The 70,238-nt window shown below is 34.7% G+C and overlaps 4 protein-coding genes and 1 long non-coding RNA gene across 12 annotated transcripts; 3 read left to right on the top strand and 2 right to left on the bottom strand.

Annotated features, from left to right (window-relative positions):
• Positions 1–11,126: 11,126 nt before the first annotated feature.
• On the bottom strand, positions 11,127–11,870 carry LOC102670374 (uncharacterized). The gene has a single exon (XM_006580637.1). The coding sequence runs from the start codon at positions 11,868–11,870 to the stop codon at positions 11,127–11,129; it is 744 nt and encodes a 247-aa protein (XP_006580700.1).
• A 3,274-nt stretch (positions 11,871–15,144) lies between these two features.
• Positions 15,145–41,244, top strand: LOC100805443 (uncharacterized). Of its 3 annotated transcripts, XM_006579750.4 has the most exons (24): positions 15,145–15,537; positions 18,025–18,134; positions 18,814–18,979; positions 19,081–19,181; positions 19,347–19,419; positions 19,528–19,663; positions 19,888–20,048; positions 20,296–20,420; positions 20,494–20,593; positions 21,679–21,775; positions 22,918–22,969; positions 27,548–27,649; positions 27,734–27,880; positions 28,049–28,211; positions 28,292–28,528; positions 28,660–28,820; positions 29,920–30,048; positions 30,327–30,444; positions 30,582–30,777; positions 36,903–37,014; positions 37,097–37,251; positions 37,887–39,309; positions 39,688–39,882; positions 40,447–41,244. In XM_006579750.4, the coding sequence occupies exons 1-24, from the start codon at positions 15,405–15,407 to the stop codon at positions 40,921–40,923; spliced, it is 4,869 nt and encodes a 1,622-aa protein (XP_006579813.1). In that variant the 5' UTR covers positions 15,145–15,404; the 3' UTR covers positions 40,924–41,244. The 3 variants fall into 3 exon arrangements, with proteins under 3 accessions (XP_006579813.1, XP_006579814.1, XP_006579815.1); XM_006579751.4 differs by lacking the exons at positions 15,145–15,537; positions 18,025–18,134; positions 18,814–18,979 and having other exon boundaries at positions 19,112–19,181; positions 19,528–19,611; XM_006579752.4 differs by lacking the exons at positions 15,145–15,537; positions 18,025–18,134; positions 18,814–18,979; ... (1 more) ...; positions 19,347–19,419; positions 19,528–19,663 and adding an exon at positions 19,704–19,730.
• LOC121174880 (uncharacterized) lies at positions 22,976–27,220 on the top strand. The gene is made up of 2 exons (XR_005891431.1): positions 22,976–26,856; positions 26,945–27,220. It is a non-coding gene; the product is annotated as an uncharacterized lncRNA (long non-coding RNA).
• A 755-nt stretch (positions 41,245–41,999) lies between the features above and the next one.
• Positions 42,000–53,848, bottom strand: LOC100807579 (uncharacterized). 6 transcript variants are annotated; one of them, XM_006579753.4, is made up of 11 exons: positions 53,557–53,848; positions 53,346–53,472; positions 52,988–53,089; positions 52,739–52,855; positions 51,725–52,246; positions 51,033–51,397; positions 50,854–50,953; positions 50,685–50,744; positions 50,138–50,221; positions 49,885–50,001; positions 42,000–42,622 (listed from the first exon to the last, which is right to left on the bottom strand). In XM_006579753.4, exons 2-11 carry the CDS (start codon positions 53,409–53,411, stop codon positions 42,320–42,322), a joined length of 1,836 nt encoding a protein of 611 aa, XP_006579816.1. In that variant the 5' UTR covers positions 53,412–53,472; positions 53,557–53,848; the 3' UTR covers positions 42,000–42,319. The 6 variants fall into 6 exon arrangements, with proteins under 6 accessions (XP_006579816.1, XP_006579818.1, XP_025984197.1 ...); XM_006579755.4 differs by having other exon boundaries at positions 52,988–53,086; XM_026128412.2 differs by having other exon boundaries at positions 53,346–53,848.
• Positions 53,849–64,870: 11,022 nt separating this feature from the next.
• Positions 64,871–69,083, top strand: LOC106798821 (cyclin-dependent kinase E-1). The gene is made up of 9 exons (XM_041015266.1): positions 64,871–64,958; positions 67,005–67,258; positions 67,344–67,454; positions 67,532–67,635; positions 67,846–67,931; positions 68,326–68,420; positions 68,572–68,605; positions 68,708–68,792; positions 69,002–69,083. The coding sequence occupies exons 1-9, from the start codon at positions 64,871–64,873 to the stop codon at positions 69,081–69,083; spliced, it is 939 nt and encodes a 312-aa protein (XP_040871200.1).
• The last annotated feature ends 1,155 nt before the right edge of the window (positions 69,084–70,238 follow it).

Genomic DNA, 70,238 nt, shown 5'->3' with positions numbered 1-70,238 from the left:
CTTGCATATTCAATAAAGAATCTTGATTGATCTTCATTGTACAATTTATCTCTTTCAAGAGAGATTTCTTCTTCTCTTCTTCTTACTTCTGAAAAGGGATTAAGAGACTAAGGGTCTCTTGTTGTAAAGGATTCCTTAACACAAGGGAAGGGTTGTCCCTATGTGGTCCAGACTTTGTAAAAGGAGTTTTACAAAGAGAGTGGAAAATCTCAAGTGGGTTGCTTGAAGACTGGACGTAGGCACGGGAAGTGGCCGAACCAGTATAAAACTGTGTTTGCATTCTCTCTTTCCTTATCTCATCTATTTTATTGCAATCAATTTTACCTTGCATGTTTAAAGAACATTATTAAATTGATTGCTGCTTCTACTTCTGTATTCTAAGCCTATCATTTAGAAGGGGGTTAAAAGGTTGTTAGTAGAAATTAATTCACCCCTTCTTAAGATTATTGAGGCCACAAATTTTCTGAAAAATCTCCACTGGTAATCGATTACAATGTCTGTGTAATCGATTACACAGTTATAATTTGAAGGGTCATGACTTTTGAATTTGAATTTCAGAAGTTTCGTTGCTGGTAATCGATTACAGACATATGGTAATTGCTTACATGTTGAAAATTCAAATTCAAAACCCTTTTCAACAGCTATTTCTCAACCCTGTCTTCTGGTAATTGATTACACTGCCTGGTAATCGATTACTAGAGCCTTGAATGTCTTGAAAGCACTTTGTTTTAAGGCAAGGCTTGATCTTGAGTTAATCTTGAAGCAAGGCTTTGTTTGTTGAAGCAATCTTGTATTAATCTTGAAGTCATGCTTATATACCAGTATTAATCTTGTATTATCTCATCTATTTTATTGCAATCAATTTTACCTTGCATGTTTAAAGAACATTATTAAATTGATTGCTGCTTCTACTTCTGTATTCTAAGCCTATCATTTAGAAGGGGGTTAAAAGGTTGTTAGTAGAAATTAATTCACCCCTTCTTAAGATTATTGAGGCCACAAATTTTCTAAAAAATCTCCACTGGTAATCGATTACAATGTCTGTGTAATCTATTACACAGTTATAATTTGAAGGGTCATGACTTTTGAATTTGAATTTCAGAAGTTTTGTTGCTGGTAATCGATTACAGACATATGGTAATTGCTTACATGTTGAAAATTCAAATTCAAAACCCTTTTCAACAGCTATTTCTCAACCCTGTCTTCTGGTAATTGATTACACTGCCTGGTAATCGATTACTAGAGCCTTGAATGTCTTGGAAGCACTTTGTTTTAAGGCAAGGCTTGATCTTGAGTTAATCTTGAAGCAAGGCTTTGTTTGTTGAAGCAATCTTGTATTAATCTTGAAGTCATGCTTATCTTTTGAAGCAACTTTGTTTGATTCTTCTTTTGACATCATCAAAATCATGTATACATACATTCACAGAAATTAACCTTGTAGTTGGAACATTTTACATGAGTCATGACTTAGATTAAACAAGTGTCAAAACTATGTATGTTTATAATTATAAATGTCTTTTATTGTTACTAATTTGATAATTTTTATTAGAGCATGCAAAATATTATTGTGTATTCACGTTAGATCAATTGTTACTTATCTTAATTTGAGTATAACTTATACAATAATTTATAAATTGATAGAACCACATATATTTCTTGGTTTATTTAAGGTGAATGTTTTTCTGCTTTTATATGCAATGAAAATTAATTGTGTATATTAATTTAATAAAGTAAAATAAAATCTATAACCCATAAAGAGGTACGCATTTCATCTCACACATTTTTGCTGATTTTCTCCTTTTACCAAGCTTTTATAAATCTATATTTTGTTCCTAAATACTTAATTATTTGGCCAAGTAACTAATATTTTTTTAAAACTAGCTATCCAAATTTTGAATTTGTAAATTATATCATTAATAATAAACTAATTATTTAAAATGTTTGTAAAAACTAATTATTTCTTTTAAAAAAACAATCAACCAAATTTTTATTTATGGATCATACCTTTTCTTACACACAAACTATTCCTTTTCTTCTATAACCACATATTCCTGGCTCATTTGTTCTTAAGTTATACACTAAATTTTTTCCCATGAAATAACATGTATAACCTATAATTTATAAACTACAATTTATATCCACAACCTATCTATATAACAATATATAAAGGTACTTTTTTATTTTTGGTGTACACAATTGTTTTGTCTCATTTTGTGCCTTTAAAAAGAGGCATGTAACAAACATTTTTTTTATCTATATGTAATTCATGTTAAATATTTTTCAAGCCAAGTATCCAATGTTTTTGAAAGCTATCCATTTTTTAATTTTAAAAATATACCAATTAACAATAAATATTTTTAAAATCGACCATTTTTTTTAAAAAATATTTTCTTAATTATGGGTCCTATCTTTCCTAACACCCAAACTATCACTTTTCTTTTCTATCTACTAATTCCAAATTCTTATCTCATTTGTTCCATTTTGCGTTAACTTACCGGTTTGTAAAAAAAAAAGTTTAACTTATCCAAAAATATTTTCCATCCAATAAATTCAGATTATAAGTAATTCAATTATTCTAATTTTCAGTTTTTAATGATAGGCGCGATGATAATACCAAATATTTTATATAATTTTTGCCAATGCAACTGTTATTGTTAATTTAGTTTTAACAATATTTTTTGAAGGAAAATGTTCTAATTAACATATTGATTCAAATTTCATCATTTGTACACAAGAAAAAAAAGAATAGAATTCAACTGCTCGTCGATAAAAAAATGATATGTTAATTGAGTTTTAAGTAGAAAAAATAATATTTTACAAAAAAATCAGCATTGTTTATAAGTTTTGAAATCAAAAAAAAATCTTTTATACATTTTTTTTCTATTTGTATAAATTTTGAAGTACAAAATTAAATCTAACTTGTATGTAACTAGAAAAAGTTTCTTATGTTTTTATCTATAAAATTTAACAAGATTTTATGTATAAAACTAATGTTTTATCTCATCAAAATTGTTAAAATATGATTTATTTTACTTCAAATTCAAACCAAACTGATTATAATTATTCAATTATCATATTTTTATTTCTTCAACTTGAACTGATGACCTAATCAATTATTTTATATTAAAAAGGATAAATATTTCAACTTTAACAAAAAAAAAGAATGTATTAGCGAAATAGAAATATAATACATAAGTGGGATAAGACCTTTGTTTATGTTAGTAAAATATAATAGTATATATGGGGTGAACAAGAATGCAAACGGAAATATGTTTTCTTTGTCATTATACGCCCAACCCATTTATTCCTCCAGACAAGGGATTTTTTTCATGCACCAAAGAAATTTCTTCTACACTCAACGCTTTTATCTAAATTCCCAAACTAGCCCTACTAACTTTTTCTTCTTCCTTTTTCTTCTTCATACACCGTTCATTCTTTTCTTCATAACCATTCATTGTTGTGAGTTGTGGCCGAACTCCTCCTTCATTGTTGTGTCTAGTTTGGTCGAAGCACATTGTTATGGTGGTTCGTTGGCAAGTGGTGGTTGTGGTGGTGATTGGTGTTGCGGTGTAACGGCGGAGGTACATTTATTTTTTCTGCAACTTTGATCTTTATTCATACAGATTTGCAATCCTTATAAAATTTATGAATTTGCAATCTGTATAAAACTTACGGATTAGCAATTATTATATTTCTTACGAATTAGAAATCCGTATGTTTCTTACGAATTGACAATCCGTAAGGTTCATACTACAATCTGTATGAACCTTACGGATTGTCAATCTGTATGGTTCTTATGGATTGTCAATCTGTATGAAACTTACGGATTGCTATACGGATTAGCAATCCGTAAGTTTCATACGGATTGCAAATATGTATGAATAAAGATTGAAGTTGTAGAAAAAATAAGCGTACCTCTGCCGTTACACTGTAACACCAACCGCCACCACATATTGTCAATTCATATGATTCTTACAAATTGTCAATCTGTATGAATCCTACAGATCGCTAATATGTATGAAGTGTTATACGAATTGTCAATCCGTTAAACTTATACGAATGGTCAATCCGTATAACCTAAAAATATTTTTAATTTTTAAAAAAAGTAATTTTATTGTTTTTTTTTTATAAATTTAGTTATATTATTCATAATATGTTTAATTACCTATCTTTCATAATTTGTACCTTTTAGTCCTTATAGTTTGAAAGTGATATTTGTAGTTCCTATAATTTATATTTTAGTTCTATTTTAGTCATTTTTATTTTAAAAGTGATTTTTTAGTCTTTATAATATGTATTTTAATTATCTTTTAGTTCTTATAGTTTGAAAGAGACCTTTTTAATCCTATAGTTGATATTTTGATTCCCTTTTAGTCCTATTAATTAAAATATGACTAATATTATGAATTACAATTAACTACAAAAATATTAGCAAGTAATTCGTAAGTAATTTATTGCAACATAATTTATAATAAAAAAGTTGGTATTTTATAACTAATTTGTAGCTAATTATATATATATATATATATATATATATATATATATATATATTATGTAGCAAGAACTAAAAGGTAATAAAAAAAGAATTGATATTTTTTTTGTAGCAAGGACCGGATGAGTAATTAAACCTTTATAATATTTGTGTAAATATTATTATGTTAACTACTTTATGCAAGTAAAAAAAAATTATCTTATACATTAGTTTATGCAAGTCTAAATTTTAATATATATGTTTATCAATTTCAATGTATTATATAATTAAATGCAATAAAAAATAATAAAATTGTGTGATAGTAAATGTTAAAAAACATTTATTGATATATCGGCATACTTGTGTAGTGTAGAAGACACAAGTTTAACATGGAAGTTTTTTAAAATAAATAGATTTATTTATAAATAATTATAATTATGTATGATGTCATTAAGGTTCGTTAGTTTGTCATTGAATTTTTTTAAATATTTTGTTAAGATAGACGAAGATCAGTGGATATATGACAGTATAATATCTGAAGAAGTTAATATGAATGAAGAAAATGAAGAGGAACCTGGTGTGTTTCAAAATATTGATTCTTCTGATGCCTTCAATACTTTTCAGGTATTGATATGATTTTGTATTTTGTTAAAGTAAATGAATGTCCCTTGAAGACTAAACATGTATTATCCCGTTTGTAAGCGTTTACTACCTGTGATGATGTTTTGCATTGGGTTCGCTCTATTGTGTATAATATTGGTTTTGTGGCAATGATTATGAGGTCAGACACAAATACATGAAATAGAGGAAGGACCTCATATGTTTTAATTGGTTGTGAAAGGAGTGGAAAATATAGGACACATAAGAAAGATCTAATACGAATGGTTACTGGCAATAGAAAATGTGGGTGTCCCTTTAAGCTGCGAGCGAAACTAGTGGTGAAAGGTGAAGGATGGATGGTGAAGTTAATATGTTGGAGTCATAATCATGCATTGGCTGAGTCATTAGTTGGACATCCATATGTTGGTCGACTAACTAAAGATGAGAAGATTATTATTGGTGATATGACAAAGTCAATGGCCAAACCAAAAAAGTATTCTTCTAACATTGAAGGAGCACAATGCCAATAATTCTACAACAATAAAGCAAGTATACAATGCAAGATATGCATACCATTCTTCTATAAGAGGCAATAATACTGAAATGCACCAACTATTGAAGCTTCTTGAACGAGATCAGTATATTCATTAGCATAGATTGAAGGATGTAGATGTTGCACATGATATATTTTGGATTCATCCTGATGCAGTGAAATTAACCAATGCATGTAATTTAGTATTTCTAATAGATAATACCTACAAAACAAACAGATACAGGCTGTCGTTACTTGATATTGTTACATTTGCCTATTTGGAGGGAGAATGCCTAAACAATGTTGCTTGGGCCTTGAAATGATTTCGAGGTATTTTTCTGAGACGTGATGCACTCCCTGGAGTTATTGTTACCAACAGAGATTTAATATTGATGAATACGGTGAAAATTATTTTTTCTGAGTCAACCAATTTGTTGTGTCGATTTCACATTGATAAGAATGTGAAGGAAAAATGTAAAACCCTTGTGGGTCATAAAAATGCACGACCTTATGTCATGGAAGCATGGGAGAGTCTTGTGGATTGTCCTTTTGAGCAACAGTTTGATGATTACCTTATGAAGTTTGAAATTGTTTGCTCACCATGACTAATGTTTGTTGACTATGTAAAACTAATATGGTTGATTCCCCATAAATGATCACTCTGCAACACACTGAAATTAAGGCATCTTTTGAGACAGATGCACATATGGTTGGACATGTTTTTAAAGTTACCTTATACAAGAAACTACTTGGCATGGTATCAAGGTATGCTTTAAACCAGATTACTGCTGAGTTTGAGCAAGTAAGTTATGTTGGCATTAACAGTTCTCGTTGTGGATGCATAATGAGAACTACTCATGGTCTTCTATGTGCATGTGAGCTAGCTAGATATGTTGTTGGTAGCCAACCACTTGACACAATCCATATGTTTTGGCAGAAGCTAAGTTTTTCATACCAAGGTTTATCTGAGCCCGAAGTCACCATAATTGAAGAGATGGAAGCCATATCCAAGCGGTTTGAAGAGCTTGGTGTATGTGGCAAAGTGACTCTAAAAAGTAAACTTTGGAAAATTGTCTACCTTGATCTAAACTCTATGTGTGCTCCTTCTGAAAAGGTAAAAACAAAAGGTGCTCAAAAGAAACAGATGACCAAACATCAAAGATCTACGAAGCGTGATCCATCTTACTAGGAGTATGTGGATGCATAACAATTTTGTGCAAAATAACAACTCTTCAGTGAAACGGGCTGCATCATCATCTGAACAACCAAAAAGGAACATGCCTATGTTGAAAACATTGTCAATGTCAAAACTGATGATAATTGGGGATATCGTGCAATTGCTGCCTTATTAGGTATGAGTGAAGATTCAAGGTCTTTGGTTCGTAACCATTTGCTGAAAGAACTTGCAAAATGGTTTGATAAGTATATGAACCTACTTGGTGACATAGACAGATTTGAGAAGTTAAAGCAATCGCTACTTGTTGATGGATTATTCATGGTATATAAGTTTTTTGTTACTTTTTGATGGATTAATTTTCTTTAAATAAATCTAATTAAAATTGTTACGTGTAGGTTACCATGGATAAGTGGATGAATATAACTGACATGAGTTATGTGATTGCATCAAGGTATAATGTCATCCTTGTTTCTCTTTCTCTCCAATGAAGTATGACATTTTTTTCTCTTAGAAGTCAACCACAAAGAGATTGTTCTGTACATCGCGTTATATGTATTGGTCATGTATATGACAATCGTTTTGTTTAGGTAAAAGCATGATCATCCTGTTTGTGTATTTTTTATTATAAAATGTGTTGTGATGATTTGAATGTGTATGTGCCTATGTAATAGGTATTTCTAAGAGACAGTTGTCCCTTACCGCCAGCAGCTTTGTTATGGTCAACACATTGTCATTATCATGCAAAACAGTGGCCTACACCTTATATTAGTAGAATGCAACATTATACCAATTTGATGAGGTTGACCACACACTTGTTGATTTAGGAGAAGATTGAACATTTAGTTATTGTTGAGGCAATGTTTGTAACTTACAGACTTGTGAAACAAACATGGATAAGTCATGTAATATGGTAATTAATGTGTCTTTCAATGGACGTTCATATAATTATTCCTTTTACATATTCATCAATTGTGCAAATATTCAGATTAGAAAAAAGGCAACTTTACCAAATATAAAATGAAGAAATAATTATGAGGTTTATGGTTTACGGGGTTTAGGGTTTACTTATTTTAGGGTTAAGGGTTGAGGGTTTAGTTTGTTTGTTGTAAGGGTTTAAAGCTTATGGCTTATGGTTTAGGGTTTAGGCTTTTGTGTTTAGGGTTTATGGTTATGTTTTAGGGTTTACAATTTAGGGTTTACGTAGTGTTGGGATTAGAGTTGACTTATTTTACTATTAGGTTTTAGGGGTTAGTGCTTACTGAATTTAGGGTTTATGGTTGGCTTAGTTTAGAGTTATTGTTTAGGGTTTATGCTTAGTTAGTTTAGGGTTTGTGCATTATGGTTTACATGATTAGGCATTCTATTTAACTAAGGGTTTAGGGTTTACTCATTTTAGGAATTAGGGTTTAACATAATCTATTTAGGTGAAGAACTTAATACTCAAATACTAGATAAACACAAATTAAAACCTTAGTGATAACATACTTGTTCGTCAAATAATAGTAAATATTAAACATTGTTTAGTCATATTGCATTCATATATGCTATACTACTTAATCAATCCTAGCTATCTTCATGTGTCTTGTGTATCCCTCCTTTGTCTCGATCGAACATAAACATTTTGTTATTCAGTGACACAGTTGACAAATCTCAAGCAGTGCTCGGTTAGAGTGTATGCTTTAGTTCTAGCAGTGATCATCCTCATGTTGATCATGTGTTCCAAATTTTCTGCTATCCATTAGCAAGCATCTTATGACGTTGACAACAAGGTAAAAAGTAATTATTGAAAGCATGACACAAAAAATGACTAACAGTGGATTGAAATTATATTATACCACTACATGTTGAGACATATCTACATCAGCAGTTGCAGGTGCAAGTGGTTCTGGTATAACTGCTGCATCGATGGCCTGCTGAGGAGGATCTAGTACAATAAATGTATCATCATGCACCATAGGTGGATGTCTAGGAGGCTCCCCAGGTTGTGTCAGACTCATAAAGGGGTGAGATGTCCTATAGAACTACTCCATGTAGTCTGTTGTACACTGTCCAAGAGCACTATAAATATGTCCAATCGGTGCAAGGTATTCTGAAAAATTGAAGCCATATATCGTCAATCTCCTCTATAGATAAGGATGGAGCAGCAGGGTGTGGAGGAATGATCTGCACATAACCAAATTGTCACACTACCCTCTCTAGTCGGTGTATGACAATAGATGAACCCCATTTGATATGTCCAGAAAATAATGAGATGAACTTAAATTCTCTAAATGAACAGTGGTCACCATAAGGAATCTAGCAGACAACATCTGACGTCAATCCATCCAAGTGCTTATGATACATTGACACTAGTAATGTCTTTCTAGACTTCCATCGACAATCAAGTGGTTTCCTCTCATGATAATCCTCGTCAACAACAATGGAAGCAATTGTAGGCAAATGCCCATAGATCCAACATCACACATATTTAAAAAAAGCAAAAAAATTCTAATCAATAGTAAATATAAGCTAAAAAAAATTAATAACTGGAGGTAAAAGAAATTATAATTACCTATAACAAAGTGATATATCCTGTAAGATGTTTTATCAAATTATTTGACACATCATTCAAATTGTCATACATATGGACCAGTGTAGCCGCTTCCCATGAATAACTTCCAGATTAGTTGAGGTCGCGAAATGCGTTCAAAAATACCACACTAATGTGTGTGACACTCTTGTTAGCAAAGAGTGTGCAACCTACTAGATGCAATAAATATGCTCGAGCTGCTAGGGTCCACTGTTTTGCGTCACATTTGCCATGATAAATGTCTTGCAGCCAGGCTAGGCGAACATATGTCCCTCTACATTGAAATGCCTCATCTCTTGCTTCTTGGGTTCTGACTTCAAGCAACTCAACTAACAAGTCCATGACTTGGTCTACATCAAGAGCATCGAAGGCATGAAAGGCGCTTGTAATGAGTAGATGTAAAAAGGATGCTACATTATCGAGGGTTATAGTCTCCTGTTACTAGTGTCCAGTGAACATGTAATTAGAGAACTTAATCTTGTAGCAACCAACATCCCTTCAATTTCACGTGCAAGCCTTCCAAATTTCTCTACCTTCCTCCCATGAGAGGCCAACTTTAACTCAATATGTTCCTAAAAACAAAATTAAAATTAATTAGTTCAGGTTAAATGATAAATAATAATTCAAATATTATATAATTCAATAAATATTTTATTACTTTTTAAATAACTATTTTAATACTTTTATATATTCATAAATTAATATAGAAATTCTTTTTTAAAATTTTTATACTTCACATCACTAATTCTAATAAACTAAAATATATCATCAAAATCTAAGTGCAATTTTCTTTTTTATTTCTAATAAATGACTACTTCATTATTTTACAAATAAGTATTTTAATACTTTTAGATATTTATAAATAAATGAAGAAATTCTTTATTTTTATACTTCCAAACACTTTTTATATAAATATTTAATATTATTAGTGTAATAATATTGATACGAGTATATCAATAAAAAAACATTTGCCATATACAATGTTATCTTTTCTTGTTTAACTAAATTCTATAATATATTGTTATAAAAAAATTGGAATTTTTGTTATTTCATAATTTTATAAATAACTATTTTAAATATAAAAATTAATTAAATTATTTATTTTGAAAATAATTAAATAAAAATAAAATTTTAAAATAAATTATAAAGTAATAAAAATAAAAAAATTATAAATTTATTTTTAAATAAATAAATTAATTCAAATAATAACTTATTATGAAACAATAAAATAAAAAAACAATTATACAAACTGGGAATCCATATAGATTAACAATCCGTATAATCCATACAGTTTGTCTATTCGTAGGGATTTTATAGATTGTCAATTCGTATGGATGGAAATCCGTAAGAATGTAACGGATTTCCATTTTTTTTTATCAACACATAAAAAATAAACTCAGACAAAGAGACTCATGATGACGACAATAATGGGAGGTGGGGACGGGCGATGCGATGCAAAGGGAGGGATGAACGGAGGAGACTTGACAACGTGGCACAAATGGAGGAAAAAAGAAGATTGAAACAGCAGCATAGACATGGGATGGGTTGGAGGCAGGGAGGAGGAGACTTTTTTAAAATTTTTAAGTAAATGGCAATTTCACCAATTCACTTGACATGTTGGACTTTTTTTTTTTTGGAAGGCAGAAAATATAGTATTATTAATAAGAGCAATAGTACCAGAGGTACTTAAAAGAGAATTACAACAGCAGCTATGCTGCCAGCCTCCCAAAAAGAAAAAACCCATCACAAGTCCCCCCAACAGACCAGACATTCCAAATTAACCAAAGGCCTCCACAAGATTGGAAGACCAATGGTTAAAAGGAATATTAAAATCTTTATCTCTAGCTTTATACCAGGACCAAGCTAGGAATAAGGTGTCCTCCATCACTTTGGAAGATACAAAAGGAATACCCTGAAAAATCAGTAAATTCCTATGCTTCCAAATAGCAAAAGTTAGAGCAATCCACCAACCACACCATCTAGAATGGTGTCTCCCTACATCTAAACCATCACAAAATAAGCTAAAATGGCTTGCTGGAGAAGCAGGGAAAACTCCAGAAACCTGAATCCACCGCAAGGATTCCCACCACAGGCCATTAGTTTGAGAGCAGTGGAAAAAAAGATGTCCTGCCTCCTCCTGCTCGACATGGCAAAGAGGGCAGGTAACTTCCTGCAGGCCCACGTTTCTCCTATGAAGATTAGCTCGAGTGGGGAGCCTATCCTTTAAAAGCCTCCAAGTGAAAATAGCAGCTTTTGGGGGGATATTTAATTTCCAAATAAGCTGAAAACTCCTCCCATCTGAGGCAGCACTATTTAGATTTGACAAAAGTCTATAAGCTGATCTAGTAGAGTACATCCCCGTAGGATCAGCTCTCCACAGTAAGCTATCTTTCAGATGACAGTGGATAGGATAAGCAGTGATCTGTTCCATGAAAACTACAGCTGCTCCCTCCTCATGTTCAAATAAGTGTCTCCTCCAGTTTAGATCCCATCTCCAATTGTTCTGGTAGAAGCTGCCCATGTTTGAAATTAGGTCATTCTATTGCTTACTAATAATGAAGAGCTGAGGATATTTCTGTTCCAAGCTGCAGTCCTCCCCCAACCAATTGTCTTTCCAAAAACGAATTTTATCCCACATCCTGCCTTCCAAGCCATGTTTTGATGAATAATCTTGAAGTCATTGTGCTGATATATCTTCCTGAGGTCCCTCCACCAATGGGAATCCCCACTATGAATTCTGCCATTTTGCAAAGCTGACCATCCTCCATATTTAGAATTTATAACCCTGACCCAGAACTGATTCTGATTAGAATATAAATCCCAAATCCATCTTCCCATAAGAGCTGCATTAAACTTAGACAGATTCTTGATTCCCAAACCCCCTTCCTTCTTGTGAAGACAAATTTCCTCCCATTTGACCCAAGGAATCTTCTTGTGATTATGCTCCCCCCCACATGAAATTCCTTTGCAGAGAAACCAATCTATCTGCTATTCTTTGAGGTAATTTGAAGAAGGATAATAGATAGATTGGTAAAGCATTCAAAACTGAATTTATCAAAGTGACCTTGCCAGCCATAGATAAACTTTTCTGGTTCCATTTAGTGAGTTTAGCTTCAAATTTGCTGATCAAAGGCTGCCAAACCACCTGACTTGAGGATTTGACCCCAATTGGGATGCCCAAGTAATGGAAGGGGATACCCATCTGCCTACAGTTCAGAAACTGAGCAGCTTCAAGATCCCAATTAACAGAATCCCCAAAGACCCCAAACTGGCTTTTAGCATAGTTAATTTTCAGACCAGAGGCCATCTCAAATCCTCTAAGCATTGCCTTCAAAACAAGAACATTTTCCAAGGAAGCTTGACCAATAAAGACAGTATCATCAGCATATTGAAGGATATTAATAGGCTCTTTCTGTTTTCCCACCAAGTAGCTTTTATACAGATTTTTCGAAATGGCCTCTCTCATCAATCCAGTGAGACCTTCACCCACTATATTAAAGAGCAAAGGGGCTAGAGGGTCCCCTTGTCTCAGTCCTCGAGTAGGGGCAAATTCATTAGTAGGGCTACCATTCACTAAAATGGAAATAGTTGCTGATTGAAGGTATGCAGCAATCCATTGCCTCCATTTAGTGCAGAAGCCTAATCTTGACAGCATATAGTCCAAGAAAGACCAAGATACAGAATCATAGGCCTTTTCAAAGTCCACTTTGAAGACCATGACTGGCTTCTTTCTCTTGATAGCTTCCTCCACCACCTCATTAAGTATCAGAATTCCATGAAGGATATGTCTATCCTTTATGAATGCTGATTGCCTTTCATCAACAATGCCGAAAATGACACTCCTCAGCCTATTTGCCAAAAGCTTGGCAATGACTTTGTAGATACACCCAATGAGAGAAATAGGCCTGTAATCGTTTAGAGATTGAGGATGATTTGATTTAGGAATAAGAGCCATGAAGGAAGCATTGCTGCCTCTAGGGAAGCTTCCATGATAGTGGAATTCATCCACAAATCTCTTGAATTCAGGTTTCAGAATATTCCAAAAAGCCTTAATAAAATGAAAATTAAAACCATCGGGACCTGGGCATTTATCTCCCCCACAACTCCAAACAGCTTCTTTAATCTCTTGGTCAGAAAAAGGGGCAATGAGTCCCTCTCTTTGATTCTGGTCAATGGACTGGAAGAATACCCCATCAAGAGTAGGTCTGAAACTCTTGTCTTCAGTAAATCTATGAAGAAAGAAATTAAGAACTTCATCTTTGACCCGGTCAGGCTGTTGGACCCAATTACCATCAATGAAGAGGCCCTGAATAGCATTGTAATTTCTTCTGCAGTTTAAAACTTTGTGAAAATAAGCTGTATTGTTGTCACCTTCCTTAATCCATCTCTCTCTAGACTTCTGTCTCAGCAAAGATTCATAAGCATTGGAAACCTCCCACAGCTTTTGTTGAAAAGATTTCTTGAGTTTAACTTCATCTTGAGATAAAGGTCTATTACCAGCTGTAGTTTCCAATTCATTAAGCTGCTGCCTCAAACTATGGATCTTACTAACATTAACATCAGAATTCACTTTACTCCATTGTTTGATGGTGATCTTAAGGTTTCTCAGCTTGTTTTTAAGAGCAATGCCCCCCCATCCTCCTTGCTGATCCTTAGACCAAGCCTCCTTCACCATCCTTTGATACCCTTTTTGATTAAGCCATGAGTCCAGCACCCTAAAGGGCTTAGGACCCCAATCAACCAGCTTGGTTTTCAAAATTACAGGGCAATGATCTGAGTAATCTCTGTGAAGAACATGCTGGGATGAGTCCGACCATTGGGTTAGCCATTGGTCTGAAACTAGGAATCTGTCAAGTCTACTTTTGGCAGATCCATTGGGCCTAAACCAAGTGAAATTGCCACCAAAACCTCTGATTTCATGAAGATCCATATCTGAGATCCAATCATTAAATTCTGAAATATCAGAAATATCAGCCCCCCTTTGAGAAGATCCAATACGTTCCTCCTGACTCCTAATGCTATTAAAATCCCCAAGGAAGCACCAAACACCATTCGGATTGGCCAACTTCAGCTGTCTTAGTTCCTCCCACAGAATTCTTTTCCCAGGAAGGTCACAAGGAGCTTACACATTGACTATATGAAGTCTCTGATTTTCAGTAACCCATGTTCCATCTAAAAATAAGAAGCTATGGCCTTTAATTGCCCTCTCTACTTGAAAAGCTGAGTTGTTCCATAGACAAAGAAGGCCCCCAGCAGCATGAACAGAGGGTATACTGTCCCAAGAGACACTGGAATCCCCCTACATTGACTGACAAATTATATTTTATCAAATTTGTCCCTTTTTGTTTCTTGAATACAAACAAGATCAATCTTATGAATTAGATTGATTCTCCTTATAGCAGCCCATTTGATCCCCCTTCCCAGCCCTCGACAATTGTATGATAGAATAATCATGAGTGATGGTTCATGATACCCCTCTCGACTGCCACAGCTTTGTCTCTCTGCTCCAACTGAACCATGAAGTCCCTGACCTTTTGAGTTTCCTGACCATAAGTGAGGCCCATATCACCAACTAAAGTCATTTGTTTTTCCAAAGGTGCCTGATTACATATGCTAGTATTCGGTTCCCTGGTGTACTCTTTAGAAGAGGCCTCATAAATTTGAGGAGCTACTTGTATAGGAGGTTCCAGAACAGTTTGGGCCTCATAAATTTGACATGTTGGACTTACAAGAAGTTTAGATGGTGCAGGAAGAAAGTGCCTCCACACAAAACGACCTGGCCCACTAAGGAAATTCACTTGACCCCAAAGAAAATCAAAATAACTTCGCTTCTCCCTCTTCTTCTCTGGTCTCCATCACTTCTACACGCCAGAGTTGTTCCCAACTTCACACCGTTCCGCGATCTCACAATCCCTCCCTCCCTGGATTCCACGCAATTTTTTTCAGATCGATAATCGCGTAAGCAGTAGCAGCAGCAGCAGAAAGCACAATTTCGCGTTTCCTCAAAAGCGCGACCAGGATCTGAATGCGGTGAAGTTGTTTCGGAACGCGATTCATGGAGTGGACGACGCTGCAGCACCTGGATCTTCGCCATGTGGGGCGCGGCGTGAGGCCTCTGCAGCCTCACGCTGCTTCCTTCCATCCTCACCAAGCTCTCGTCGCCGTCGCAATCGGAACCTACATCGTTGGTGTGCCAATTACTCTCTCTCTCTCTTTCTCACTTATTCGATTCCGTGAACTTAGTTCACTTTGCTAATTCGAAATTCGGTTCGTGTAATTGCGTTGTTTGTTATGCTTGTTCGATGCTACTTAACTTGCTCTTGAATTCTTAGTTTCTGAAGGCAATTTTCTGTGTTGATTTGATCCGTGAGATCTGAGCCGATGGTAGTTAACTAGGGTTTTTGCTGTGTTTTTACAAGCACCTAGTTATGAAACTCTCACTCACACATACATATATTACAGTATATATAAGCACCAAGTTATGAACTATGAAGCAGACACTCTCATATAGACATAGGTATATTGCTTGTATGTATAAGCTCTTTTATGATATATTGGTTTATGTCATATTTGCCAATCCTTGCTGTTGATCATCGCATGGATCACCATTGCTTTCAACAGTACGTACATGGATTATCATTAACTAGGGTGTTTGCTGTAGATTCACAATCATCTGGTTATGGACTATGAAGCAGACACTCTCACTCATACGTTTATTATTGTATACATAAGCTCCAAGATTTATAATTTATAATATCTTAGTATATGTCATATGTGCCAATTAAGGTTTTAGACTGCATTGTTTCGTCATGATCCTTGACATTGCAGCCTAAATTGTTGTTGAAGACCAATTTTAAAACCTTGTTGCCAATACTTGTTTGTTACTAAGCCCCTCTGGAACAACGCAGAGCATCATTTCTATTGACATTTTCCTAACAGTGTGTTTGGATAGAGGAATTTAAAATTCTGAGAAATTTTAAATTCTAAGAATTTCAAATACTTCAATTGAAATTCTTTTATTTTTAAAATTTTGTGTTTGGATAAAAAAAGTTAAAATTATGAGGGTGAAAAAAAAATGAAAGAAAAAGAAAGAAAAGATATGATTGTTCTGTTAGTTATGCGTGTTCCTCTATGCTCAGATCCGATCGATATTCCACAATCTCATACGCTGTTTCTTGGAGAAGACTTTAAGAAGAGAATTTCAATTTCTCACCTTTTAGAAGGAAATTGAAATTTCAGATTTTTAGTTGTTTAAAATTCTGTTTTAAAATTCCAAAATTTTAAATTCTTCACAAAAATACATCCAAACAATGAATTCTAAATTACAGAAATTCAAATTCTCTGATAAATTACTTTTCTCAGCTAAAATTCTCTATCCAAACATACTCTAAAAGAAATTGCCAAGGATGCAGTGAGGAGTGGTGGGTTTTGGAGGAAAAGGGGAGGGAGGGCAAATTTTTCATTTCTAATAAATAAATATATTTAGTAATTTTTCTAAAATCAATGAAATAAAATGATAGATTAGTATTTACTTGACGTCAACTAGTAGAACTAGCCATGTACATGTTCATAAAAAAATATTCAAGGACAAAAGCACCCCTGCCACATTCTGTTTTTATAAAAAAATGCTTAAAAGTGTGAGAAACAGGTTCGACCTCTATTTTTAAAATTTTAATGAACCAATGTGACTATGCTGTATCATAACCATGTAATAGTGGAAAGGATTTAAAATTAGGCATGTATGTATGTGTGTGGGAAGCATGTCACCAAAATGTTTTATTTTTAATAAACAAGGAACTAATTAAGAAAGAAGAGAAAGATACAAATGCAGAGGATAAAATATCCTCAAGGAAAAAAGATGTCACAAAAAAAAAATGAAAAATTGCAACATTGGATGCCAATCTCTCTGAGGATCCATCAAAGATACTCCCATATAAAGACTTTAATGGAACACCAAAAAGAAGCTAGAAAACTACTTGATTCGAAATGAACACAATAGAAGACCACTGTCCAGAGAAAATTCTTGAATTTCTTTTCAACAAAATACACCAATGTTCCATTAATCACAGAATTTGCTTAAGGTCCTTGGGACAAACCCAATGTTCACTTAAACACCACACCAAGTTTTCTAGAAAAGGGAAGCTACCAAACAATGCAAGAACGAATTGCAGTCTGCACATTACACAACAATCCGAAGTTAAAGTTAGGGGTCTTTGAATCTGAATTAAATCATTGGTTTTAATCCTATCAAGAACAACAGTCTGAACAAAGGATTCGACCTGGAGGGAGTGCAGGATTTCCTGAAGAACTTATCCAGAGGGAAGGAAGCATTGCTGTGAGATGAAGTGAGAAACTGAAAATAGGATTTGCAAGAAAATAAATCTTAAATGTCTAGAGACCAAATCCTCTTATCTGTTATTAGCAGCTACTGTTAGAAAATACGGGTTTAGTTATCTATCTGTTATTGTCCTTTTTTTTTGTTTAAATTTAGCTAGGGATTCTAATTGATCTATTGTCTATTTGTCTTATGTAAATAAAATGGTTCGCAACATTTAGAAGTCTTGTTTGAGTTTGAGTTGAGTGGACTTATTGTTGTTGCATGATGCATTTCTTTGTGTGTTGACTTGATTTGGGCTCAATTGTTTTACCTGATGGTTTGTTTCAATTTATTGCAGAATTTGATGCATTAACAGGTAGCAAGATTTCTGCTCTTGACATTGGAGCACCTGCAGTGCGAATGTCTTACAGTCCCACTAGTGGGCATACTGTGATTGCAATCCTCCAGGTTGACCATACCTGAACTTTTCACGTGCCATTTTCCTCCCCCCACCCTAAAATAATCCTTTTGCTGTATTTTAATTTTTCAAGACATTTTTCCATAATGAAGGATGTAGTTCTGCAAATGATTGTGGTTTGATCAGAAAACATTAATTTTTCTCGATGAACACAAATGTCTGGAAGATTTTTCTGTAGTTTTGGTACAGGTAGTAATATGCAAATAAAATCCCGAGGGATGTATTGTAGATGGTGCAGACAAACAACAATTTAGGAATTAGGATCTTGCTGAACTGCTGAAGTGTTTTACTTGATGAAGTCCGGAAAAAATATTAAAATTAGGAAGTTTAATTAGAAAAATGCTTATAATTGCTCTTTGATTCTATTATTCTTGTTCATTAAGATACAAAAATGTGTAAACATAAATTCTCTTGTTCAGTTGAACTTTTGTTTTGCTTATTTATTTATTTTTTGCTTGCTAGGTTTTTTCTTTTATAAATTTCATTTGTTTAATTTTCTGTCACTTAGGATATGTCAAGTATAGCTATTGGCTTGCTGTTTCTGTTTTTCTTTTTTAGTTATGCCCCTCAATTGTATTTTGTTTTAGTTTATTAGTTTATATATTATATATATTGTGATTGGGTAGTTCTTTTATCCTTATTATGCTTGTCGGTTGCTTTTACATGTAGGATTGTACAATTCGGTCTTGTGATTTTGACTTAGAGCAAACATGTGTATTGCATTCACCAGAGAAGAAGACAGAGCAAATTTCTTCTGATACAGAAGTTCATATGGCTTTGACCCCACTACAACCTGTTGTGTTTTTTGGGTTTCATAAACGAATGAGTGTGACAGGTTGGCTCTGGTTTATCATATGTGTAGATAAATGTGTTTGTTGTAGTTTGATTACTAATGGTGATGATTTGTGTTAAATATCTGTTTTTGCATAAATGAAGTTGTTGGAACTGTTGAAGGCGGTAGAGCACCCACGAAAATCAAGACAGACTTGAAGAAGCCTATTGTTAACCTTGCTTGTCATCCTCGCCTCCCTGTACTGGTAATGTTTTCAGTGTACTTTTTTTTTATCATGATTACATTTTCCAGTAAGTCCACAAGATGTGTATTTCTGCTGTAAGACATTTCTAGTGTTGAGTCTCTTATGTGAATGAGATACTTCAATCCTATCTTTCTTGAATTTGACTTAATTGTTTTTCCATTCCAGTATGTTGCTTATGCAGAAGGTTTGATTCGAGCATATAATATTCATACCTATGCTGTTCATTACACGCTACAACGTAAGGATGATTTCCTACATATTTTTTTCCTATTGATATGCTTTATATATTTCTTATAAGTACTATTAGTAGTATTATTTGTATTTATATTTAGTGTTTTCTATTCAGTTGACAATACTATAAAGCTTCTTGGTGCTGGTGCATTTGCATTTCATCCAACTCTGGAATGGATTTTTGTTGGGGATCGACAAGGTACACTGCTTGTATGGGATGTATCAACTGAGAGACCTATTATGGTTGGAATGTGAGTGTAATTTACTTATGATCTAGTTTTTTCTTGTATCAACTGAGAGACCTATTATGGTTGGAATGTGAGTGTAATTTACTTATGATCTAGTTTTTTCTTGTACCACGACTGAGACTTGGCATCATTGTCCCCCATGGTTTCTTATTTGTTACTGTACTGTATTTGAGTTTAGGCTTGTTAGTTTGGTTATGCCTGATCATTTATTGTTATTGAAATTTCAGAAAACAAGTTGGCTCACAACCGATAACATCAGTTGCTTGGCTCCCCATGTTGCGTTTACTTGTAACTCTATCTAAGGATGGAAATCTTCATGTTTGGGAAACGCGCGTTACGGTGAATCCTAATGGACCTCCCACACAGGCTAATTTTTTTGAGCCTGCAGGTAGCTATATTGACACTTTTTGTCTTTACCTGGAATACCTGATGACTTCCTGTTGATTTTGATTCTTTTGAATTTTGATAGCTTATGTTAATTATATTGCAGAACATTTCTGCTTCTACTTTTCCTCCCTCATAGTAGTTGTAGAATCTTTTAATAGATAGATAGAGAGGAAAAACTTAGTCATGCTTCATTCTTGTACTATTCTTTTCATAAGTATTTGGCTAATATGTATTACATTATGATGCAGCAATTGAATCAATTGATATCCCTCGCATCCTTTCTCAACAGGGTGGAGAAGCAGTTTATCCATTGCCGCGAATCAAAGCTTTAGAGTTTCATCCAAAATCTAATTTAGCAGCACTAGTGTTTGCAGTTACGTGCTACCTTACTTTGTTTATACCTTGCTTGTCAGTGAATACGGAAGATAATTTTTTTATTTTAACAGAATGCGACAATTGCCGACAATTCAAAAAATAAGGCCAGATACAGTAGAGAAGGGAGAAAGCAGCTTTTTGCAGTTTTACAAAGTGCACGAGGATCTTCAGGTAATTGTTTCATTTTACTAGAATCAACATTAAAGAGCCCTTATAGCATACAACTTATTTCGAAGAAATAATCTGTTTTTTTTTCTTGTGCAAAAAGCTCTCACAAAAAGCTGCCCAAACATTATTTTTGATCCCAAAATAAGCTAATACAAACTCATACTAAGTATGCTACTATATTTGCCATCTAAATAAGCTAAAATTCCGTTATTTGTGTCTGTACTTTGGCCACTATACATCCATCCATCAACACAAAAGCTTGTGTTGTATGAAAGATCTTGAGTTTTAATGTTTGGTATCATGGGGCAACTGATTAACTTCTCTGCTCATTGTCCAATCTAATGTAGAATTTATTACATTTTTTAACTCCACTTTTTGTGGGCATCTTTCATAATCCTCTGTCAATGTCTTTAATTGGTGATTTTGAACAACAACTTTGCAAAATATCTACATGATATTTTAAAGGGAGAGAATGATGAATAATTATGTTACCTAATTTGTAGGATTCTTATCTTGTAAGGAACCTTACTTTATTCTTGGGGATTTTATCTTTTTTTTTTCAGGTAGTTTTCTTGTTCCCGTATTTAATTTAATTAAGATTAGGAGTTAAGTTTCTTTTTTTGGATAGAATTTAGTAAGATAAAAAAGACAAGTGCAAGAGGATAAAAAATCCTTAAGAACTATATCAATCACTATGAAGGATTTGGAGTCTAGTATTAGTATAAATAGGACTTTTTGCTTAGTATTTTGTATCACACCATAATACAGTAATACACCATATCAAGTTAATATTTTTTATTATTCAGTCTCTATTCCCTCCGTTTCTTCCCTCGCTATGTAAATCCTATAATTTTAACATGGAATTATAAGAAAATAGAGAGGGAAAAACTGAGAAAGTAAGTGACAGATTCAGGCAAAATTCTTGAACTTCTGCCATCATTGTTACTCATTTGTTGTAGTTATTGTTGGGCATTGTATCTTCCGTTGTATTCTTTTTACTAGTGTCTCTTGTGTCGTATTTGCATATATTTCCTCTGCTTCCATCCAGCTCTTTAATCAGATATGCTGATGGTAGAGGTGCTATGCAGCATCTGTTTTAAAGGAAAAACTTTCTGCCTTGGGTTCATCTGGAGTGTTGGCGGACCATCAGCTTCAAGCTCAACTACAAGAGCATCATCTTAAAGGGTGAGTTAGAATTTGCAGCTATGTAGAAGAACAGTTGTCAATAGTATCTTATAGGAAACATGATGGTTAGAATCCATCAGGTTAATTATAGTATGCTGCTTGGACTAAGGATCTATTTGGTTTGCTTTTTAATTTTTTTTGGTTTCATGTTTTCATTAATAATTAAACAATGTGTTGCATGGTTTTCACTTTCCTGTTTTCAAAGTTCACTTTGTTTTGTCCATTTCCTCTTTGAAAATAGGAAATAAATTGAACATGGGAAATGAGAATGGAAAACATTTTCTTAAAACCTATTAGGCTTAAATCTCCTACTATTCATGTATCCAAAATGGTTCCTGATACCTATACCTGCATATAGGGTTTAGTTGCTAAATCTAGTAGTTTTAAAGTTGTTGAAATATTCTACAGTAATTAGTGAAATGTGAAATACTGTACTGTACATTAGGTTGATTTGTTTTCTGATTTTTAGAATTTCGGTTTGGCTCTAACTCAGTATCAAAAAGCTAGTTTATGGAGTGAGGGATGCCCCTTATATATGCTAATTTGGTCATATCACCAGTCAATGCGAGATCCTCCCCCTTCATGTCAAAGACTAGACGTCTTGAGCGGGAAGTCTGCAGGACTGAACATTTGTGGGTGGTTCAATATACAGATGACCTGATAGGCCCAATAACCACAAGGATATGCTTTTAGTATTTGGGTTTAGGCCTAACTCAACTTGAAAAGCTAGCTCATGGAGTGAGACTTGTCCCACTTATGTACACTAATTTGGCTATATCACTAGTCAATGTGGGATTTCTATCACCGATCATTTCCATAGATAGGTTGATCCTAAGGGATGATTTTGCTCACCCTACATAAATATTGTACTCATTGTCATGGAAAATCCAATTAGATTAGTTACCTTTCAGTTTAAATTTGGTAGCAGAGCTACTCTGGTTTGATCCTTTATTTCTAACAAGCTTGGTGCATATAATTTATATGCATACCTTTGTTGCATTGGGCCCATAAGTCAATTTTTGTAGACTGTTATTATATAGCTATACTTGTACTGTATTTTTTTTTTTTATTGAGATAGTAATACAATTTCAGTTTGTACAAGCATCTTATGTCATTGTTGACATCTGCACTATTTCTTGCAGCCATGGCCATCTTACAATATCAGACATTGCAAGGAAGGCTTTTCTTTATAGTGTATGTTTCTTGTTTTATTTATTTATTTATTGTTGTATACAAGTTTATTGTTGCATATGGAACTGATCTTCTGCTGATATCAGATTAAGTCTAAGGATAGAGAATAAAGTATCCTCTCAAGAAATAACAAAATAAACTTCTAAAAACTAAGATTGAGTAATTTAATAAGGCTTGCCAATCTCTCCACACGTGTAACATAGAAAACACTCCAAACGGTCCTTGAGCAGAACACCACAGACTCGCCAAGAAAGTAATCCTGTCCCAAATGTTGTGTTGAGATCACAAATTCCTTTGTAGCTATTGTTGAGAAGATATAGAGAGAGAATCAGGACTTGTATTATTGAAGGAAGAAGAAAATACAAAGCTACTGAAATCTCTTACAAGAGCAGTATTTATACTGCCGAGATTAAGTTATAACTGTCAACTGACTATGGCCACCGTCCCCCCCCTCGGAAACTCAATGGGGCTGTTCCAGTTATATGCTGAACCACCAGCTGCTTAGTAAGAACCTTTTCTCGGACAAAAAAGGCATCCAACTCCATATGTTTAGTTCTAGCATGGAGAACTGGATTGTGAGCTAGCTGCACCACACTGGAATCACAAAGCATGACAGGTGTAGAATGAGGAACTGCTAGTTCCTGGAGAAGAGTCTGAATGGACCTAGAAACCACTTTTTGCCTTCTAGACCACCAAGTTAGGACAAACAAAGACAGCTGCACCAGATGTAGATCTTCTGTCATCTGGGACTGAAGCCCGGTCAGAGTCACAAAAGCCTCTAAGAGAAAGATGGTTATTAAGAGAGGTAGGATACAGAATAAGACCAGAATGAAGTGCACCTCAAAATCCTTTTCACAACTGTCCAGTGAGACTCAAGAGGAGAAGCCATAAACTGACATACTTTGTTAACTGCAAAACTAAGTTCAGGGTGAGTGATTGTAACATACTGCAGGGCTCCAACAACAGATCTGTAAAAGGAGGGATCTTGCAGTAAATCAGAGCCATGTTAGAGAGTCTGCAGCTGGAGTTCATAGGAGAATGGGCTTTGCTTCTAGCATATTGGTTTTCTGCAACTGATCTCAAATGTACTTGGACTGAGTCATCAAAAGTGCTCCACTGGATAATGAATGAACCTCAATCCCCAAAAAATAACTTTTGCACCAGTCCAGATGTTGAAGAGCTTGTTTAACTTACTTGGGTTCAGTATGAACAAGAAGCAAGGAAGGATGAATTCTTGGCTGCACTATGCCAGCTTTGGCTCTTGTAACCATAGGATGTACATTGTCTTGTCTGACAGGGGCAGGTTGTGGGGGATTGGGATTTTCAGGTGCAGACAACTGAGGAGGGTCATCAAATGGCACTTTATCAGTATGAACAGAGTCAGAAGAAGCCAAATTGGGGAGACTGTGCAGGATCAAGAGGTTGGGGGAAAACATTATCAGACCTGGAAGCCTCAACAGAAGGTGAAGAGTGAGGAGCCTGAATAGAGGATGAGGAAGAAGGATTAGAATTGAGAGGAGGATGAGAAACTGACTCAATGACAAGTAAGGTGGTTGAAATGAACTCAGTAGATGTAGAACTGGAAGTAGGAGAGGAAAAAAGAGTAGGATAAGGAAACTGATTTTCATTGAAAATAACATCTTTTGAAATGAAAATTCTCCCAGAAGAGGACAAGCACTTATAACCCTTGTGACTGAGGGAATAACCCAAAAACACATTCAGAAGACCTGAACTCAAGTTTATGAGTATTATAAGGGCGCAAGAAGGGAAAACAAGAGCAACCAAACACTCTTAAAAACTGATAATCAGGTTCAGTTTGAAAAAGAATAGTGTAAGGAATGGCAAACTTAAGAGGAGCTGAAGGTAGCCTGTTTATGAGATGCACAGCAGTCTGAAAAGCATGATCCCAAAATGAGGCAGGGATGCATGACTAAGAAGGGAAAGACCCAATTCAACTATGTGATGATGCTTTCTTTCCACTACACCATTTTGGTGATGTGTATGTGAACAAGTCAGCCTATGAACAATCCCCAATTCTGACAAAAAAGAAGAGAAAACTCGAAATTCCCCTCCCCAATCTGTTTGAATGGCTTTAATCTTTTTGTTAAATTGCAATTCAACTAGAGATTTGAACTGTTTAAAGACAGACAAAGCATCAGATTTATTCTTTAAAAAATATATCCAAGTTAACCGTGAATAAGCATTTACAAAGGACGTATAATATCTAAATTGACAATGAGAATTCATAGGAGGAGGACCCCACAGATCACTGTATATTAATTCCAAAGGAGGATTATGCACAGTTTGAGAAAGCTTAGGAAGGAAATCTATGAATCTTGCCCATAAAACAAGAACAAAAGGGCAATTCATCTTTTACAGGAATCTTGAAATTACAATGATTCAGTACAAACTTTAAAGTCTGAGAATTGGGATGTCCTAGCCTAAGGGGCCAAATATACACAGAATTAGGCACAGTGCTATCACATGTAGCTGAAGAAACAGTATTAACACAAGCTGGAGAAGACACAGCAGAGCAGAATTGAAGATTTGGAAACTGATATAATCCATCTGGTCCAACATCTCCTTGTAGAAGGATCCTATTGGAATCCTGAGATTTAACAAAGCAACGATTGGCATGAAATTCAAAGAAAACATGATTATCCTTTGCAAACTTACACTAATCAAATTCTTAGTGATTTGAGGAACAAGAAGCATGTTTTTAAGAACAAGTTTGACATTAGGACTTAAAGGAGAAACAAACTTGGAGTGACCAGAGGCTGAGATATTCAGACCTTTTCCATTACCAATGAAGATCTGATCTGCACCCTCAAAGGGAGAGGTTTGCTGGATATTCTGTGAGTTATTGGTTACATGAAAAGAGGCTCCTGAATCTGGAAACCATGATGAAGAAGCATTGGAATCAGAATTTGCCACCATAGCTTGTGGAGGCCTTGAATTAGAACTCTGAGAATTATGTTTCTGATTTTGACTCTGCTGCGAACTCCAATTGGAGGAGGAATTGTTCCAGTTGCTGTTTTGATTCTGATTCTGACCCCAATTTTGATTGCTACTCCTGTTGTTCCAGTTGTTGTTTTGATTATGATTAGTATTATTTCCATAATTGTTGTTGTTATCACTATTTGCAACTTGATACTGAGGATTGAACCTGTTGTAATAGGTCAGAGCTGTGTGATTATACTTGAAACACACTTGACATTGAACTGAGCTCCGACCACCACGACCACTACCGTGTCCTCCACCGTAACCGCCTCCCCCACGGTTATTATGACCACTAGAACCTTGTGAATCTGAGGAATACTGATTTGTATACACAACATTGGTGTCTGAGTATGAATTCGAGTTGTCACTCTCAGTAGAATGTGACACACTCGTTTGAGTGAGATTAACCGGTTGTGTGAAGACTCAAGCCTTGTATATTTGCGAAGCTGCAGCTCCTGCACAAGAATAAATTCAGCCTCTTTAGTGGTGATTTGAGGGATGTGACTTTCGATCAAAGCAATAACAGAATCAAACTCTTGAGGAAGGCCCAAAATCCGACACAGGACAATTGTCAAGAGTGGTATGACAAAGAGCTGATTGCAGTTGACGAGCTTTCGTCTGAGTTTGATGATGAAAATAGGCATGGATCTTATCCCACTCCTGATATGAGTGAGTAGATCCAAGAACACGAGCAAGAATCGAGCTCGAAAGAGTCAATTGTAGCCAAACAAGCAGAAATTTATCTTGCTCCTGCCACAGCGAAAACGAAGGATTCACACGATCAAGATCACGATCGGCATCTGAAAGGTGTCAAGGAGGAATCCGAGGACTGGCGATGAAACGATTGAGACCAAGAGTGGAAATCGCTGGCTCAACTTGCTGTCGCCAGAGTAGGAAATTCTTATAATTCAACTTTTTGATGATTTGATGCGAAAAATTTGTGGTGACTGAAGAAACAGGAATGTCTTGATTCATCAGAAAGGAGTGAACTGGAATCGTGCTGGAATTATCTCAGAGTAGAACGGAAAATTAGAACTGACTGGAATCTCAGCGGCCGGAGCTTCGCCGGTCGGAACAGCACCTGTGCCGGTGTTAACCGGAGTAGCACCAGGATTTGCGGAAGCCATGAAAAAGGATCAAAAAGCAGGACTGAAATCTCTTACAAGAGCAGTATTTATACTGCTGAGATTCAGTTATAACTGTCAACTGACTAAGGTTAACAGTTAACTAACTATTGTAGAAAAACCAAGGTTAGTTATTCTTATACACTTACAGCTATAGACACTAGAGAGCCACAAAGACAAGCACTACCATAGAAGTTTAGCTTCTTTACAAAAGTCAGATCCTCTAAATTGACGAAGGAGAAAAAAAATTGAAGTCCTTAGGGAAGACCCAATTTTTATAAAAAACCTATTCCAGAGAAAATTTGCTGCAGAACAATGCCAAAAAAAAAAAAACAATAGTTTCGTGTTTCCAAACTAGAACAGCACATTAAACACATTAGGAGACAGAGAAATGAGAGGTCTGCACTTTTGTTTCTTATTAATTCTTTCTGAATGGTACCTTTACATGTTTTTGTAGCATTTTATGGAAGGCCATGCAAAAATTTCTCCTATATCACGCTTGCCTCTTATCACTGTTCTAGATAACAAGCATCATCTGAAGGACTTTCCAGTTTGTGAGGTATGATTCATCTGACAATTTGTTTTGAAACATTTCTTTTTGTTATATTTTCTGTTCAATCAACTGACACCACTTATGTGCCAGCCATTTCATTTGGAGCTAAATTTCTTTAATAAAGCGAACAGAGTTCTTCATTATCCAGTCCGGGCATACTATATGGATGGACTGAACCTTATGGCACATAATCTTTCATCTGGATCTGACAGTATCTACAGGAAGCTATATAATTCGGTAACATAGAGAGTAGTATATTTTTCCAAATATCATGTATTTATTATTTTTGTTGAGACTCTCATTTTACATAATATTAATATGCTGGAGGTATTTATTCATTGTTTGTGAGAATTATGCAAAATTGGAAAATTCAACCTAGTAATGTTTTTCATTAATTTTCTATAGATTCCTGGAAATGTGGAGTACCGTGCAAAATACTTGATACACAGTAAAAAGCAGTGTTTGTTTCTTGTAGTGTATGAATTTAGTGGTGCTACAAATGAAGTTGTGCTTTACTGGGAAAATAGTGATGCACAGGTAGCAAACAGTAAAAGCAGCACAGTAAAAGGTATTTCTATCTGGTGTATATTTTTTTCAGTCAGGTTTCAGTCATGTGTTGTGTTAACAACTCAAGTAACTGTCTTGTAGGTCGAGATGCAGCATTTATTGGCCCCAATGAAAATCAGTTTGCTATACTTGATGATGACAAAACAGGATTGGGTGTGTATACTCTACCAGGAGGGGCCTCTCAAGAAGCTAAGGACAACGATAAAGTTTTTGAAGAAAATCCAACTGCTACTGCAGAGACTAGTGTTGGTTCAATTCGTGGCCCGATGCCATTTATGTTTGAAACTGAAGTTGATCGCATCTTTTCTACTCCATTAGGTGATTAAATATATGAATTCACATGTGTATATATTTATCTATTTATTTGCAGACACACACTAGTCACTTCTTAAGATTAGCATTATTTTGTCAGTAGCATAAAGTATTGAAAATGGTTTCTCTGAATGTAGATTCATCTTTGATGTTTGCTTCTCATGGGAACCAAATTGGAATAGTAAAGTTCATACAAGGGTACCGCCTATCAACTTCAACTGCCAATGGCCATTACATATCAACCAATAGTGAGGGGAAAAAGTCAATTAAGTTGAAAAGAAACGAGATTGTACTTCAGGTATCATTTAGAAGTGTGCTTTTTAATTATTAGAAAATTGCACACTTCTGCATCTGCGAAGTTAAATGAAATAGTTGGAAGATGAGTAAAAGAAAGAGGGAAATGGATTGTTTGGTGTTCTTCATGTTGGTGAAGATTGGTTTGCCCCAAGGATATTCAGAAAAAGTGTTAATTTTATAACTTTTTGGCTCCAATAGAGATGCTAAAAGGCTTTCCTGTTGTGCTCAATTTGTAGTTGTGCTGGGTATTTGGTTGGAAAAAAGTGGTAGAATTTTCACTGGTTGATTGTGTACCTTTGGAAATCACTTGGGGTAGAACATTGCACTTAACTTCTTTTTGTGTTATGCTAAAGGACTTTTTAAGGTGGGTGTCTTTGATAGATCTTTAGAGAGATTGGTGTGCAATGTTACATGTTTCCTATTCCCCCCCCCCCCCGGTTTTATCCGAACAAATTTGGAGGGTTGTTGTGTGTGTATAATTTTTTTGACAATTTATATATATAACCATGTTAGAAAGCTGCTTTAATTGTGATCACCCATAGGTTGGAAAGGGCTACTTACGGAGGGGCTGACTAGAAAGGCAAGTTGAGCGTCGTAGAGTGTAGTCACCAAGATGCGGCTCTTAGGTGTGTTTAGTCCCACATCGACTATAGATATACTTAAATAGAGCTTATAAAGCTTGGGCAATCCCTCACCTTATAAGCCGATTTGTGTGGGGTTGAATTAGGCTCTAAACCCAAAATTCTAAGATGGTATCAAAGTCTAATGTTGAGTTAGTCACCTATATTGCTGGCTTACCATGCTCTTGGTTGCTAGGTGAGGACTACCCAATTATAAGGACTACATTGGCCATATCTCTAATTGGTGTGTGGATCTCAACACATTTAATTTTTATTTGTAAGATGAGGGCAACAAGGATCTAATATATTTAGAGCTTTTTCTATCCTCCCTGCCCCTAAAAATGAAAAACTTTTTGATCCTTCATTCTTGCTTCCAATGATTATAGGGTTCCTTGTTTGTGGGAAATATTATCAAATAGCTCTACACTGGTTCTGCTATGTGCTAACTATGTGCTAATTCAAGTTTCTTCAAATTGATAGGTGCACTGGCAAGAAACTCTTAGGGGACATGTTGCTGGAATTTTAACAACACAGCGAGTCCTTATTGTTTCGGCAGCCCTTGATATACTTGCTGGCACTTCTGCAAATTTTGACAAGGGACTTCCTTCAATATCCTTTATACTTGTTTCTCTATAAAATCAACAAAACATTTATTTACACTAATGAACTTATTGGTTTAAATGAGGGGATGGGACGAAAATAAATCATCCCAATATTGAAGGGGAGGGTTTCTTGGCCCCTCATTTTTGCTGCCTCTGCTCCAAACTTTTAAACCAAAGGATTTCTGTCAAATTCCTCCCCTCCGTTCCATTCCCCTCCAACCATACTGTATTTAAGTTTCTTTTGTCACATATATTCTCTTTTTGGAAACCATAATTCATACTCACTTTAGATCTCTATTGTGGGTTGGGCCGGCCCTCCTTTTTTCTACTGCTACTGCAATCAGTATACTTGGTTGGGATGGAAAAGTTAGGTCTATCCTCTCAATCAGTATGCCTTATGCAGGTAATTTTCTTGATGCATACTGAGATGTTGTAATATCTTAACCATACATTATTTCAGAGATGCATTATGTTTTTTTCAACTACTGTACATTTTTTTGCACTGTCCTACTGATCTATTTATATGAGTTTCTCTTGCAGTCTTGGTTGGTTCTTTGAATGATCGATTGTTGCTTGCTAATCCTACGGAAATAAATCCCAGACAGAAGAAGAGGGTTGAGATTAAAAGCTGTCTTGTTGGTCTTCTTGAACCAATTCTTATTGGATTTGCCACAATGCAGCTAAGTTTTGAACAGAAGCTTGACTTGTCAGAAATATTATACCAAATAACGTCGAGGTTTCCTTCCTTTCTACCTTTAACCTTTTAGAAAAATTCAACTTATGCTTATGTAGTAGAGATATTTAGGGATTTTTACCTAACAGGTGCAATTTGATGTGAATATTTCTAGTTTGCTGAAGTTAGCGAATATTACCCAAAGTGGTTTAAAATAAATAGTTGCTTAATGCAAGTCATGGCTGCATGACATAACTTGGTGTTAGTAATTTTTATATTTATTGTTGAAGTCATAGATAAAAGTCATGGCTTAGGTACCGTCTCTCTCTCAATATTATTACATGAAAATCGTGACCGTGAGCCAATACTACCGTTAGTTTCTTTTCTTCTTCTTTTTTGGTTATACTGTTTTGTGTAAGTTATGTGGCCCAGCGCTGCAATATAAGGGGGTGTTTGGTTTGGTTGTTTTCTGTTTTCATTTTCACTGGAAACAGAAAATGGTGATGGAAATGTGTTTAGTTGGATTTCTGTTTTCATTTTCAGTGAAAATATTTTCCCTAACGAACCAAAAACTGAAAATAATAAAATCTCGTTTTCAGTTGAAACCAGGAACCTTATTTTGGGTAAAATGAAAACGCGGTGGCAAGGAATGTAATTTTAAGCAAATCTAAAAATACATTTCCTTTTGAAAACGCATTTTCAGTGTTTTTATTTCTTGAAAGCAGAAAACAAGAAGTCAAACCAAACATGTTTTCAGAATTCTAATCTTTTGAAAATGAAAACAGTTTTCAGAAAATGAAAACAGGAAATGAAAGAAGAAAATGAAAATGCAAACCAAATACACCCTAATATACTCTACCTTGTTATATACATAGTTCCAAATTGGAAATAGATATTAGATACTCACATGTCATGTAGGTACCACTCCCTGTAATCTGAATTATTATGCAATTAACCACTATATGGCAGCTCTTGAAGGAGGCATCCGTCCACAAAGCATTCCACTCACAATGTTCATCGGCAAAAACACCTCTTCTTTTCCTTGCATATTAATGTTATGACATCATTGATATTAAGTGGATCTCATCAAATGCATTGTTAATATATATGAAGTGGTTGACCATTATTCTTCCATATGTACTTTAGTTGGTCTAAATATACCATGTTTCCATAAAACCCACCTAACCTCAATGTCATTCATAATGTTGATATGTGAGGTAAAGAGTGTTTGGCCCAATGAGTATCCTGAGTTGAATGGCCTGTGGATGAGACACGGTAACTGTCATTTAGGGCCTTTCATGTTCTGTTTTTTCACTTGAGAACTCATTATTTGGTATGTCCTGGCATTGCACCCAACAATATATATCTTGGAAAGAGCAGATTTTGGTGGTTCTTTAAGAAAAATGCCTCATTATTTACTTTAATATTGCTATTAGAGTATTATAAGGAGCTGCAGTTATTCAACTGCAGTCACATCTAGCTTCTAGTCGAAGTTAGTTAGTTAGTTAGTCAATTCTGTTAGACTCTAACAAAATTGTCTATATATACTCTTTGTAAATCCGAAGTTACTTGAGTTAGTAAATGATATTTTACTTCATTTCTTCTTTCTCTCTCTCTCACTCTCTTAGACTAGAAGCTCTATGATGGTATCCAGAGCTTAGTCGATCATCAATGGTGACAAACTCTATCTCTTCTTCTTCTGCTTCCGCTTTTCCGAATTCGATCTCACAGAAGGTTGATGATTCAAATTTCTTACTATGGCAACAACAAATTGAACCTGTCATCAAGTCACATAAACTTCAAAGGTTCATCGCAAATCCACAAATTCCCTTACGATTCCTTACTGAAGCAGATCGTGATGTTGGAGTTGAGAATCCTGCATACGAGGCGTGGGAACAGCAAGACCAGGTTCTTCTTGCCTGGTTGCAATCAACTCTGTCCACATCGATCTTATCTCGGATCATTGGATGCGTCCATTCCTACGAGGTTTGGGAATGGATCCATGATTATTTCCCCAAACAAACGTGAGCCAGAGCAAGGCAACTTCGAACTGAGTTGCGCGCAACGATCCTTGAAGATAAGTCCATGCACGAGTTTCTGCTTAGGATCAAAGCAATTTCTGATGCACTCGCCTTTGTCAGAAGTCCAATTTCTCTACAGGAACAAATTGATGCTATACTTGAAGGACTTTTGCAAGATTACCATTCAGTAATCTCAGTTATAGAAAGTAAATTTCAACTGCTTCCTATTGAAGAAGTTGAAGCACTGTTGCTAGCTCATGAAGCTCGATTGCTGAGGTTTCGAAAACATACTTCTGAATCACCTTCGATTGATCTTACTCAGGTGAACCCTAACTTCTCTTCATTGTTTGGTTCTGATTCTTATGCAGCATCGAACAAGTCCTCACAACAGTATCATTTGTTTGGTCGTGGAAATTTTAACCGCGGCAGCCGTTGTGGTGGTGGCGGTGGCGGTCGTGGCCGTGGAGGAGGACACTTTGCAAATTTTCAATGTCAAGTATGTTACAAATATGGTCATACTGCATCTGTCTGTCACTATAGGTTTGATCAGGGCTATCAACCCAATCCTTCACTCACTCTACGCGATCCTTCAAATCAAGGAAATACTCAGACTAACAACTTTTGTCAAAATCAGTATTCTAGTCATGGAAATGGTTCTGGTCAAAATAACTATGGACAGAACAATGGGTTTAGATCATCAAATTCATGGAGTCAAGGTACCAATCAGAACAGGTCAATGCAAAACAATCAGAATCAACAGCCTCCAAGTGCAATGGTTGCAAACTTTAATTTTAACTCAGACTGGTACCCCAACTACTTGGATACAAGATTCAGGTGCCTCATTTCATGTGACTGGGGAATCACAGAACATACAGCAACTCAGTCCCTTTGAAGGTCCAGACCAAATTTATATTGGCAATGGACAAGGTTTGCCTATTCATTCCACTGGTTCTTCCACTTTCATTTCTCCTATCAATTCTAAAGTGTCTCTATCCCCCTCTAGCAATTCAGTTGCTAGTCCTACTTCTGTTGATCCTACAGCTGATTCAAATTCCAATTCTAGTCCTCCTATCAATGCTGATTTTAGTCCTACTATTGAACCTGAGGTTCCCAGTCCTATTTTTGAAGCTGGATCCACTTCTGTGCAAGACAATTCCCCTCAGTCATCAGATTTGTCTCCCTCTGAAGCACCACACAGTGCAGCATTGGAAAATGTTCCTGTAGTTAATTCTCATCCGATGCAGACCAGATCAAAGTCTGGAATTCATTTACCTAGAGTTAATCCAACTCTGTTACTTGCTCACTGTGAACCCAAGTCTGTAAAGCAACCTTTGGCTGATTCAAATTGGTTTACTGCAATGAAACAAGAATATGAGGCACTGATAAATAACATGACCTGGGATTTGGTTTCCCTTCCACCCTATAGGAAAGCAGTGGGTTGCAAATGGGTGTTCAGAGTAAAAGAAAATGCAGATGGGACTGTCAATAGATAGAAAGCTAGACTAGTAGCAAAAGGATTTCATCAAGTGGCTGGTTCTGATTTAATAAAACTTTTTTCCCGTCATCAAACTTTTTTTTTTTCCCGTCATCAAACTTGTTACAATAAGGTTGATTCTAACCTTGGCTCTAACCAATTAGTGGGAACTCTTTCAACTTGATGTTAACAGTGCCTTCTTAAATGGTTTTCTAGAGGAAACCATCTATATGCGGCAACCCCCTGGATTTGAAAACCCCAATACCTCTCTTCTTTGTAAATTGAATAAGGCTCTATATGGGCTTAAGGAAGCACCAAGACAATGGTTTGATAGACTAAAATCTACTCTCTTGCATCTTGGTTTTTCTACAAGCAAGTGTCACCCATCTCTCTTTGTTTTCAAAGATACCTCTCATATCATTTATCTTTTGGTGTATTTTGATGATATTATAATCACTGGCAGTTCTGTCAACCTAGTCCAGCAATTTACTGTCAAACTTCACTCTAATTTTTCCCTTAAACAACTTGGGAAACTGGATTATTTTTTGGGAGTTGAAGTCAAGACCCTAACTGATGGCTCTATTCTTCTAACCCAAAGCAAATATATAAAAGAGATCTTATACAGAAAACTAAAATGGCTGAGGCCCATCCTATTGCTTTCCCAATGGTTTCTGGATGCAAGGTCACTAAAACAGGAGCAGACCTCTTCTCAGATCCTACTCTTTATAGATCAGTAGTTGGAGCTCTCCAAAACTCCACTATAACCAGACCTGAGCTAAGTTTTGCTGTAAACAAAGTCTGTCAATTCATGGCCAATCCTCTTGAAACTCACTGGACATCAGTGAAAAGAATTCTCAGGTTTCTAAAAGGCTCTTTACACCCTGGCCTACTTCTCAAAGCTGCTACTTCAGGAATTCCCATTCCTATTAAGGCCCTTTGTGATGCAGATTAGGCTTCTGACCCTGATGATCATAGATCTACTTCAGGAGCTGCTATTTATTTTGGTCCAGCAGATTGTTGCAAGATCAAGTACTGAAGCTGAGTATTGAAGCCTAGCCCAAGCTACAGCTGAAGTAGCGTGGATTCAAACTCTACTGATTGAACTCTCTGTTCCTTTCACTACTCCAACAATCTTCTGTGATAATCAAAGTGCTGTTGCCATCACTCATAACCCTGTTCTTCACTCCAGGACAAAGCACATGGAGATTGATATTTTCTTTGTTCAGGAGAAAGTTCTAGCTAAGAAACTGCAAGCCTACCACATTCCTATCATTGATCAATGGGCAGATGCCTTGCCAAAAGCTCTCTCTCCAACCGGATTTCTTTTCTTGAGATCCAAACTCAGTGTCCTTGAGCCTCCAAAGACTCAACCCCATTGAGCTTGAGGAGGAGGGGGGTATTAGAGTATTATAAGGAGCTGCAGTTATTCAACTGCAGTCTCATCTAGCTTCTAGTAGAAGTTAGTTAGTTAGTTAGTCAGTTCTGTTAGATTCTGTAACAGAATTGTCTATAGATAGATACACTATGTAAATCTGAAGTTACTTGAGTCTAGGTTATCAAACTCGTGAGAGTTCCATAGACTCGACTACTAGACTCAACTCGTAAACTGATAAGAGTTCACTTTGTATAAAAATAATAACAAAATATCTATAAATAACATATTAATTAAACATTTCAACAATATAATAAAGCAAAATAATAAATCATAAATTTCACAATACTTAAATAACCAAGTCTAGTAATGCATTACTACTAGCTAATCACTTGCAGATGTTATAGTAGTGGTAGATCATTCTCATCGAGAGTTTGATGTTATTAGAGAACAAGGGTTTGATGTTATTAAAGGTGAAATTTTTTTTATTCGGGAATAACACACTAAGTGAAGGTATGTTGAACACTAAACAGATAGAAAACAACCCAAAATGATTTACATTTTGGTATAATTTTTTTAACTTGCCGACTCATTGACTCGGTGGTAAACTCGAGAGTCTACTGAGTTTACTTAGAGTTTACAGAGTCTGCTCAAAGTCTACTAAAAAGAGAGTTTACACATGAGTTAACTCGCGGAGGATAAGTGGACTCGTAAACTCACTAAGAGTTAGCGAGTTAACTCGAGAGTTTGATAACCATGACTTGAGTTAGTAAATGATATTTTACTTCTTCATTTTTCCTCTCTCTCTCTCTCTCTCTCATTCTCTTAGACTAGAAACTCTATGAATTGCAGGAAATCAATCCTGAAATATTATGAGAATTACAGACCTTATAATTGGAAGGATTGTGGTCAACTATACTGTTTTTATTGTCATTCCTGTATTTTTGGGATTCCTAGTTAATTCAGGAAATTTCCCATTTATCATATTTATTTCCTTGCATTGCAATATAATGTATTTCTGATCATACAAAATAAGAACAGAGATGGAATAATTTTCTTCGTATTCTGCTCTAAAATGTTCTTACAGTTTGTGACTTGCCTATCCCTGTATTCTATGATGCACCCAATCCAGAGTTTTTTGCCCCTCCAAACCACACTGATAACTTCATATAATTTATTACTTTGATCTGTGCGGATATGCTGCTTGGGTTATCTGAGATCCATTGGGTATAAAAGCAAGGTTTTAGACTTCAAGAACACTTTTAATAAATTTATATTAAAGCTGGTATTGCTGACACTGTAAATTTTTATCTGAGTGAAGGTTTGACAGTATGCGCATAACACCAAGGTCTCTGGATATTCTTGCTAGAGGATCTCCTGTTTGTGGAGATTTAGCTGTGGCTTTATCACAATCAGGACCACAGTTCACTCAAGTAAGCAACATAAATGCCTTGTTCTTGACATTTTAGTTTTGGTTTTTCTGAACTTCTGAGCATTTGAATATTTTGATCTTAGGTGATGCGAGGTGTTTATGCTGTGAAAGCTCTTCATTTTTCCACTGCTTTAAATATTTTGAAAGATGAATTTCTGCGTTCCAGAGATTATCCAAAATGTCCTCCGACATCTCATTTATTTCATCGATTCAGGCAGTTGGGTTATGCCTGTATCAGGTAGGCAAAATAGGAAATTTGATTGTGCTTTTGATATTGTCATTGTACATATAGAATTCATTGAACTACAATGCATATTCAATTTATTGTTAATTTGCTTAAACTATAACTTTCTTGATGATTTTAATCTTTGTTAATATGTTAGGGCTTTACTTTTGTTGGAATATTTGAAAAATATCTGAAAATGTTTCATATTTTCTTGATTATATCTTTGACAGTCTAGGTTAAAGGTAAGTATCTATGCTCAGTGTATCATCATGTAAATATGGTAAATTGTAATTAGGAAAATTATTTCTCTCTATTATATTTGTTATATAAAGAGTCCATTTTGTGGTTGAGACATGATTTTCAACTTATGCTTCTTTTTTTCCTATTCAATCCATCCATTTGCTACCTGTAGATGAGTAGCATTATGCTTACATGTAAATAATGCTTATGTCGTTAAAGATCAGTGTTATTTTCCTATAATTTTATGGCTCTTCATGTGTTGACTGAATCTATGACATGTATTTTTCTTCTGAATATTGGAACTTGGAGCTCCCACAATTGATGCTTTGGCATGTGGATGATACTGTAGTTATTTGAATGGCATGATCTACAAGTTTGTTACTTTTCTAATTGAAGGTCACTTGCAGGTTTGGTCAATTTGATAGTGCAAAGGAAACATTTGAAGTTATAGCAGACAATGAAAGTATGCTTGATCTGTTTATATGCCACCTTAATCCCAGTGCCATGCGGCGTCTTGCTCAAAAATTGGAAGAAGAAGGTCTTGATTCGGAATTGAGGAGATATTGTGATAGGATATTACGTGCTCGATCTACTGGATGGACCCAAGGTATATTTGCCAACTTTGCTGCTGAGAGTATGGTTCCAAAAGGACCAGAATGGGGTGGTGGAAACTGGGAAATTAAAACACCTACTGCTGTGAAGGATATACCTCAGTGGGAGCTTGCTGCAGAGGTGACACCATACATGAAAACTGATGATGGTACAATTCCATCCATTATTGTAGATCATATTGGTGTGTATTTAGGCTCAATCAAAGGAAGGGGCAATATTGTAGAGGTGAGGGAAGATAGTTTGGTTAAGGCTTTCATGCCTACAGGTAATGAGAATAAAGTAAATGGTCTTGAAGCATCTTCAGTTAAATCTATATCTAATCAGTCGAATGTGGTTGGTAATACCAAAGGTGATTCATTGATGGGTCTGGAAAGCCTTAACCAACACCTTGCCAGTTCCTCTGCTGATGAACAGGCCAAAGCAGAAGAAGAATTTAAGAAATCCATGTATGGAGCTGCTGCTGATGGAAGCAGTAGTGATGAAGAAGGAGTATCCAAGATAAAAAAATTACGCATAAAAATACGAGACAAGCCAATTGCCTCTTCTACTGTGGATGTGAATAAGATTAAGGAAGCCACTAGACAGTTTAAACTTGGTGAAGGGTTAGCTCCACCAATGAGAAGCAGGTCCTCATCTGGTGGAAGCCAGGATCTTGGTCAGATATTATCCCTTCCACCACCAACTACAGGATCGGCTTCTTCCACTGTTTCAACTCCTGGTGACCTTTTTGGTACAGATGCGTTGACTCAATCAGAACCCATTTCACAGCCAACTACTGGGGCTGTGGGTGGGGGACTTAAGGCAGGACCTATTCCCGAGGATTTCTTTCAGAATACAATTCCATCCCTTCAAGTGGCTCAATCATTACCTCCTGCAGGAACTTTTCTCTCCAAATACACTCCAGGGGTGGAAATTAGCAAGACAACTCCTAATCAGGTTAGTGCTTCTGAAGCTAACGTTGGTCTTCAAGGTGGTGTTTCACCTCAAACCATTCAGCAACCTGCTGTTCCAATTGAGTCCATAGGACTTCCTGATGGTGGTGTCCCACCGCAATCCTCAGCTCAGGCTGTGGTCATGCCCCAGTCTCAGTTACAAGCTTCTCAGGCTCAAATTTCTAGCCAACCTCTAGATCTTAGCATACTTGGAGTACCTAATTCTGCCGATTCAGGAAAGCCGCCTCAAACTGGTTCTCAACAGATTGCTGTGCATCCTGGACAGGTATAAATAAATAAATACATGTGTGTGAATGGTTTGAGGTTATATGGTTCTCTACATATTTTTCCATTATTTTCTGTGGGTGTTAAGGGAAGAATGTGGGAAGCAATGCAAGAATTAGATGTTCTGGATTGAACTTGCATCAAAATATAACAAAAAGGAATGCATCCTTTTTTTATGACAATTTTGTGGATGCTAGAGAAGAAATTAGGACGACAATTTGCCTGAGAAAAGATCCTGACATAGATAGTGTACTTATGAACAAGATAGGTTTATTTCTTCTGTTAATGACAACTAGGAAATTGGCTTTTTACTTAACCTGCTGGGCATATATATTGTTTCACCATTGTTCCCAATCTCATCTCATGGATCGTATGTTAGGTTCCCCGTGGAGCTGCTGCTTCAGTATGTTTCAAGACTGGACTTGCTCACCTTGAGCAAAATAATCTTTCAGATGCATTGTCTTGCTTTGATGAAGCTTTTCTTGCCTTGGCTAAGGAACAATCTCGTGGAATTGATATAAAAGCTCAAGCAACAATCTGTGCTCAATACAAGATTGCAGTCACTCTTCTTCGGGTACTATAACTATTATTCAATTTTAAGCATAAGTAGAATGGACATCTTTCAAGAAAAGTAACTGTGTTAAGCTTTAATTCAGTTTGTCAATTTTGCCCACCCCTAGGGCCATATGCTACTGTATCACAGAAACTGTGTTATGACTTAAGAAGTCTTGCATGCTGTCAATATTTGTTTTGTGCTGTAAGAGATGTCAGCTGACTCTTGATGTTGGATAACTGAAGTCCTACATTGAGCAAATAAAGTGTATATAATTGGTTTGAATCTTTTGGATGATATACCTCCTATGCTTGATACACATTCAGCCCAATCCACTCACCACCTATTAGGCCCGTACTACACATTCTAACACCTAAGATAGCAAGTGGTACAGAGACAAGAAAACTGGTGATGTCTGCTACTTTGTTCATCTGAATATATGCAAAGTAAATGTCATGTTTTTTCCTTGTTAATATGGGAAACATGGGCTCTTCTTTTTATTTCTTTTGATTTGACATCACAAAATATTGGTTTTCTCTGTTTAGATTTGAACCTCCAAAATCTGCATTTCCTTCATTATTGCAGGAAATTGGACGTCTGCAAAAAGTCCATGGTCCAAGTGCAATAAGTGCAAAAGATGAGATGGCAAGACTGTCACGTCATCTCGGTTCGTTGCCTCTTCTAGCTAAGCATAGAATAAATTGCATTCGAACTGCCATCAAAAGAAACATGGATGTCCAAAATTATGCCTATTCAAAGCAAATGCTGGAACTACTATTGTCTAAAGCACCTCCAAGCAAGCAGGATGAATTTAGAAGCCTGATTGACCTGTGTGTTCAGAGGGGTTTGACTAACAAGTCCATTGATCCTTTGGAAGATCCCTCGCAATTCTGTTCTGCCACCTTAAGCAGGTTGTCAACCATTGGATACGATGTCTGTGATCTCTGCGGAGCCAAATTTTCAGCTGTGACTGTGCCTGGATGCATCGTCTGCGGAATGGGAAGCATCAAGAGATCAGATGCTCTTGCAGGAGCAGGACCAGTTCCTTCTCCGTTCGGTTGAGTCTCAAAGATGGGTCTTAATCCTTGCGCTCTATATAACCTTTGCTACTCTAATGTTGTAAAGGGAGACAACTTTGTAGAGAAAGTATACAAGAGAATGAAGGGATTATAGGGTAACAAATATTGCACCACTTCTAGAGAGATTATAGGGTTTATCACATACTGCTTGAGTTTTGATTGCGATTGTGATGGTTGTCTGTGATTACAGAATATGTTGCTCTCCTGTATGTTTGTAATTTTGTAATTATATTCTGCTTTTGCCATGATAGAAACACGAAATTGCAGAGCATAATTGTATTTCGTATATAGTTGTTTTGCGTCATCATATTTCTTTCTTCTGAATCAGTATTCAGCTATGCATTTGCTTCACGTAGGGTTTTATTTCATGTGCATAAAAGTATATAACAATAATTTAATGAGGAAAGAGTATATAAATTAGTCTTATAAGAAAAAATTAATTCATGTTACAAAGTACTTTTTTTATGTACAATGACGGCAATAAAGATGGAACTTAGGTCATCATATACATTTATATAAACCACATATTTTACAATACTTATTACATATGATCTCTTAAAAAAAAAAAAAACACTTCCGCTTCTGATAATAGCAATTAGCATGTCTTAGAGTTTGAATCCTAAAGTTTCTCGTTAGCATAGAAATGAAAACTATAAAATCTTACATCATATTATATAATTTAATCTGATCCTGGACTCAATTTTCTTATCTAAGGTCTTGAGTTCGAATTTTGCGGATAGATAAAAACGTTGTTAAAAGGAATTTTTTTATTAAAGATGATCGGTTAGTTATAGGTAAAATCAATGAGATGAATATTTTATACCAATAATATGATTATATAAAAAAATATTTATAATTTAACAGAATTAACTCTTTTGTTACTTTCAATTTGAGGAATCTCTTCTGTTACGAGCTAATATGGATGATTGATTTTTACGTTATAGATATACTAATTGTGCTACTTTACTGTTACGCTGTAGCAAACTAAGAAATAAGTGGCTGCAAATGCATAAGTGCCTGCATTTATGTAAATGTGGTTTATAGAATTACAAGTAGTTATGAACCTAAGCGGCACTTCTCTATTTAATGTTTATAGCTGTATTGCCTTTTGGTCCCATGGTGTTAAAAAAGCAATATATACGATTATTATGAATCGCAAAACGTTTGCTGCCAAATGAATGTCTAATAAACCTCCATCTCTATGTATATTTCCTAAAAGCATAACTACCCAATTGCATAACCTAAATGCCAAAACCCATTCCCAAATGAAAAACATCACATGCTTTGGCTTATGTACTTTCGGTGTGAACCACCCAATTTAAAAAAAAAAAAAAAAAAACCCACCACACCAAAGATGATAAAGTAAAACCTCTCATAACTTATTGGTGCAAAAGCAACCTGAAACTGAAATCATAGGGCATCATTAGTACCATTTGTGAAAGAGAATCTCTTCCCCTTCTTTCAAGGCATTCAATTGCTTGCTTTCTCATTTCATCAGGAAGTTGGAGGCACACCCAATCCAATAAAGATTCCAAGTCCTTTGCAAAGTCCAATAAATACCAGTCCAACAACTTGGGGATTATTAACTTGTTTGTTTCTGTAATGCCAACAGAAGCCTGTAAATAGTCCCTCTTTGCTGCTTCTAACTCTTCATCAACTTGTGATGCTGTATAAACTCTCACCTATTAAAAACCAAAAAGGAGTTGGTATGTGACATTGGTTATGAAAACAAAAATAAAAAGCTTTTTATTAAAAAAGAGAATGTTTATTATATTGGAAATAGAAAAAACATTTAACTCGTGCTTTTTTGAGAAATGACAATTTTTTTTTAATAAAGATGTACTTAATGTTTCTACACTGATGAGCAAGTTCCTAACTCATAAGTTATCTTTTTGTCCCAAAATAAGTATTATATTTGAAAAAAAAAATTATTTCAAAATAAGTGTCATTTTAAATATAATATTAATTATTTTTTTCCACTAATACTTTTAATAAGTATCACTTTAACTTTTTAATGTAATATTAATAATAAAGTTAATTTTATAAAATTATTATTTTTTTCATTTATTTATTAGTTTTTTTATCTTTATAAAATAACAAATAAAGTATTTTCTTAATATACCATGGTAGCAATGAGGATCTAATCTAAATTCTTATGTATTTACCATTCTACTTCAATCCCACCACTAGGTGGTCCCTAGTAGTTCTCAAGTTGCTAACTATAAAGTCTACTAATCGATTAGTGATTCAAAATAACAATATCAATTACAATACCCAACATCGTTATTTATCCTAACAGTAAAAAATGTAAAAGTGGAATCTGAAAAACATTCTAGTCTTTTATTTGTCGTGCTATGATGCTCTCAAATGTCTCCCAGATTAACCCAAATTTTCATTCTTTGTTCCTGTCTGCAATGTGGAATTAATTTCAAATTTCTCACAATCAAACTAACACCCCTGATAATGTTAAGCTGTACAAAAGAATTTCCAATCCAAATTGATTCAAGAAAAATTGGGTGCGGAACAAATTTTTTTTTTTTTTTGCACAGCAAAAATAGATGTATTAATAATAGGTCAGTATTAGCTATACTGACAAAACCAAATAGATACAAAGGCAGAATCTGCCAAACCCAACTAAAAAACCAGCACAGAAGCTGGGAACCCTGCAGAGAAACATTCCTACGACATTTCCTCCTTCAATCTGACAGACCACTGATTAAAATGAGTGTGAAAATCTTGCTCCATACATCTTAACCATGACCAAGTGTGGAATAGAGCCTCATCCATGACTTTTTGGGGGCTGAAAATCTGGTTTTTGAATATCAGAGAATTTCTGTGCTTCCAAATAGTCATGGATAAAGCTATCCATAGCACTTGCCATCTTTTCTCAACTAAGGTTTTCCCACTCCAAAAACAGAATTGCAAAAAGTGATATCTAGGTTCTAATGGGAAAGGACCCACTCTATTGACCCAACCCAGGATTTCCCACCATAGATTTCTAGTTTTAATACAAGAAAACATGACATGACCTACAGATTCCTCTTCCATATCACAGAGAGGACAATTAAAAGAAATCAACTCCACATGTCTCCTCCTTAGATTATCCTTGGTAGGTAATCTATTCTTGAAAATTCTCCAGGCAAACGCAATTGCTCTTGGTGGAATTTTTAAACTCCAAATGATCTTGGAAGCGTTGTCTTCAGAAGCTTGTCTGTCCTCAGCCTTCAGAAGAGTGTAAGCTGACTTTGTTGTGTAAGAACCACCAGGATCAGCCCTCCATAAAAGAAGATCCCTAGATGAAGGTTGTATATGAACATGCTCAATATCTGCCATGAACTCTACTGCTGAACCAATTTCATGCTCAAACAAATTTCTCCTCCACTGAAATTGCCATTCCCATCTGTTATCAACTAGGAGACCCATTGAGTTGATTGAATGATTCTGCTGAGTACTGATCTGGTACAACGCTGGGTATTTGGCTTGTAAAGTTAGGTCTCCTTCTCTCCATTTATCCTTCCAAAAGCTGATCCTGACCCCATCACCCACCTTCCACCTCATGTTATTGATGAGGCTACTATGGTTATGCTGCTGCTGGAATATAGCTTTTAGATCCTTCCACCAAGGAGAGCAGTCTGCACTGTTTCTTCCTGAACATAAAGCATTCCACCCACCATATTTAGACATCAAAACTCTAGCCCAAAGCTGATTCTAGTTATTAGCCAGGTCCCATCCCCATTTACCAATCAAGGCCTCATTAAACTTGGGTAAATCTTTGATCCCCAGCCCTCCTTTATTCTTGGGAAGACAAACAATATCCCAACTTACCCATGGTATCTTGGCTGTCTCTTTACCACCCCCCCACAAAAAGTTCCTCTGAATAGAAACTACCTTATGGATCACTTTTTTAGGGATTCTAAAAAAAGAGAGAAGGTAGATAGGGAGGGCTGTTAGGACAGAATTGATGAGAGTTATCCTGCCTCCCATAGAAAGACATCTCTGCTTCCATTTTGCAAGCTTAGCTTCATATTTGTTGATGAGAGGTTGCCATACATTCCAGCTTCTAGAGCTCGACCCCACAGGAATTCCAAGGTAAGAAAAAGGGAACTGCAGCTGACCACAATTCAGAAACCGAGCTGCCTCCCTACACCAAGTTTCAGATTTGCCCATACAACCAAATTGGCTTTTAGCATAGTTGATCTTGAAACCAGATGCCATCTCAAAGATTCTCAAGATAGATTTCATAACTCTAACATTAGCAGTAGTTGCAGAACCAAAGAACAAGGTATCATCTGCATATTGCAGAATATTAACCTCTTCCTTTTTGCTCCCCACTTGATAGCCGCAGAACAGATTCTTAGATATGGCAGTCCTTATCAATCCAGCGAGGCCCTCAGCTACTATGTTAAAAAGGAAAGGTGCAAGGGGATCTCCCTGCCTTAAACCTCTCTCAGGCACAAACTCTGTGGTGGGGTTGCCATTAATTAAAATAGAGATGGTTGCATTAGACAAGCAGCCATAGATCCAATTTCTCCATCTATCACAGAAACCCATTCTCACCATCATATAATTTAAAAAACCCCAAGAAACTGAGTCATAAGCTTTTTCAAAGTCAACTTTAAAGACCATGCAAGATTTGTTTTTGGATTTGGCTTCAGCTATAATCTCATTAGCAATCAACACTCCATGAAGGATGTGCCTTCCTTTCATGAAAGCAGTTTGTCTTTCATCAATGAGATGATGTATGACATGAGCAAGCCTATTAGCCAATATTTTAGACAGAATTTTATAGACACACCCTATGAGGGATATAGGTCTATAATCATTAATGGATTAGGGGTTATGAATCTTGGGGATGAGGGCTATGAAGGAAGCATTGCCTCCTTTGGGGAATCTTCCATTGATGTAGAACTCATCCAGGAATCTGCAAACATCAGGTTTTAGGATTTCCCAAAATTTCTTAATGAAGTTGAAGTTCAAGCCATCCGGGCCAGGGCTTTTATCTCCTCCACAAGCCCACACTGCTGCTTTGATCTCCATTTTAGAAAATCTGGCGACAAGGCTGTCATTCTGTCCTTGGTCAAGGGAAGGGAATTGAATCCCATCCAGAGTTGGCCTATGATGGTTCTGTTCTGAGAATCTCTCTTTGAAATGTGAGAGAACTACCCTCTTAATTCTGCTGGGGTCATGGATCCATTCTCCCTCCACGAGCAAGCCTTGAAAAGCATTTACCCTCCTTCTATGGTTAATCAATCTATGAAAATAACCTGAGTTTGAATCCCCTTCTTTTATCCACTTCACTCTAGATTTCTGCCTCATCATAGATTCATAAGCTGTAGCTGCTGCCCATAGCTGTTCCTGCAAGGATTTTTTGAGCTCCATTTCAGCTTGAGACATATTTGACCCATTGACTCCAGCCTCCAAAGCATTGAGATCCTTCTTTAGATTTTGGATTTTAGCAGATGTGACACCACCATTTTGAAGACTCCATTGCCTTATATGAGTCTTGATGAGCTTTAATTTCTGTTTGAGAGCAAAACCTCCCCAACCACTAAGATGATAATTACTCCAGCTGTGAACTACCAAATTCTGAAAGCTTTTTTCCTGCAGCCACCAATCCATTACCTTGAAAGGTTTAGGACCCCAATCATTGGCTCTAGACCTTAAAAGGATGGGACAGTGATCCGAGAAGTCTTTATCCAACACGAATTGAGTAGAATCTGGCCATTGGGACAGCCACTCGTCAGAAAGAAGAAATATGTCCAATCTGCTCATGACAACCCCATTGGGTCGACACCAAGTGAAGAATCTCCCAACAGACCTAACCTCCTCAACCTCCATATCCGAAATCCAAGAATTAAACTCAGTGATGCTGGTAGAGCTCCCCACTGATTGGGATGCAGTCGTTCTCTCATGTTGGTATCTTATGGAATTAAAATCACCCAGAATGCACCAAAGGTGGACATGAGAAGAGGATTTAAGGTGTTTTATCTCATTCCACTGCTCTCTCTTGCCTTGTAAATCACAAGGAGCATAGACATTGATGATGCCAACCCTTATATCTTCTTTAGACCACGTGCCTTCTAACAAAATAAATCCTTTACCAACCACCCTTTTATCCACAACAAAAGACTCATTATTCCAGATACTCAGCAAACCTCCTACTGCATTGATGGAGGGGACAAATTCCCAAGTGACATTTCCATCCCCCCACATATATTGGCAAAGACTTTTATCAAAGAACTCCCTTTTAGTTTCCTGTATACATAGAACATCAACGTTATTGGCCATGGTTAGCTTTCTAATTGCTGACCTCTTGACTCCACTACCCAGCCCTCTAGAGTTGAGAGACAAAATATTCATGGTTCAGGTTGCTCCATTCCCATCACTACTGCTGCTGATTTAAGGGAAATGCTGCTATTAATAACACCATGTTTCCTCTTCTCCTTACAGGTGTTTCTATCATCACAGGCCACACCCAACTCTCTAGCTATCTCCCTATGGAAATCCTCTTCAGACTCAGAGTCACTGTTAATGAAGCTGTTATTGGAGGCAAGGGTTTGTGAGGAGCTATCTTGCTTAGAGGTCCTCCCAACAAATTCTGAGGACTGAAGAATCACCTCCTCCCCATTTTTAAAAAGATTACTCCCAAGGTCCTTAGTCCACGAAGCAGGGGCAGCCTTATAACTTCCCGTATAACAATTTTCATGGGCCACATGGTTTACTGTAGCAGACCCCTTTCTTCTAACATACACCTTGAAGGTTGAAGGGGTCTGGTTACCTTTGGAACTTGGGCTGATATTGATGAGGCCCAAATTATGGTCCACGGCTCCCTCCCTCAAACTTGGGGAAAGCTTTTCAAAAGGGCATGTGGGGTTTGACCCGTGTTTGACCCCTAAAAAGGCTTTGGGGCTAGTGACTGAGGGTTCATTCCTTTGTACCCAAGGGGTATTGACTTCTAATAAATTCTCTTGGCTTTTCCCATCAACGTTCACTTCCAGAAAAGGCAACTGCTGCTGGCTATGACAGAGCATCCTAGAGTCTATCCTCCCTTCCCCACGAAAGTCCGGGATTAGGGGGCCGTTGCTGTCCTGTTGTCCCACGCAGGCAGGTGTCGAGCGCCCAGACGCTGCCAGAGGCACGTGACGGCCTGAAGGTGACACGTCAGCACCTGGCGGGGTCTCACACTGATGGCGACTGGGAGAGAAGCCTGAGTTCCTCCGTCTCCGGCGACGTTCCACCATGCACAGCCGCGTCCTAGTGGACGACCCACCGACGGAGCTGACGGAGAAGCTTCCGGGAGAAAATCTATTTGGCCCATGAATATGTGGCTCAGTATCGGAATCTACTATGGCCGTAGAAAAAGGTGACGGCGAAAACCGGACCTCGTCCTCAACCCGCTGTCCTCTTCCCCAGCCAGCCTCAAACTCCTCTCGCACATATAAGGAGTATTGGATTTCGTCCACCATAACCAGCACCGAACGATCTATGGGCGGTTTTTCATTCGTCCGAACTAAGACCCGCGCCATGTCTAAATGCGTCCTATCCTCCGTCGCCGTATCGAGCTCGATGAGTTCCCTGCAGATCGATACAATACTTGCTAGATTCTCTGCGTCCCAAACAGTCAAGGGCACCCCCCAAATACAAAGCCATGTTAGCCTGTATGAAGGCAACATCTCCGGCTTCCATCTCTGCACAGAGAAGAAAGGAGACCCTCCATGCTTTTGTTCTTTGAGATTGAGCCCGTTAACCGTTTCTTCTTCCAGGTCATAGAGAATAACCATATCGTCGCCCCAATACGCAGTCTTCACCTCCACCCCGAGCATTCCCTGTAGCTCCTCCTCCACCCTATCGACAATACCCTTATTTTTTAAATGGCCCACCCAAGCCTTGTCCAGCCATTTGGTTTTTTCTTTGGTCGTCTGGATTTTTACGGGCCCTGTGTTCACCGTTGTTGACCCATTTGCAGACGTGGGTCCTTGCCTGTCCTCCCCTTCCTTGTTACGATTTTTGACCACCTCCACATATGATCTCAGTTTCGTGCCCATAGGCACCTGATTGCTCTTCAGTTCAGGCGTGTCGAACTCCTTCGGTGTTGAATCTGTTGTATGATAAAGACCTGCCATTGACTTATGTACCCTGTTACCTCCCCTCTGGTATTTAGGCTTGTTAACAAACATCTTAATCCCCTGTATGTATATGTTGTTGCCAAGAATTCTCTCCAACCTATCCCCATCCTCTACCCCTTTGAAATGCACAAAACCATATCTATGGCCTTGTTTGTTCCTCTTCTGTGGTATGAAAACCTCCCACACTTTTCCCCATTCCTGAAAAATCTTCCACAGGTCTTTTTCACGGACCTCCTCAGGGAATCGGGAAAAGTAGAATGAGGTTACATCCAACTTCTCCCTCCACGAAGATGCTTGCGTTACTCTCGCAGTGGTCTTGTGAGAGGCTTTCAGCTCCTCTATATTCCTTCGGACAACGGGAAAGTTCTTCGAAGGTGCCTTTCTTCTACTTTTCACTGGAATCCACTTTCCTTCCTGTAGATTGTCTCGACTCCGGCTGCGGGCGTTGACTTTGTCATCTACTCTCCCTCCATGATTATCCCTTAAACCAGGTCGTCCTCTTTGCTGTCCTTTTGCTGTCCAGGTCTCTCGCTCTCTCTGGTTCTCTCTCTCTCTCTCTGTCTCTCTCACTCTCCCTCGCTGTGTCTCACTCGCTCGCCTTCTATCTGTCTCTCTCACTCGTCCACTTTCTCTCTCTCTCTCTCTCTATATGTCTCTCTCTCATCTCTCTGTTTTAAGAATATATGAACTTTAACAATTGGGTGCGGAACACATGAGATTGGTAACATTCTAAAATGGTAGCTATAGCTCAAAAATAATTAATTGGTGTAAACATAATAAAATAATAGTGTCTGCTAAAGTGAGATAGAAAAACATACTGCAGGTGAAGACCAGCTTCCACAGGAAAGTGCAAATGTTACTAAGGGCTCAGACCATTCCAGACCAAATATGCCTGGTGCTTTAACCTCGTCATTTTTTGCAGCTTTTGGACAGGTCTGTTGCAGGAAGCCAATTAAGGGATTAATTTTAACATCTTATTAGGACATTGCAGTATAAAGCACAATAAGAACTTCAACTTTATTTTTGTCTAAACTCTAAATTCAAAAGAAAGGACAAGATTATTGCACTTACAAACTTGAGGTGATAAGGCAGTCTCAAGATAAAATGCTCTATTGTGATTGCATTGAGCAACTGGCCTCCCACTACAATCGTTGCCTGACACAATGCATTTCCATATCTTAGTTAACTTGGACCTTGATTTAGAGATATATATTGATATTGATACATGCTTAAATAATGTTTTAGAACTAAATTTGAAATTGCCTATAGCATTACATTAATTTAGCCTTTTAACCAATTTCATAGGGACAATCTGAACATGGTTTAATGTCAGATATAGCTAACATTAGAATCTATTATAGGATGGGAAGGGACACATGGCCAGATTGAGTCTAATGATTTGTTTTGTTTTATTTTTTTATTATTTTCTTTCTGTTTATTGGATTTTGTGGCTAATAACCATAGGGTTCAGGGTTAGTACTTTTTAGCAGCATATAACAATCACTGCAAGTTAGACAGGAGGACCAGCAATGCTTCTACTGCTTTGAATATTCTTGTTTAACAACATCATCATCATCAACAACAACAATAATAATATTAATAATAATAATCATCGTACCTTCTGCATTAATGCTACAACCATTTCTGGACTCTCAGGTATGCCATGCTCTAAATATGCCTACAACATTGAAAGCAAAGTTTTAATGTGTTGACTCACAGCATATAAAGTCCCTTCAAGTGTTGCATTGTAATGAGATGTAGTAAATCAGTGGAGAAAGGTGTCTTACATTCATCATGCAGGAATTGTAAGTGTTTATCCAGAATGCAAGTTTTTCCTGATGAGTAAGACCCTTTAAGTTAAGAGAGGCTAGTTTCCCAAGTAGGAACCTGAATTTGTCAGCAAGATTAGATAGGTACTAATGGTATCATCAACCAAAGCAGTTAATAACCGTCTATAACTACTTACTTTAATCTGTGGATCAGAAACACTGCATTTGTTGTTCGGTTCATATCAACAGTGGTAGCTATAACTTCACATGAACTTTTATATGGACCGACTTCTCTTGTTTTGGATTCTGAACAGATACCATAAGGATCACAGGATTGATCCTTTTCCTTGCTGCATTGGTTGAAAGCTGATACAGAACGTGAAGCTGTTTTTGATTCCCCAAATTTGTCCTTGGATGTACCAATTCTCACAAATATGCAACACAAGCACTTGACAATATCCTCAGAAACTCTATTGGGTGTGCTATCAATTTCTGACACCTTATCATCTGAAGAACTTGAAGAACTTTGAGCCCTTTCATGATCTGCTAATCTCCAATCCAGCTGGAAAATCAAAAACAAAAAAGAATGTTATTGAATGGGCAGCACAATCATATCAAAGACTAAATACATGTTTGGTTCAGCTTATTTTGAAGAAATATTCACTTATATTGTTAGCTCGAAGAAATAAGCAGTTCCAGGGATATAAAGTTTGCTTAGTGATGAAGCAAGAAGGGAGGGCAGGAGAGGTCGTGACTCGTGAGTTCGAATTCTCCCACTAACAAAAACTAACAATTAACAACTAACATTTGTCAATAAAAAGAAAAGAAAAGAAAAGAAATAAATAAGCAGTTCCAAACACACACTAACTAGAATCTCCACTCAAATTACCTGTAACTTCAAGTGATCCATGCACTTCTCAGGCGATTCTTGCTTGAGTGGAGATTTCTTTATTGCAGTAACAACTTTGGTTGTTTTCTTCTCTGGTGATTGCTTATCCTTCACAAAGTTACCAAACGATCGATTCTCTTTTCCCCTCCCATCTTCTGGGATAGATGAGAATGAATCTTGTTTTCTGTGCAGTTGCTTCCCGTGGACTAGTTTCCCGGTGTGGTCGTTGCCAGTGTCAGAGGAGAACATTAGCTTTCTGCTGGAAGCACTTCTGGCAAGAGAAGGCTGAGGCTTACCCATCATAGTTGAATTGAACTCACTTTGAGACATGGATTTTGATCTCTGATGCTTGGAACTCCTTATGGTGTTTTGGTCAATAGGGTCATTCAAATTCTCTGCATTTCTCTTTGAGGAAATGTACACCGCTTCCTGATATAAACCTTGTCTAAAATTCACAACCTGCTCTTCAAGTCTTACCACCTCCTCTTCCAACACTGCTACTTCAGCCAAAAGCTCCAATGTCTGAAACAAATACTCACACACACACACTCCTCATTACTCTCCTTGTATCCATAAATCAAAACAACAACAATAAAAATTATAAGAACAAAAATTCAATTCAATTCCTTAGGTACTTTTGGTACCCTTATTCAATTAGAATTAGAATTAGAATTTTACCTCATTAACTTGTGTTGATGTTTAATGCAAAACTTTATTATGCTGATTATTGAAGTGAAACTTCAATTCAAATTATTAAATAATATAAAAAATACTTAAAAAATTATATCTATATTTTAATAATAATAAAAGAAAGTTATGCAAATACTATTATTCAACCATCAGGACTTGGGTCTAGCCGAAGACTAATATGACGAACCAATGTTCAAATTTCTACCGAGAAAAGCACTCACAATGCTTCGATCAAGATTGATACAGTGAATGAGTGAATTAACTCATTGCCTCAAACTCCTGTGTGATTGAACAACAAAACATGCAAGAGGGAGAGAGACTAACATATGGAGGAAGATAAGGAGGAAGACGGGGTAGAGATCCCAAGGGCCTTGTGAATGCTCTTTCTAATGCTCTATGAACATTCTCCTCATGTCTGAGCTTCCTCTTCAACTTATCTACCTGCATTTTCCACCAACCTTGAAAACATGAACCACTAGTGATTTTGCAGAACGAACCAAAACCATGAATGAAAAGAACAAAAAGGAACACAACGTTGTAATAATAACATGGTTTGAGGAAGATTCAAAGTACATCTTGGATCAAAGCCATTTTCCTTTCTCGATTGGACCGACGCCCGTTCTTGTGCCCACCACCCATTGCTCTCTTCCCTCCTCCAGTTTCCATCTTCCCCTGCTTTCCGAATTCACCAATAAACAAAAAATCATTCTCACAAAATAAAACTCAATTTTCTTCAATCGCCAAAAAAGAACCATAAAGTGAAACATTTCAAATAAAGAACTAAATTATTCGTTTCGTGAGAGAAGCTCAACGACCCAGTTTAGATTTGGAAAAGCACACACCTTTAAGCTTTAACCAGCTCTTAGTTTATGCTTCAAAATCAAGCTTTGTTTTCAAAATTTAAAAAAAGAAAAAAAGAAGAAGAAGTTACTTTCATAGGAGTATCATTTAAAGGAGGTTTCATTGAGTGAAGAGTGGTGCGTGCTCTGGTATTCATTGTGGCTCGTTCAACTTTCTCTTTCTCGCGAAACGCGGAAGAGTGAAGAAAAGTGCAATATCTGCTTCAGAAAAAAAAAGTTACTTACGAAATTGCAAAAGCGGGAAGTGTTATGAATGAATGAGACAGAAGAAGGTTTTCATACAAACGATTGAGGGAGCGGGAAGTGAAGAAAATGCAGAGTGCAAAAAGAAAGGTTTTTATGGTTTTGTGCGTATTGATAATATTAACAATAATATTGTTGGTTCTGGTGTTGGTGTTGTGATGACAAATCTCGAAAAGAGTTAAAGACAGTAACAACAAAAGCTCAGAGAAATAGAAGAAGAAGCAAAACGACGAGGTTGAGGTTGTCCAGTTTCTGGCTTCCTAGTAGTAAAGCCTTCTTTCTTCCACTTGGTTTCAGTACCTACCACCAACCAACCTCTTTTTCACTCAAATTAACCATCAAATATCAAATAAATAGACAAACAAATAAAGAAAATAACAATCTTAATCTAAACCAATTAATAGTATTTTTCTACTATTGCAATGTAATCCTTTATTTGCAACAGTTTTGTAAGTGTAACATCACATAAATGTTATTTTTATTTCTTTTAAGTAATGTAACATGTCATCTAATAACAAATTATGATATATACTAGGTTTGTTAATTTTTATAATAATTATCTTAAATTTATATCATAAAATTTTTTATTAATTTCTGTAATTTTTTTTACGTTCATATACATACAAGTTAAACTTTTCTTGACAACAATTTATGTTTTAGTCTTAGTGAAATTTCTTGATAACCCTTAATTAATTATGCATGCAGATTTTTGTTTTATTTTAGGTATTGTTTTGATCTTAAGATTCTTGTGTACAAAAAAACTATGTTAAAAACTGTCAAATTCTTAAATAAATTTTAATATTTTAGAATATTAGTCTTTGATTCTCTGTCAAGAAATATCCTTAATAATAATTTTGATTATATATATATATATATATATATATATATATATATATATATATTATCTTGATTTGTAATAGGAATATTTAATACTTTGGGAGCATTCTTTGAGAGTGGGCATGGAATTTGATGCATTGTGAACAGTAATGCAGATATTGTGTTTGTGTGAGAGAGAGATAATGGAAAAGGGAGAGAGAGATGTATGTGATTGCGTGTGAAGGATGCACTTTTTGCCTTTCGCATTGTGTGTGAATTGTGAAAGTGAGGGTGACAACCCGCTTTCATAATGAATTAACGTGCAACCCACCTTTTCCCCTTATTCTCTCTCTCCCTCTCTTTCTTTGTTTTGCCAGTTTCTCCTCCTCTCTTTTCTTTTTCATCGCGTTCTATCTCACATTCCCCACATTAAGTGGCACTCATAAATTCTAAATATTAATAATAGTGTACTCTATTCACTTTCTTGTTCTCCTTATGTTTCACTTTGTTTTGGAGCAGGTTTGATTCAACTTAATATACTTAAATGATTAGTTGTTATAAATCTGTATTACTATTTTCCACCCATATATCAATAATTTTCACCAAAGAAATTCTTCACTAATCACCATTTTATTATATTTATTTATTGGTATACAATTAAAGCAAGCAAATAACTAAATTGAGAAACATAGTGAATTCCTTAGCCATTGAAATACAAGTTAATAATTATCAATGTCAAGTCAATTTTTTTTTTTACCATGATATTGATATAAAATAATTTTTGTTAGAAATAATGATTAATCTTTGTTGGGACCATGAGTGTACATAAAATAGGTATTCTTCTTCTAACATAGTTTATTTTATATTCAAGGACCAATTAAAATGCGAATTCTGAATCACTTAGTTAAGAGACATAAATCATTATTACTTATATTAAAATTATTATTGTTATCAAAGTTTAAAATTACTTAAACAAATTTTTAATTTTGGACATTTTTTATTTATTTATTTTCACTTTTCGTGCTGAAAGGTGAAAATTCCCTACTTTCACTTTAGCTATGTTAGAAAAACAATAATTTCAAGGAAATAAAGGAGAAACAAGTGAATGAAAGAATTGAGTGAGCTTTGTCGGGGCATGTGATAACAACTAAACTTTCAAAGGCATCGTCCTTAAGTACCACTAGCCAAAAAGTCTAGAGGGACCATCAAGTAAATAATTTATTCAATTAAAATGTCCATATTAATTAATCATAAGCAGATCATTAATGAAGCTGATACATGCATATCCATTTCCTTATTGATATCCTGGATCGGCTTGATACCTTATTCAAAAGCATTAACTAAAATGCCTTTTGAAGTAAGCAAGCCAACGTGCTATTTAATAAGAGAAGAGTTTTTTATTATACACTTTTTCACTACACTACAAATTCATAGTAATCAATCCCGATTAGAGAAAGATGTAAGTTAAAAAATAAAGCACATTTTTTATTCATAAGTTATTTTGCTACTAAAAGTTTTTGGTATCATTTAGTATATTTTTATTTAATGATAAATTACGAGTCAAACCTAGGACTAACTTTCTCTGACGCATACTGTTTTTGTTTTTATCTTACCTCTCTATATTATAAGTAATCAATTCATTCGATAATATATAAATGTAAAATGCAATTTTAACGATCGATCACTATATATATATATATATATATATATATATATATATATATATATATATAATTCGCAATTAATAGTGATAGGAATGTAGAATTGAATTGAATTTGGTGGATTAATTTATTTAACCCGCCAAAATGAATTGAGATGAGTATTGTGAGTCAATTTTTTAATCTATGAATCCAATAGGTCAAGAAGAGATGCATCAAGTTGGGTTGACCCACTAGGTTGAATTGTTTGGTTAAACATTTTTTGTTAGATATAATGTTTTGTGAATTACTATAATCATAAATTTCATGTTAATTTTTTTTTGTTATGAACTATATATTTATTTAACTCATGATTAACACAAGAAGAAATCTCTAAAGGATGGATGACTATTAAGATTCACCTTGAGAAGATTTATGACTTACAGTCTTGTGTCTTTCTTCATAAACACTTATAAGAGAAAAAATAAAAAGAATTAAATAATTTTTTTATTAATTAAATTTAACTTATGCATAAGTTAAAAATCAACTTTTGAAGAGTTTATATGAAAGAATTCTTACAAATTAACTTATACATAAATTAATTTTAACTTATAAAAAAATTATTTCATTTTTTTTATTTTTCCCCTATAAATACTTATTAAGAAATTATCCACCCTATCCATCTTCTTTGAATAGTGAAGCCTTGAAGAGTTTTACTCCGAACATAGGTATTTGCAAGGAAAATCCCTTATCTCCCTATTTGTCACTCCCAATTTATTATCCTAGCTATGGGATATTCTTCCTGCACTAGTCATTCTTTCTTCTACCCTTGGCAAATAATGTGAAATACCAAATTTGTTATTCACTTAAAAGTTGAAATACACCATCCCTCTCCATTGTGTACCCATGTTCATTTGTGTGTCTCTTCTCTTCTTTTGCGAGTCTCTCCTCCTCCTCGTGTTGTATTTAATTTATGCTTCCTCTGTGAATCTCTTCTCCTCCTCCGTGAGTGTCTTTTCCTCCACCGCTATGAGTATCGATGTGTCATTGATGATAAGTTTGTTTTTTTTTTATCGTGTTTTATCCATATGAATTGACAATCCCAATAAATCATGCAAAATGGTATACGGATTGTCAAACCGTATAAGTTATACTTTTATATATTTTAATTATTTTATAAATAATTATTTTATTACTTTATATATTTTAAAATCAATGTATAAATTAAATTTTTTTTATTTAACTATTTTATAAATAACTATTTTAATACTTTTAAATAAATTTAATTATTTAAAAGTATTAAAATAGTTATTTATAAAATAATTAAATAATAAAATTTGGAAATTTTTATAATGTAATTTTTTGAAAATTTAGTTAAATAACAAAAATAGGTAATATTGTTTAAGAAAAATGTTATTTATTAATATATTTATATAAATATTATTAAAGATTGTCAATCTTATAGACCATACAGATTGTCAATTTTATAGGAAGAAAAAAATATGTTGGATGTAAAAAGAATAATGTTAAAATTATAAAAAATACACTGGGTGTAAAAAAAAAAATGACAGATGAAAAAAAATCCCCTAACTATTCTTGGAGATGTATTTTTTTATTTCCTCGTGTCTCTAGTTTTTAATGTCATGATTCCCCCCAGAAAAATATGGCCCTTAATTTCTGCTCAAATGTATGATTTTTATTTATTTAACTTATCATTTCAACCAATAATTAAAACCCAACCACTTTATTTCCATAAGCCTTTCGTATCAAATCTGTTCGTACCATATAACAAATTAAAATTGCAAAAGAATAATCTGCCATTCTTGATATATTGAATTGTTTTTTATTTATTTTTATAACTGATATATTGAATTGTTTATTACCTTGCACGTAGTAAGTGAAATATCAGGAGCCAATCTATTTAATTTTAATGTCCTATATATCTTATATTCCCCAATGCGAAATTGCAAATAATTTCTGGATCCGATTGGAGACATGTGATTAAGATTGGAAACATGATTAAGAAGCAAGCAACGTGGTCACTAAATCTGCTTGGATGCTGCAATATTTTTTGCATTTGAAATTATTAATACAATCCACAATTAATTAATATTAATATTATGGATTAATTATATGCATGATCTGGCACAAATTGTTTCTTGCTTCTGGAAATGTTGTGTCTGGTTATCGTTCACCTGTACTTGTTCACCAACCTTGCTACAACTAGAAAAAAAAAAACTAAAAAACTATCAACGACACTTATTAGATAGGAAATTGAAATAATAGAATAATAATAAAAAATGCTAATGCATGTAATAGACTACTTCCAGGAACACATGCATACATCTATTTTAGTTTTGTAGCTGATATAAACTACTACCCATTTAGGAAATTAAAATAAACAATATTTGGATACCAATGTCTCCTGACCATAGTTTATGGGTGGAATCAGGTAGAAGTTAGGGAAACAAATATAACTTAGATAAATTTATACTAAATAATCTATATTGACTATTCTTTTTATTAAAAAATCACAATTAATTATGTTATAAAAATTTATTTAAGTAAATTTTGATGAATGCCGGTTACAACTTAATATTTAATTTGCTTTTTCAAAGTTTATAAAATGGTGTTTAGACTCATAAATTAATTTAAAAATAGACTCATACACTCAAAGTAGATTGAAGACTCATGTAATAAATAATGACAAGAAAAACAAACTTGAGATGAGAGAAAAAAATATATGTGAAAAATAGTAAAAAGAAAAATAATTATTGGTATGTCTCAAAATTTAAGTTGTTCCTTATGTAATATTCATAAATTTAACTTATAGGTAAAGGTTAATAACAAATAGTAGTACCATTTAATTCCTCAAACCAATTATTACCAATTTAAAAGTAAGGATAATAAAATTATTTGATTATAATATAAATTTTATAATCTTTAAATATATTATAAAAGAAAAAATATTTAAAAGAAAATAAATAACACTCAAATATTTAGAAAGTTTCGGCTACAATTCCATTAGAAAAAAATAGAATTTTTACATTAGCTCACAACTAGTCTAGCATATTATTGAAAACAACTTAATTATCTTAAAATCCTTTTTTGGCACTAGTTTTTTTTTTTTTATAATTGACCCCAAAACAACTCCATATTTAATAACAAATAGAATTTAGACAACTATCTTATTTTAAATTTCATAATTAATGAATTTATTATTTTTTCTCTCTCGTGTAATTTATGTATAAAGCTAAAATTTCATATTAATTTAGTTCCATTTTTCTTTCATGTTATATATATATATATATATATATATATATATATATATATATATATATATATATATATAAAACTTCATTGCGGAACTTATAAATATGATACTTGTAAATCTTTTCCAATATTTACATTATAATTTTCAATTAAAAATTTTAGATAAAGAGTATTGTTGTTAATTAAAAATTATAAAAATTAAAATTACAAAATTTTGATTATCACACACACACATGTCCTATACTCTTTATTATTTTAAATTTTTAATATAAGAGTAAATTTTATTGAAACAGAAACGAATTTCTTAGTAATTGAAAATTTAGTAACTAATCTAACAACTAAAATATTAGTCTTTAAGTAATTGGTTAAAATGAAAAATAAAATATTATTGAACGATTATTTTTTATATATTTCAATCATATTAAATAAATAAAAATTAAGTTAAAATAAATAAGAACAGTGTATCTAAAGTGAATATATTGTATAAAATTTTTAATTAATTAAACAATAATTATTAAGATTTTAATATTTTTATAATTTATTAACTTTGAAGTACTTTTTCAATTAACAATTACATTCTTTATTTATAATCTTAATTAACAATTATAATGAAGATATTGGGAAAAAAATTAAAGTATTAATGTATTATACTTATAAGTTGTATTAATAAAATAAAATAAAATGTGTTATAAAGAAAGATATTATAGGACATATGTTATAGGTATCATGTATAAAATTTTAACTTCACACATAAATGACATGAGAGAGAAAAAATAATACATTAAATATGATAATAATTACATTAATGATAAAATATTTAGAATAACACAAATTGTTTAAATTATATTGATTATAAAAGATGGGGTTGTTTACCCCCTCCCTCCCCCCATTTTTTATGTGGAATAAATTAAAGAGACTGTTTCTTTATATGTAAATATTAGTTTGTTAGATTTTTGTTAAAAATGTCAGTGGGAGATTTAAACATGTGAACTTTCCCCTCTTCCTTCTCCCTTTGCCCTTAAGTCCCTTTTTCTAACCATTAGGTCATTCTTATATCTCTTTCTTTGTTGCACTAGTGTGGGATTCTTTTTTGCACTAGTGACCATAGTTTTAATAACCAAACCGACTCGATCGGTTTGGTTGGGTCAAGTCTCTTGTGATATTGGTCATGTCATTGACTTGGATTGTTTCTATCCAATCCAGTTTGACTTGGTCAGTTCTATAGTTGAATTAATAACCTAATTTGGTTGATCTAATGAATCGTTTTGGTTGAACTGGTTGACCCAATATTAATTATTTTTTAAGAATATAAAATTTAATGAAAATGCAAAAAATATGGTACACTTAAGAATTGAACAAAGACTTGAAAATTATTTTATGGATCAACTTACTACAAAACTATCATGATTAATTATTAATTTATGACACAATTAATATAGATATTTATATTTTATATTACTTTCACTGATATGTGTGGTTCAACTATTGATCCACTAGTTTGATCAAAATCCAAGTGTCTCAACTAGGTTGTCGACTGGTCCAAATTTTGAAACGTTGTAGTAATAGTCAATGGCATAACTTATCTCACCATGACATAACCAGATATATGTTTTCTTGTTAGTGTTGTAAATTAGTTCCTTAAGTTTTTTAGTGAAAGTCAATGGCAAATTGTTTGAATTCTTTGATACATTATAAAAGGTCACTTAGAAAAGGGACTTGTTTACACTATTAGAGGATGAACTTATATTGTTAGGGGTACTCAAATGCAAATTGGGTAAGTAATGCAAGTGATGGGCGATACACTTCAGGTTACCATATTTTCATGGTGTTTATGGTGGAAATTTGTTTTAATAATTGAAAATAAATAAATTGATCTTCCACTCTTGATTTTAATCAACCACAAACAACTTAGTTTATTTAGTGGGACAAAATTGTAATTATGAGTTCTTTTTGGTGAAACAAATAATCAATATGACTTTCAACTAATGGAAGTATGAGATAAATTGAACAAACATAAATTCTTAACAAAATAATGTATTACTATCGAAAATACTCATTTTGATGATTATAATTTGTTATAGATGTGATTTTCAATAATCAATAAATTAACATATTATAGATCAAAAATACATTTTTATCAATATCACAAAAGTAGTTTTCTAGTAAATTTATAGTTTTTTGATAATATAGATGCTTTCTGAAACAAGTAAATGTAATCAATTTTGATTAAAAAGAATAAATTACAATGAAATTAAATCAAAAGACTTGTAAAATAAAGTGTTTTAAAAGTAAATCAAATTGAAATGAAAGATAATGTAAAAGTTGCAGGAAAGTAAAGTGCTAATGAAATGTAAATTGAATTGAAATGCAAGACAATGTAAAAGTTGCAGAAAAGTAAAAAACAAGTAAAGAAGTATGGGTTTAGAGAGTAAATGGAAATTGGAAGGAGTATAGAATTTGGAGAAGAAATGTAGAAGAAGAGAATTGCATGAAACATAGATCATAGAAAATAAATGATAAGAAATTGTAGATCGCATCAAAGTATGGGTTTGAACATATACTTTGTCCTAGTAACCAGTAGCCATTTTCCTTGTGCGGCATGTTGGTGTAAAGGTTTCTATGTGATCTTTATAACCTAGAAAAAATGTCTATTGTTGTGCTTATTTATAGTTTAATTCAAGTCAACGGTCAATTTACAAGATTCATACAAGTGTACAACTTATTCAAATTAACTATATATGATGTTGACACCTATATCTTCGCGATCTCTATCGGAAAACTGTTAATAACCATCGTTGTATACTTGATCAAAACAACATGCCTTCAATGATCCTTTCTTTACTCTTTTTGAGGAACATATAAATTCAATAACTTGTCTTTAGAGATAGTCTTCATCTTCTAAGTTTTGCCTTGATTTACCTTCAAACCAAATCAATTTGTATCCTTTTTTATGGTCATCATAACATGATCACCTCAGTATCATGTTCTTTCATTCCATTTAATCCCAATACTTAGAAAACTTTACTTACACCCCCAACACATGGGTGGTAAACCTATCTCATGGAAGAGTAATACACAAAGTGTTAATTCTAGATAAAGTACAGAATTACAATATTGAGCGATGACTCAACCACATGCAACTCTTACGGATAACAATTTGTAAACCAAAAGTGCAAGGTGGACTTGGTTTTAGAAGCCTTTGCACTCTTAACCAAGCCTTTTCCCATAAAATTTGGTTGGAACATTATTGAGGAGCCTAGTGCCGTATGAGTTTGTGTTATCAAGGATAAGTATAATTGTGGAGCCTCCATGGTTCCTCAAATCAAGATCCATCAAAAGCATCCCATATTTGGAAGGGTTTGGCCAATAACTGGAGCACACTACTTGCAATCTAACTTGGTCTTTAAATAGTGATAATACTATTCGGTTTTGGAAAGATAGTTGGATCCCTGACATCCACTCCCTTGAATCCATGACGTTGGATAACATTCCTAGTCATGAGTAGAATTATCTTGTTTCAGCTTATGGATCCAGGGATGATTGGAGATGGAATGTGCTTAATATTCTCCTACCACCTAACGTATACTCTTTGATTGCTTCGGTTAGTCATTGATGCATTGCATTTTAAACCATTCATGCATATAATTTCACTTAGAAAATGTTGCATATTCTTATATTTAGGACTCATTTATCTTGCATTTGAATTGATTTTCATTTCTTTTTTGAACCAGTTACGCTTTTGGTATTATCATGTTTCAAGGTTGTATCTTGAGTTCCAAGACATCAAATCAAGGAGAAAGATGCATGGTGACACCAAAAATTGAAGTTAAGAACATATAGACACTTGAAGATTACAAGAAAAGTACAATCGGGTCACCTAGCATATTTCATGGCCATGACATCCAAAGTCATGGTTATGATTATGTTGATCTCCACTGACATATGTCACAATCGTGACATTAAGAATCATGGTTGTGCCTTGATCTAACTTATAGTTTCACATTTTGATAGCAAAATGTCATGAACATGACATTTTAGGTCATGGCCATAACCTACGTCAAGTTTAAAATCTTCTCTTTTGCGATTTTGATTGTAATTTGGGCCTAAATCTTTATCTTTTCCTTAACCCATTCTCTTTAAATTGAGCATTTTAATTAGGATCAGTGACTCAAATTTGGATTAGCTTAAAGTTTAGAGAGAGAGAATGGAGGATCATCTTCATCTTGAACTCTGTTTTGGTTTGGTATGTCTTTTATTTTCTGTTGTTTTTATGATCATGAATGAGTAGTCATTTTGTTATAGGATTGGGGCTTAGCCCTTGAAAACTATTGATGCTTAATTGATTTATCTTATGTTCTTTTTTTTTTCTCATCTTGACTTCTCTTCTATTGATTTTATCTATGCAAAGTGTTTGGCCACCATTTTTCATAATCATGGATGCTCAAGGAAGATCTAAGAGATGAATCTAATTGTTGGACCCGTAGGAGAGGAACTTAGGTACTAAATCATGAGAGTAAGTTTAATCATTTGAGGAATAAATGAATTAACAAAGAAGTTATAGGTTTAATTAAACATAACTACCATGAGAGTATGGATTAATTCAATTAGATACATCTTTGTATCCTGAGAAGGAACAAAGGTTACCTTAAGTAAATTACCTTCAAAGAGAACTGACAAGAGGTTAAAAGGTTAGATCAATAGGAAATCTTCGTGTGAAACCCAATCTTGGATGTTTTCTTATTATTGATTTCAATCTTTTCAAATATTTGCTTTATCTTTATCTTATATCTTTTCTTTTATCTTAAATTTAATCTTTTTTAATCTCAAATATTTTCTCATCCAATCAAATCTTCCCTTTTGTTTAATTTTGATTAAATTATGAAAATACAAAGCCAAAAACACAATTCCTATGAGTCCATAATTTTATTGCTTGATGACAATCATGCGCTTGTGGTAAATCTCACATTAGTCATCCAACCAAAAATGATGATGACATTCCGCTTTGAAGAGGATCTCAAGACGGTAAGTTCTCTATTCGAGAACCATATCACTATCTTTCCATGCCTATGAACACACGTATTGTGCAAAGTAATCCCTATTCCCCTTCATCTAGAAGTGGCATGGCTCTCAACGTGTTAAGCTCTTCTTATGGCATTTGGTGCATGACTGCCTAACCACAAGCAAGTTTAGATTTGCTAGACACATGACTAATTTTAGTGCTTTTCCTAGATGCAACTCTGAGGAGGAGTCCATTACGCATGTTCTCTGAGATTGTGAGTATGTAAAGGAGTTTTGGAAAGATTTTATTAGCCCCAATCACTGGACCAAGTTCTTCAATTAGGGCTTGCAAGATTGGATTGGTTTTAATCTTACAAAGAACCACTTAATAGCTCCTGCAAGGTCCTGGTAATCCTTCTTTAGATTTATGGTTTATTATCTCTAGAAGGATAGAAATGATTTAGTCTTTAGGGGAAAGTCTACCCTGCAATCTAGCCTCCACCATTAGATTCCAGCCCAAGCTTTTGCTCATTCATAAGGATTGTTATGCTGGTATGTGTTTTCATTTCAATACTGTTAGTAGAGATGTGGGTGCTACTTGGAAACTTCCTCCTTTAAAATTAATGTGGATGGATGGTATTTACCCTATTCGGGTACTAGGGCTTGTGGTAGAATCATTTGTGATTCCAATGCGGGAATTGTTAAATGTTTTTCCAAGTATCTAGGCTATTGCAATGTGCTCCTTGCAGAGATGCACAATTTGAAATACGACATTCAATTTTCCCGTGATCTCAATATTCAACAAGCTCATTTTAAGATGGATTTGCAAATGGTAGTTCAAATGATTAAAGGCAAAATCAATTACCTGAACTCCATTAGGAATAATTGTGAATGCTATTAGGAAGATTCTCCAAGCACCTAATTAGGGTACTACTCTTTCCTACATTGTCAAGGATGCTAACGCAGGGGCGGATTGGCTTGCCACTTTTGGACACAAAAGAAATCACTCTTTATTCAGTCTAGATTCTATTCCACGTATGTTTGATGTTCTAATCACAATGACTTTAGTAGTGGGTCTATTTCACTCCTTCTAGCACTATAATTTTTTTTATTTACCCTTTGTATTAAAAAAAAAAACTTTTATGGCTAAAGCATTTACTTTAAGAGATAGTGCAATTTTGCACAATGGAACCCATAAAATTAATGTGTGACAATCAATTCCTTATATCTATCCTTTAATCCATTTTTTCATGAGAACAAATCATATAGAAGTCAATTGTCATTTTCTTAGAGAAAAAAATTCCTCCACAACATTAAGACTTCCTCTGTTTGCTTTAGGGATTAGCTAGCTTGCTGACATCTTCAATAAACCTTTACACTACAAGATTTGTCACTATTAATGTGAGCTATTTAGAGTAAGCCTTTAATTCTTCAGTAATACAGAAAAACCATAGTTGGTTTGTCTACTAGTAAATCATAGATGACTTTTTTTCCTGTAATATTGAGGGATTATAGTGGATTTTCCATCAATAATTTAGAGTGGATTTTACTGTCTCTAAAATAAAAAAGTACATAGAGTGGGTTAAGCCCACTGTAATTACTAACGACTTAGCCGTTGATAATTACATTGTATTTTATCCCAACACCACCTACGTTTAAAAATATATATTTATATAAATTTTAAAAAGTTATTTGTAATTCAAAAATGAACTGAGTTTCTTGTAATTACAAATGGCTTAACCATTGGTAATTACATTGTCTGGATCTACTTAACATAGATTGTTAAAAATAAACTGAGTTACTTGTAATTCAGAAATGTTATTTAACCAATTGTTGATTGTTGGAAGATGAATGATACAAATAGGTGGACGACAACATTGGACATTTGGTCCAGTACTTTTGTCTTCTATATTGATCATCCAATCTTTTATAATCTGGTGGAACATTCAATCACGTAGAAGGGAGCACTCAGTCTAGGTGGTTCATTAACATAAGTTGTGTTGTAACTGTAATTGTTTTCTATTGTAACCGTTAATGGTTAGACAGTTAGTTGTTGTCTCCTTTATAAGGAGTTTTGTGTTTTGGGTTCGAAGAGCTTGAGAGAGCTTTGAAGTCCTTCAATTATGTTATTTGCATAAACTTAAAAACTTGTGTGATATATTTTCTCTTTCTACCATCTAAACTTCCTTATCTGAATAGAATTTCTCCAATCTTTGCCAACAAATTGGTATCTAGAGCTTCAATTCAAGATTAGTCCTATATCTATTTTGTGGTAGATCAAGTCATTAGTGACCAACCATTCTGTTTGTTATTTGTTTGTGTTGTGTCATCAAGATTCTATCAAGAAAATGGTCAACACAATCAAAATTAAGAAATTCACATGAAAGAATAGCTTCAACCTTTGGTGCATCAAGATGCAAACCTCGTTGAAAGAACAAGACATTTGGGCTCCTCTCTTCAGTCAATCATCAAAGATTAATACACTACTACAAAAATGGTTTTTTACGACGCACCTTCTAAGCGGTTCTCATAAAACCGTCTTGGAAAGAAACATGGTGACATTTTTGTAAATAAATGCAACATCTTTACAACGATTTGCGAAAACTGTCTTAGAAGACTGTCATTCTAAGATGGTTTTTACAAAACCATCTTAGAATATTTTCCACTTAAATAAAAACAAACACGCTTGTTCGACTTCGCCTCTCACTCAACACTACACACACTAACACACCTATTCACCTTCATTACCATTTCATTTTTCAGACACTACTGCCTATCCCTTTGTGATTGAACAAAACAGAAGACAGATAGGGGACGAAGTGGGAGCCGGTGGAGTAGGGCAGAATGAGTTCAATTGTACGATCTTAGGCAAAATCGGTGAAGGCACTTACGACCTCATCTTCCTCGTCCGAACCGAATCCCCTGCTGTCACTCACTCCAAATTTGTTGGCATAAAAAAGTTCAAGCAATCCAAGGACGGCAACGACATCTCCCCCACCGCCATCCGCGAAATCATGGTAACTAACTCTGTTTCTAACCTAACCTTTTCCTTTCCTCTTTCAATGCAATTTTTCATTTGCTCATTTTTTTTTGTTATTGCAGTTGCTGAAGAAGATTACACATGAGAACGTCGTTAAGCTCATCAACATACACATCAACCACGTCAACATGTCTCTCTACCTCGCCTTCAATTACGTCGAGCACAATCTCTATGTCGATATATCCTTCCATCGAGAAGCATTTTTCCTTTTTGTTGAGTGTGAAATAAATTGCTATGTTAAATGTGGGAGGAAATTATTAGGCATCACATGGACAAACTCAACCATTCGATTAATCAATACACTATTAAGTCTTTGCTATGGCAGCTGCTCAATGGACTAAGCTATCTGCATAGGTTTGAATTATTAACTGAATTTAGACATCACTAGTTTCTTTTTTGCGAGTGTTTCTTTTGTAAATAGATATAAGAGATACGTTGGTTTGAAGTTTCCCTTCTTGAACTACCTTGTCTACTAGCGTTCCCTAGTGTTTTGATTCCCCACACATGGGTTGCTTAAACATGGATTGTTTGCTCTCATTTGATTATTGGTTTCCTGAATATAAGAGATACTAACATGCAGGTTGTTGTAACCATTTGGTATCGTGCACCTGAGTTGCTTCTTGGAGCAAAACATTATACCAGTGTTGTTGGTATCCTTTTATTAAAGTTTTACTTTCTTTATGTGTTGGGTATCAAGGTGATTTTATTTTTTGTTTCATTCATATTTTCCAATCAAGGAATTGTTATGCTGTGGCATAGTTAGCTTCATAGTTACAAGTTTTGTGGTTCTGTTATCCCCAATTTGACTTGAGACACCTGCTTTAATGAGTTATAATTTTGCTGAATTGGAGATGTCCACAAGATTGACATAATATTTACATTTTAATTTATCCATTTGGATGTTGGGGGAAGCTTCTACTATGGTACACATAATCCACAATTAAACTTGTCCATGGTGTATAGTAATTGAATGTGTCTGTTGCATTTTCTCACTATTCTAAAAGTGGTCCATTACTCATCATTTTTCCTTAAATATACATTTAGATATGTGGGCTGTGGGATGCATTTTTGCTCAGTTCTTAACCTTGAAGCCACTATTTCAAGGGGTAGAAGTCAAAGCTACATCAAATCCCTTTCAGGTACTTGATGCAATAACTTATAGCTTTCTGGTTCTATAGTTGAATTTTGTGCCATTGATTTAGTTTTCTTTAGGTTGGTGTTGAAGTAATTTTTATATTAATGTAGTCTTTTCCTTTTGGATTTTGTATAGTTGTTGTTCTCTCTGTGCAGCTTGATAAACTTGACAAGATATTTAAGATTTTAGGTCATTTATCCGCTTAGAGTTTTTCTTTTTCCCTACTGGTGGACATTCATTCTGTTGATGAATATTCTAGAGCTATATCGTAGGACATTGTTAATGTGTCAGATCATCTCACATTAGAAAAGTGGTCTTCCTTAGCAAGTCTTCCACATTGGCAACAAGATGTGCGACATATACAAGGACACAAATAGTAAGATCTTTTGATATTATTGTAGGTGATGCTGCCAATTTTCATTATTTATGTGATTATACAATTATATGTAGGAATCATCTTTTCCTTTAGTATGTAGTCCTTCCTTACTTCCTCCTTTACTAACCTATTACTCTTTGAATTTTAAAATTAAATTGATTTTTTTTCTACTGTGAAATTAACGAATTTTCTTTCCTATCTGTGTAAAGTGACAATGTCGGTCTCTATAATGTTGTGCACCTGTCTCCAAAAAGCCTTGCATATGACCTCTTGTCAAAGATGCTTGAGTAAGTATTTTCCTTCTTACATTTTTAAAATTTTATTTTTGCTATGCCTATACAGAAAATGAAAAATGATATGTTCCATTTTCCATTTGAGTAATCCAAAATTGATACGTAAAATATGGGCCGAAGATTTTATTACTTTCACTTGTAACTATATCATTATCACCTATTACCCCTGCTAACTTTTTGTTGCTTTAATGGTCATGATCTCTAGTTTTTCAGTTTCAACCCCAGTCTATCTCTTCCTGCATTGTATGTTATTTGAACGTGGGATGCATTTTTACTGAGTTGTTTATTTAATTTCATTAATTGAATGTCTATTTGCAGGTTACATAGCATACAACTTTGTCATTGGTACTTACTCATACTGGGGGCCCAAAGCTGGCTATAATATACATCACATGGTGAGAATTTGCTTCATCCATTGACCCTTGTACATATGATTATACTATTGTAGTTGTTCCTTCTTTCTTATATATCTTGTTTCCTGCATGGAATTTATTCATGCCTAGTCAGTAAATACACTTTCCATGTAAGATATAATATGCTATTGTAATATTGAAGTTGGATTACTTTGGTAGACTGAAGTAGATTTGATATTTGGAGGAATTACAATTGTAAGTGGAATAGCGGGCACTTTAGCTGGAGGCTTTGTTCTGGATTATATGAGTAACACCTTATCAAATGCATTTAAGGTTGGAATTTAAAGTTAGATAAACTTATTTATTATGTTTTTACTTGCACTTGAAAATGTTAAGACTTTGATTTAAATTGCTTCACTTGAGGTACTGACCAACCTCTTATGAGAGGCATGTGTAACAACAATAAGTTTTGACCATCATGGTTTCAGTTTTGAAATTCTTAAATTGTATGTGACAGGTTGGAAAAAGTGTTTTATAATGGTATTCTAGATGGGCATTGTAATATTGAATATATTAACTTAAAGTGTAGCCATGAATGATTGAATTGCAACCTATACAATGACTTTTTTTTTATCCAGCCGTTGAATCAAAACTATATATTACCTAGATTTCTTGTGTCAAAATTTTCAAAATTGAAATAAAATAACCTAATCAAATGGTTCATATTTTTATATATTTTAAAAGTATATAATAGGTTAATTTTGATGTACATGAATGGAGTATCAAATAATTTTGGATTA

This window comes from Glycine max, chromosome 5 (genome assembly GCF_000004515.6).
Source record: "Glycine max cultivar Williams 82 chromosome 5, Glycine_max_v4.0, whole genome shotgun sequence".
NCBI classification, from domain to species: domain Eukaryota; kingdom Viridiplantae; phylum Streptophyta; class Magnoliopsida; order Fabales; family Fabaceae; genus Glycine; species Glycine max.
The sequence above is the reverse complement of the archived record's forward strand: the minus strand, read 5'-3'. Positions and strand labels throughout refer to the sequence as shown.

Bases quoted from the DNA above. Each gene is read 5' to 3' on its own strand.
- LOC102670374 (XM_006580637.1), bottom strand. From the start codon at position 11,870: ATGGGCAGCTTCTACCAGAACAATTGGAGATGGGATCTAAACTGGAGG.
- LOC100805443 (XM_006579750.4), top strand. From the start codon at position 15,405: ATGGAGTGGACGACGCTGCAGCACCTGGATCTTCGCCATGTGGGGCGC. The intron at 27,881-28,048 runs GTAACATAGAGA...AATTTTCTATAG, and splicing joins ACAGGAAGCTATATAATTCG to ATTCCTGGAAATGTGGAGTA. The intron at 37,252-37,886 runs GTAGGCAAAATA...GGTCACTTGCAG, and splicing joins TTGGGTTATGCCTGTATCAG to GTTTGGTCAATTTGATAGTG.
- LOC100807579 (XM_026128412.2), bottom strand. From the start codon at position 53,411: ATGAATACCAGAGCACGCACCACTCTTCACTCAATGAAACCTCCTTTA. The intron at 50,745-50,853 runs GTAAGACACCTT...TCAATGTTGTAG, and splicing joins ACAATTCCTGCATGATGAAT to GCATATTTAGAGCATGGCAT. The intron at 50,002-50,137 runs GTAAGTGCAATA...TTCCTGCAACAG, and splicing joins TGCCTTATCACCTCAAGTTT to ACCTGTCCAAAAGCTGCAAA.
- LOC106798821 (XM_041015266.1), top strand. From the start codon at position 64,871: ATGGATGGTATTTACCCTATTCGGGTACTAGGGCTTGTGGTAGAATCA. The intron at 67,455-67,531 runs GTCGATATATCC...TAAATGTGGGAG, and splicing joins ACGTCGAGCACAATCTCTAT to GAAATTATTAGGCATCACAT. The intron at 68,606-68,707 runs GTCATTTATCCG...TTAATGTGTCAG, and splicing joins CAAGATATTTAAGATTTTAG to ATCATCTCACATTAGAAAAG.